The following is a 72,089-nucleotide window of genomic DNA, read 5'->3' as shown; positions in this document are numbered from 1 at the left end:
TTGTGCAGATACGTACGACGCGTGCGCGTCGTGGACGCTTGCGCGTCGATCCCCCCTTTTTTTAATGCAGAATGCAAAATGCAGAATGCAGATGACTATGCAGAAATTATGAATGAACACGAATAAAAAAAATAAAATAAAACTAAAAACAAAAAGGAAAGAATATACCATGGTGGGTTGTCTCCCACCTAGCACTTTTAGTTAAAGTCCTTAAGTTGGACATTTGGTGGGTCCCTTGTTATGGTGGCCTGTGCTTGAACTCATCCAGGAATCCCCACCAGTGTTTGTAATTCCAATAGCCTCCGGGATCCCACACTAGTTGCATAAAGCCTTCAAGTAAGTTAAAGCAAGTGACAAGGCCCCAAGAGTGTTGATTGTTAGAATGAATTCTGGGGTCCCAAACCTTGCTTTTGCACTCGTCTTCTTGTTGATCATCATTTTTTCATTTGGGTGGTGAGCAATCGAAATTCTCACTGAGACATCCAAACAACCGCCTAGACCCATTCAATTGAGACTTATACCAACCATTGCACTTAGACTTGGAGCGTGCAACCTTATTGAACCTTGGAGGGCGGCTCCTACCACTAACCATCTCCCTCTTACTCTTAAAGCCACAAAGAGCTCTAAGTTGACCATCTGTCTCAAGTAAAGCATATGCAAGTGGGCTAATTAAGCTTAGAGATAAAAGATTTACCCACTTGAATAAAGGAATGGATGGTGATGGCTTTGGGGGAGAGGTCTCCAACAATTTTGGCAAAGTGATTTTCAGCTCCATTTCCTTGAGCTCTTCCTTGACTACTTCCACCTCCTTGCAAGCTTCTTCAATTTCAACCTCTTCCTTTAGGGCCTCCTCTAGCTTCTTGTGAAGTATGAATTTGTGAAACCGATCCCTTCTCTCTTGTTCTGGGTCAGTAGCATAATTGGGATCATGTTGCTCTTGGATTGATGGATGTGGGTGCTCTTCCATAGAGGGTGGTGATGCAGTAAAGCTTGAGGATTGAATGTTGGAGGTATTTAATGATCCAATCTGGGAGACGAGGGCTTGTATAGCGGAGGTCAGACCGGTAAGTGCACTTTCCATGGTATTTTATCTTTGTGCAAGAGATTGAAGCATCTCGTCATAGGAAGATGAAGGGGGGAAATTGTTTTGGAATTGGGGTGGTTCTATGTGTGGCTCGTATGGTGGTTGGTATGGTGGATAAGGATTGGGGTCATATGGGGGTGTTTGGTTGTAAGGGGCTTATGAGTATGGTGGTTCAAAGCTACGTTGAGGAGGGGGTTCATAGGCATATGGTGGGACTTATTGGTAACTACAAGGGGGTCCACCATATCCATCATCTTGGTACGCATCCTGGAATGGCTCTTGACCATAATAATTTGGTGGAGGTTGGTTGTCACGAAAGGGTCCACCATAACTATTGTCTTGGAATGCATCGTAGAACGGTCGTTGCCCATGGCACATTGGAGGGGGTTGTTGCCAAGAGGGTTGATCAAATCCTTGTGGCTCCTCCCATCTTTGATTATTCCAACCTTGATGCATGTTCCTATTATAGCTTCCATTCCCTACAACAACATTGGAACCAAACTCATAGCGACAGGGGTGAGAATTCATAGTAGCTAATAAAAAGTAAAAACAAAAACAAATAAACAAGCAAAAGTAAATATTTATAATAACCAATAATAAGGCACACGTTTGCAATTCCCCGGCAACGGCGCCATTTTGATGATCGGATTTCTGCTAGTAAAGAATTCACAAATAAATTCTCGTTGTAAGTATAGTTTCTAAACCAACAAGGAATCCTTTCATACAAAAATTTGGTTGTCACAAGTAACAAACCCCTAATAAAATTGATAACCGAAGTATTTAAACATCGGGTCGTCTCTCAAGGAATTGCAGGGAGGTGTATTTATTATTGGTTATGGAAGATTATCTTTTTGGGGTTTTTGAATAATGAACAGGAAAAGTAAATTGCAAGAATTAAAGTAATAACTAATAAAGCTCTTAGCAAGGTATGAGAACTGGAAATCCTATCCTAGTTATCCTTATCAATTGTGATGAGAATTATTCATTACTCCCACTTAGTTATTAACCCTTACTAAATAAAGGAAAGTCAAGTGGACTAATCAATTTGATTCCTCAAGTCCTAGTCAACTCCTAAGGAAAGACTAGCTTTAGAGGGATCCAAATCAACCAGCAAATTCCAATTATCAATCAACAAGGGAGTTTGATAACTCAAGTGTCACCAATTACTCAACCAAAGCCAAAAGGAGAGAAATCTAAATATTGAAAGCATCAATCACATAAATTGAAGAAAGCAACCATAAATCTGAAATACCTCAAATTGCATTAAATAAAGAAATCAAATCTAACATGGAGTTCATAAACCAAATTGGGAAAATAAACAAACTAAAGTAATAGAATAAATAAAAGTAGAAGAGAAACTAAATTAAAGGAACATTGAACCTGGAATGAAGAAGAAGTAAACCTAACCTAAGAGAAATCCTAAAACCTAGAGAGAGGAGAGAGCCTCTCTCTCTAAAAAAACTACATCTAAAACCTAAAGTGTGAATAATGAATGAAATTGTATATGAATGTCTCTTTGATTCCCCCACTTTGTAGCCTCTAATCTGTGTTTTCTGGGCCGAGAACTGGGTCCAAACTCGGCCCAAAATCGCCCCCGGTGTTTTCTCTTATTTCTGCAGATCGCGCATGTCCCGCGTACATGTCACGCACGCGTACGCGTCGCTGGTCATCTTTGCGAGTCACGCGTACGCGTCAAGCATGCGCACGCGTCGTCTAGCAAAACTCCAATCCACGCGTACACGTCATGTACGCGCATGCGTCACTGTAAAAATCTCCAGATTGAGCGCACGTGTGAGCCATGCGTGCGCGTCGATGCTCGCTGGTTGTCTCCTTTATTTCTCGTGCTCCTTCCATTTCTGCAAGCTTTCTTTTCATCCTCTAAGCCATTCCTGCCCTATAAGGCCTAAAATCACTGAACACACAGATCATGGCACTGAATGGTATAAAGGGGAATTAAAATACACAAATTAAAGGCTTAGGAATCAAGTTTTCAACCATAGAACAAAACTAGGAAGGAATTGTAAAACCATGCAATTTGTATGAATAAGTGTGCAAAGACTTTATGAAACCACTCAATTGAGCACAAGATAAACCATAAAATAGTGGTTTATCAACCAAGACAATCCCATAACCTCCAAGAAAATGTCCAAAGTGGTGGCTGTCAACCCACTTGAGAGGAGAAGGGAGCACAGAGCTCATGCTCATGTACCACAAGGACAACCACACCAAGAAGAAGAGGCTGGAAATCAACCACAATACCTAACACTTCCACCACCACCAAACCCTCAATTCCCTGAAGGATTCAACTGGGAACAATTGCAAGGACACATACACCAAATGAGAGGAGATATACACCACCTGAGAGAGGATGTCAACCAACTCAAGGAACAACAACAATAATGGGACCAAGTGAATGAGAACATACAACAACTCCAAGGAAGTATGGAATACATGAAGAAGCAGCAAGACCAGTTCAACTGGGGAGAGATGCAAGGCAGCCTCAAAATAGTTATGGAACAACAACAACTCCAACTAGGGAGCCTTGCTGAGTTTAGGCATCTTTATGAAGCCAGAACCATAGCAAGAAGGGAATATGACTCCTACGCACAAACAAAATTGAGCTACTTGTGTAATGCAGTAGCCAACATGAACCTAATTACCCAACCTACATGAAAAAGATAGAGGAACTCAGTGCAAGGCAGGAAAAAATTGCATACCAGCACAAAGAAAATGTAAAATCCTACATGAGAAGGCTGGAATTTTGGAAGCCCAAGGACACAAAGGCACAAGAGGGATCTTCCAAAAAGGATGATGATGACTCCTCCTCCTCCAAGAAGAAAGACAAGGAAAAGGGGCCAATGAACTGAAGCTGCTCAAGGTTGTTGAGTCCCATGGTTGACACTTTTGAAATTCTGAATTTCTGCTTAATTTCCTTATGTTTAATTTCTGTTTAATGATAGTTGCAATGATTAGGATAGTTTATGTTTAATGTTTAATTTTCTCATGTCCTGAAGTCTTTTATGAGTCCTTTATGCTTACAAGAAAGAAAATACAATGTTGTTTAATGTCTCATGATCATCAATAAAAGAATAGTTTGTTTCCATAAGAGTCTATGGTGAGTTGTACAAAAACAAGAGTAAAAGAGACTAAGACCAATTGAGACCATTCAAAATTAAGAGATAAGGAACAAAGTATAGGACCCTGGATGAACTTGAAAGAAAATGAGTCATGATGAGCAACTAGACTTGGAGGGTATGACAAGTAGAGGCTAGGGATGTCCCTTGAATATCCATAGAACCAAGAAGTAGTAAGCAACAAAGACCCAAGGCTCTGAGCATCAACTACTAAGATGGAAGGAAACACTAAAAAGCTCAAAAGAGTTAGAAATCCTAGTAGATGCTTGTGGTGAAGATGTGTCAAGAAAAGAGACCTGGGCAAGTAAATTCTTAGGGGTGTTTCAATACCTAGTACCCTAAAGCCAACTGGTTTGGGAGTGCTAATTGAAAGCCTAATTAAAGGGTCGTCTTGAGACAAAACATTTAGAGTCATAGTCAATGAAAAAGGAGAACTGAAAATGAAAGAACAATCAAAGAAAAAGAAACAATCCTTGCTACTTCAAGGTGACAATCAATAGAAAGGGAGCCTAAGGCAAATACTTAAAAGAAGCCTCAGGAGTCTAGGAGTTCATTATGACATCAAATCAATAAGATTCATGCATGAGTTAACACTTAGTCCTATCTTTGGTAGTGAATGCTTCTCTCTAAGGTCAAGTTTCAATCCAATTAAAGATTACTCACATTGATTTGCTTGGGACAAGCAAAGCTTAAGTTTGGTGTTGTGATGACTTGCATCATTTACCTTTTTTTTCTTATCTAAAAAGGACCATAAAAGAACATAATCTCATTTAATCATTGCAATTCATGAACTAATTGATGAATATTATGGTACATTGCTTTGAAATGAGTTTGTGCTGAATTTCAGGTGAAAAGAGCAACAAAAAGGGAAGAAAACAACAAAATAAAGCTGGGCGTGTGAAACTGGTGTGCCACTTGGAACAAACGCCATGAAAGTATATGGGCGTGGCATGCCAGAAGCTGAGTGTGGCACGCCAGAAATGATTTCCAGAAAGGATCTTCAAAGCTTATACATGGGCGTGGCACGCCAGTGTCGTTTTCCAGAGAGCAATGTTGAAGGCCACAAAATGGGCTTGGCATGCCAAGCTGGGCGTGGCACGCCAAGTCCATCACACACTATGGGCGTGCCACTTGAACCATTGGGCGTGGCACGCCAGTTCATCAATCCAGAAGGGGCAACCACTTGGGCGTGCCACTTGGTATCGAAGGCGTGGCATGCCAGCTCCAACCCATCACTTGGGCATGCCACTTGAAGACCCAGCCGTGGCACGCTAAGCTTAAAGAAGCCACCTTAAGTTAGGCGTGCCACTTGAGCATCAAGGCGTGGCACGCCAGTTCAAGTTTTCAGAAAAGAGGTTGAAGATCCAAACACTTGGACGTGCCACTTGATGTCGAAGGCGTGGCATGCCAACTCTGAACAAACACTTGGGCGTGCCACTTGATGTCGAAGGTGTGGCACACCAACTCTGATCCAACACTTGGGCATGCCACTTGAGGACCCAGGCGTGGCACGCCAAGCTTGAAGGGACACACCAATATGGGCGTGCCACTTGACACTAGGGCGTGGCACGCCAGGACAACTTTCCAGAGGAGAAGGTAGAGGGCCAAACATATGGGCGTGCCACTTGGTGTCGAAGGTATGGCACGACAGCTACCATTTCCCACTTGGGTGTGCCACTTAAGCTTCAAGGCGTGGCACGCCAAGACTAGGAGGCCATGGGCGTGCCACTTGAGTTCTAAGCTTGGCACGCCATCAAAGAAACCAAGCACATACAAGGGGTGTGGCACGCCAGACCCTGGGCGTCCCACGCTAGTTCAACTCTCCAGAGAAGGAACCAAGCGCACATAATGGGCGTGGCACGCCAGACCCTGGGCATGTCATGCTAGTTCAACTTTCCAGAAAGGAGAAGAAGAAGGAAAAGGCCTGCGCCTGCCACTTGAGCTCAAAGGCGTGGCACGCCAGGCTAACCAAGGTTTAAAAAGACCGTGGGCGTGCCACTTGGGCTTGAAGGCGTGGCACGCCAGGCTAACCAAGGTTTAAAAAGACCCTAGGCGTGCCACTTGGGCTCGAAGGCGTGGCATACCAGGGAGATGGATGCATGGGGCGTGCCACTTGAAGGACTGGGCGTGGCGCCCTAAGCCAAACTTAGTGGCTAGGCATGGCGCGCCACTCAAGCGCCAGTCACACGCCAAGCCTGGAAGGTCACGTTTATTGAGTTTTCTTTTCCGTCCAATTGTAATTTTCTTTTCCTTTTTGTATTTTCTTAATTCTAGTGATAGGAGTAGTATAAATAACCCCTGAAAGTACTGAGAAAGGGTTGTTGAGTAGTAATTTTGTTGAAGTATAGTTAGATTTACTTTTCACATCATCTTCTTCCATCTCTTGTACTTTTCTCTTAAGTTATGAGTAGCTAAATTCCCTCTCATTGAGAGAGGGAGCTTTGTTGTACTTGATGGATTAATGATCATGAATTTCTTCTTCTCTTCATCTTCTGTTTGATTTGCTAGAAGGAATTTCATTTTAATGTTAGTGTTCAATCATCTTGGGAAAGAGGTTGAATACAAAATGGGTTTCATGGGAACCTTGAAAAAGGAAACATGAAATCATGCTAGAAATCCCTTCTCACACTTGAGTAGAATCTAGGTTTTAGTGATTGGATATGGTGACATATAATCCACCCTCTACTTGGATCTATGAGAATGTGTGGTATAATCAGGGACCAAGCATATCTCTCTTCATGAGCAATTAGACCAAGGAATTGGCTATTGATCAAGATCTGAGAGATTGAATCACCAAGGGATTGAGGTTCAATCAATCATGATTGCCAAGAGGTCAATGAGTTGCATGATTGAAGATGAGATGAGCTGGACTTAATCCAAAGAGAACAACTTCTCCTTATCTCAATGAATTTCCCATATTCTTATCTTGCACATTCTTTATAGCTTTCTTTACATTCTGTTATTTCCCATTCCCATTTACAATTAAGTCGTTTATGTTTCTGCACTTTACATTCTTGCCATTTCCTTTCCTACACTTTACTGCTTCTCTTTACTTTTGAGTCATTTATATTTCTGCTCATTTATAATTCTGCAATCACAATCTATCTTGCTCATCTTGACTAATTCACCCATTGATTAAAATTGCTCAAATCTACCAATCTCTATGGCTACGATCCCACTCCTAGTGGGTTATTACTTGACAATATTTTTTGTGCGCTTGCCAAAAGAACGGATTCATTATTTTTATATGGGGTGAATTCCGGTCATCAGCTAGCGCACTTGTACATCAAGGAAATTGTAAGGTTGCATGGTGTACCTACCACTATAATCTCTAACAGAGATCCCCGTTTCACCTCGAGATTCTGGGGAGCTTTCCAACGAGCGTTTGGAATTCAGTCAAGTTTAAGTACAGCGTACTATCCTCAAATCGATGGCCAATCAGAGAGGACTATTCAAAACCTAGAAGATATGTTGAGTGCTTGTGTTTTGGACCAACCAGTGAGTTGGGATCGGTATATGCCGCTAGTAGAGTTTTCGTACAATAACAGTTTCCATACGAGTATCGAAATGGCTCCATGTGAGGCTCTGTATGGGAGAAAATGTCAATTTCCACTATGTTGGTATGAAACTGGGGAATCAAGTTTGTTGGGGCCTGAGTTAATAGCTGAGACCACCGAGCAAATTAAGAAAATCCAAAACAGAATACTTACTGCTCAAAGCTGCCAGAAAAGCTATGCCGATCAGAGGCAGAAACCTCTAGAATTTGATGAGGGAGATCATGTGTTCTTAAAGGTTACACCAACAACCGGAGTGGGTAGATTGAACAAGACGAAGAAGCTGAATCCCTGTTAAATTGGTCCGTTTTAGATTCTAAAGAAAATTGGGTCGGTGGCGTACCGTATAGCTCTGCCACCCTATCTTTCGAACTTTCATGACGTATTTCACGTCTCTCAGCTTTAGAAGTACTCTTCTTATGCTAGTTCTGTATTGAAACCTGAATCAGTTCAGTTGAGAGAAGATTTAACACTTCCAGTGACTCCGATTCAAATTCATGATAGCAGCGTTAAGCAGTTGCACAGAAAAGAGGTTGCATTAGTTAAAGTAGCTTGGAGTCAAGCTGGAATTGAAACACATACTTAGGAACTTGAATCCGAAATGTGGAAGGAGTACCCACACCTCTTTTTAGGTAACTAAATCTTAATTGTGAGGGTAAAATTTTTATTTAGCTAGTTAGGATGTAAACCCCCGTGTAATTAGTGAATAATTAGTCAATAAATTAATTATTAATCAAATAAATTATGAAATTAAATTCTACTAATCCAAAGGGGATAAAAATATTAAAAATTCGAATTTCAGCACAAATTTAAAGGTTTTGGCCCAAAATTGGGCCGAACGAACCGAATCAGTTGGACCAGAATCAAACCGGGCCCAAGGCCCAGCCCAAACACCTCTTTAATGATATGGCTGCAGCCACGTCTCCCCTCTTCATGAAAACACACGCTGCACTTGGGAAATTTTGGGGAAAGAGAAATCAAGAACACCAAACCCTCACTTCAATTTCTATTCCACATAACTTTCAATCCGGAGCTCTGATCGCCGCACCGTTTGCGGCCACCCGCCAAGCTCTACAAAGACTACTAACTAATTTGGTAAGAAAATTTCAATTATCTACTTAGCTTTCCTCTCCTTAATTTGAAAATTTGGAGTTTTGAGTTTGATGGATTATGTGATTTTGATGTTTTAGGCTTGAATTAGCTTGAGAGAATTATTGGATTTTGCTCCATTGATGCTTAAGAAAGGTAAGAACCCTCAAAATCATTGTGAATTCTTGAAATTGTATGAGGTTGGGTATTGAGCTTGTGTATGTGGATGTAATGATATAAATTAGGTAGTATAAATGTGAATTGAAACATATTTGAGGATGTTGGAAGCTTGAATTAAGCATTGGGTGCTGAAATCTTGATGGTGGAGACTTGGAGCTTGCAATTTGAGGAAGTTGAGACATTTTGGGTATTAGGAAGGAATCGACTAAAGTATAGTTTTGGTTTCTTGTATATAATATGTAATGTCATGTGAAAATATAGGCTAGATGAATATAGGATAGGTTGGATTATGTTAGGATGTTAATGGTTAGCAATTTTGATGAAAATGTTGAGCTTGTTATGAAATTGTGTTAATTAACGTGGTTGATAAAGAATGGTGCATGATTTTTTATGACTGTGGGATTTGTTGAGTGATATGTATAGGAAATAGAGGAATTCGTGAATGGTTTGAGGTGGTGGTGTGTTGTTGAGAGGAATGGAAGTATGTGGACATGTTTTGAATGACTTATTGCTGGTTTGGGATTTAGAAATTTTGGTTTAAAATTGAGAATGTGGTAAAAATGGAGGTTTGGTAAATTCTATGAAAATCTTATTTTTGACCGAATTTCAGCAGGCTATAACTCGGCTTCCAGACCCTCAAACTTTTCCAAACTTATTTAAAAGGAAAATTGTTCGTGAAGTTTATGCCGTTCGAACAACGGACTAAAAATAATTTTTAATGAAAAAGTTATGCGTTTAGGAAGTTTAGTGTGTAAAAATGAATTCTACAGGACTTACCAACTTTTTAACATTTATAGAGGACATGCGTACGTGAGAGGGAAATTTTACACGCTCACGTACGCAGGCAAGTGCCATGCGATGCGGGACATCTCCTCTATCTGAGGGGCTCGCGTTTGCGGACATGGGTCATAAGTAACATTTCTTCAAACATTTGGTGAGCAATGGTAAAAAGCATCATAAAATTGAGGAAACAATCCAAATTAAAGGTACCACTAGCAATAATCAACAATAACAATTCAAATAACACAATTGGAACATGAAAAACTTCATTGCATTAATAAAATCAAAATCCAACAAGATCCAAAATCATAACCCAAAATAATTAAAATTTCAAGAATGCTAAGTAAAATTAGAGAAGAGAAACTACAATTAGAGTAATAAAAACTGAAATTAACAAGAGTATAATCTATGGATTGAAATGAAAATAAACAAGGAACACTAAACCCTAGAGAAAAAGAGGAGTTTCTCTCTCTAAAACTCTAAACTATGTAAAACTAAGCTAATAGAATGTATGTCCTCAAGCTTGCATCACCCCCAGTCTCTAATCTTTGAATTGGGCTTCAAACTGGGCCAAAATTAGCTCAAAAATCACCCCCAGTGTCTTTCCACTAATGAGGCATATGACAGCATTCTCGCGTACGCGACAGTGTGGTCCGCGTATGCGAGCGAGAAGAAAATGAAGTGTGCGTATGCACAGCTGCAATGATGCGTACGCACAGATGCAGAAATCCAAAATCTTCATTTTTTTCATGATTTCCTACTCTTGCTTGCTTCTTTTTCCATCTCTTCCAAAATAACCTTGATTCCTAAGACCTAAAATCACTTAACAGACATATCAAGGTCTCGAATAGAATTTAAGAGAAATAAAATTAGCATTTTTGGAGCCTAAAAAGCATGATTTTGTAATTAAGTGCAATTTGGAAGGAAATCACAAATGCATGCTAATTCAGTGAATAAATGTGAGATTATGTGATGAAATCTATTCATTTAAAGCCAAAATTTATCATCAAATATGGATTCATCATATGCGAGTTGGACAAATGACACCCCTGCGTACGCAAAATATGGCATGCGTACTGGTGTGCGAAATCGTGATCATTGCTTCCTTGGTTACGGCGCTAGAAACTCAATGCGCACCTACATGATCTTATATCTGTTTCACAACTTCGTACAACTAACCAGCAAGTGCACTGCGTCGTCCAAGTAATAAACCTTACGTGAGTAAGGGTCGATCCCACGGAGATTGTTAGTATGGTCACCTTGTAAATCTCAGTCAGGCGGATATTAAAAGGTTATGGAGTTTTCGAATAATAATAATAATTAAACAGAAAATAAAGATAGAGATACTTATGTAATTCATTAGTGAGAATTTCAGATAAGTGTATAGAGATGCTTTCGTTCCTCTGAACCTCTGCTTTCCTGCTGTCTTTATCCAATCCTTCCTACTCCCTTCCATGGCAAGCTTTGTGTAGGGCATCACCGTTGTCAATGGCTACTTCCCATCCTCTTTGTGAAAATGGTCCGATGCGCTGTCACTGCATGGCTAATCATCTGGAGGTTCTCGATCATACTGGAATAGGATTCACATTCCTTTTACGTCTGTCACTACGCCCAGTACTCGCGAGTTTGAAGTTCGTCACAGCCATCCCTTCCCGGATCCTACTCGGAATACCACAGACAAGGTTTAAACTTTCCGGATCTCAGGAATGGCCATCCATGGGTTCTAACTTATACCACGAAGATTCTAATATCTCGGACTCGGTCCTCTGTATTAGATATCCAAGAGATACTCATTCTAGCTTGTTTGCATGTAGAACGGAAGTGTTTGTCAAGCACGCATTCATAGGTGAGAATGATGAAGAGCGTCACATAATCATCACATTCATCATGTTCTTGGGTGAGAATGGATATCTTATAATAGGAATAAGCTTGAATTGAATAGAAAAACAGTAGTACTTTGTATTAATTCATGAGGAACAGTAGAGCTCCACACCTTAATCTATGGAGTGTAGAAACTCTACCGTTGAAAATACATAAGTGATAATGGTCTAGACATGGCCGAATGGCGAGCCCCCATGAAAGTCTAAGATAGCATAAAACTAATCAAAGATGATCCGAAGATATCAAATACAATAGTAAAAAGTTCTATTTATACTAGACTAGCTACTAGGGTTTACAGAAGTAAGTAATTGATGCAGAAATCCACTTCGGGGGCCCACTTGGTGTGTGCTTGGGTTGAGCATGAAGCTTTCACGTGGAGAGGTCAATTTTGGAGTTGAACGCCAGTTTGTAACGTGTTTCTGGCGTTGAACTCCACTTTGCAACTTGTTTCTGGCGCTGAACACCAGACTGCAACATGGAACTGGCGTTCAACGCCAGTTTGCATCGTCTAAACTCGGGCAAAGTATGGACTGTTATATATTGCTGGAAATCCCTGGATGTCTACTTTCAAACGCAATTGGAAGCGCACCATTTGGAGTTCTGTAGCTCCAGAAAATCCACTTTGAGTGTAGGGAGGTCAGAATCCAACAGCATCTGCAGTCCTTCTTCAACCTCTGAATCTGATTTTTACTCAGGTCCCTCAATTTCAGCCAGAAAATACCTGAAATCATAGAAAAATACACAAACTCATAGTAAAGTCCAGAAATGTGATTATTAATTAAAAACTCATAGTAAAGTCCAGAAATCTGATTCTTTCAAACTATTATTATGTATATTTTATTTTAGAGGTCATAATACCACACCACCTCTATTTTATGGCTTAAGCATAAAGCTTTGTGTGATAAGGTGTTACATCTGCCACGAAACCACTCCGTGTGTCATGCCTCACATTGCTGATGGGGACACGTTACCCGTCTACGACGAACCACACCATGCGCCCCGTGACATACAGGCGAAGGAGACTCGTTGCTCGCCCGCCAGCAACCACCCATTGCTCCGTGTGTTGCCCCGGTGAAAAAGAGAGACAGAAGTCGTCAACCACCAACCTGCGGCTAGACAGCGCCGCGTGCGACTATAGAGAGAAGGATAAGGGTTTGTGTTATTTTTTTATTGTGAATGGGATTGCTGAGCCCTTTCGCTCCTTGAATAACTGAGAACACACTTTCTACGATCCTATAGTGGCTTATCGTAGCTAACAGATGATCTTCACAAAATTAATTTGGTCAACAAGCATGTAGCATGACTCTTTGGTTGTTTTTATTTTTTTTCTCTAGTTGGCTACATTACTAGTTGGTTACGTGTACTTTCTCTATTTTAAAAAAAGAAAACAAAAAGAGAAGGGAGAGGCTGAGACCAATAATAAAATGAAAAGATAGTTTAGTTTTTGGCCAAGTCTTCCATGTAGATTGAGAGAAGACATCTACATGTGTAGATTTTGCTTTAAATAAGTGTATGAATAACAAGTGGTCAGATAAAGTGGTCAGGTGTTTTTAGCATGTAAGCATTGTTAATTACGATGATGAAGATTAATTAGCAAGTTGGTTAGTTTTTCTTTTTTTAGTTAGGCTTCTTCTCATTGATGTTTATTTTTGGGACCAAATGGTTAAATAAGCTCAGGAATTATTTTTGTAACAAAAAGCCAAGTTAAATAAAAAGATGATCCTTTGACCAAAACAAAAAGAAAAGGCTGATCCACTACTACCACTATTCAATAGTTAATTATTCTTAATGGTTAATAGAGTTTTCAGTTTAAAAAAAAAAAAGAGAGAATCACTGAGAGACTGAAGACCCCTCCACCATGGTTACAAGGTATTGTTGGATGTGTCATTATATCAGTAGAAAGCTCAAATCTGTTTGAGGCGTATATATCATCCAATATCGTTAGGACAAACAGAATATTAATAGCAAGGTTCTGAAAATCGGACCGAACTATCCAGTTCGACCGGGTTAATCGAGAACCGGTCATTTGGCCAGTCCGGTTGATGTCTAAAACTAGCCTGCAAAAAACCTATCAAAACGGTGAAGCGGATAAATCGGACTAGTTTTTTAGAGAGCCGGTTCTCTATTCGAATTCAAAACTGCATCGTTTTGATTCTTAAAAAAAAAAAAGGAAAAGCCCAAACGGGCAGAAGCAAAACACACCCCCTCTCCCTTCTCTCTCATTATTCAGTATTCACCAAAATCCCAAATTGTACCCTACCAGAGCAAACACCCACTAGAAGCCCTAGCCACCACCTTCTCCATCATTCATCTCCTCTCCTTGGCCACGAGCGGGACAAACCGTGGGTGTCATCTTCAATCTCTCTCTCTCTCTCTCTCTCTCTCTCTCTCTCTCTCTCTCTCTCTCTCTCTCTCTCTCTCTCTCGGTCTTTGTCCAAGCTCAAGGTCCCTCTTCGAGCTCTCTTGCCGTCACTGCTTCTTCGCTCCTTGCCATGGGTCATCGTTGCTCCACTCCTCGCCATGGGTCTTGCTACTCCCTCCTCGCCGTTTTGGCTATCGCCCCTTCTCTTCTTCTCTGATTTTAGGTAACTCAGTCTCACACTCTCCGAGCTCATTCTGTCTTCGCCATTCATCTTTTTTCCAACTAATTTTGAAGATTCTGAGCTGAGTCTCTATTCTGAGTTTGAAATTGGATTATTTATTTGATTTGTTGAATGTTAAACCAAACCTGCTAGAATTATTGAAGACAAACTATTTGCGGTCTATCACAGTAAACTATACTTATAATTCAATGGAATAGGGCTTATGGAATGCCAGAAATTTGGTGGAGTCAATGGAATTTGTTTCCGAAATTCTGTTCAAATCAGCCACAACAGTGACACTACAGAGGGAATGGGATTTTCTTGTATATAGTTCTCACTCTTACCCTAAATTGATAATAATTATTTCGCAAATGTTATTTCCTCAATTACTTACTTGAATGTTAAATTGATTCTGAATTTAATTTTAGGTAACTCTGTCTCACACTCTTTGAGCTCATTCAATTACTTTTGTTGTTGATGTATTTTTAGATTAGTTTGGATTCTGAAATGAGAACATGTTGATTAAACTAATTGATTAGAATTCCAAAAAAAATATGATTATATACTTTGGCATTCCTATATTGGGCGAATTTAGGAATTTGTAATTGAATTGAATTTTGTTGTGTTACAATTATATTTGAAATTTTGTCTTATATTTTGTAATTGAGTTTTGTAATTAAATAGAATTGAATTTTGTCTTATATTTAAAATTTGTAATTGAATTAAAATTAGTTTAAAAATATTGAATTTAAATATTTAATAATTTTAATGTATATTTAATTAAACTGGTTCGATTCCAGTCCAATTCTGGTTAGACCATTGAACCAGTCACTTGATCGGTTCATTGACTGGTTCAGTTCTCGCAACCTTGATTAATAATAACAAAAAGCATAATATTATTACCAACATTAATGTTAATAATGCAATTTAATAAAATAATAAAAGGTTCCCTAATTTTTTTTATAATATTTACACATAATTTTTTTGTTTTATATTTTTTGTTTTATATTTTATTATTTCAATTTATTTTCTAAAAAATAATTAATCGAACAACTTAATGTTAAACAAATTTTAATTACTAAATTAGTCTATCTTATTTTATTTTAGGATTAATTATTAGGATAAAAAAAATATTAAATCATAATGTTAATAATATAAATAACATTATTTATCTTTTAGCTATTATTATTATTGTTGTTGTTACGAATTTTGTTATCTGTACTGTTATTAATATTTATGATTAATATTAATATTATAACTACTAGTAATAAGTATATCTAATTGTTATTATTGCTGAGAATATAATTAGTAGTGCTAGTAGTTGTAACCGGCTCAATGCATTTCATTTAAAAATATTTTTGTTACAAAAAAATCTTAAGCCCATTTATAAAAAAGTTTTATCATACACTGTTCTAAGATTTTTTAACCCAAAGAATGTCTAGCCCAATATAATATAAACGTGTCCAAGTGATGGTTAATGACATCATTTTTAATTAATTTAATCAATCTCTCTCAAAAGTCACACCACCATTCACAAATTTCTACTAATATTTGTATAGCTGTCATTTAATGATTCACAAAAGTTATTCTTTTGAACGAATCCTTGTCAATCAGATGTTCTTCCAACATAAATTTACATATATAAATTTATTTCTGCATCTATATCGAAAAATTGGCCTTAGTTTTTTCTTTTTAACGTAGAAGTCTAAAAAAAATAATAAATTTTCATTCTTTCCTTATCTCTCTCCTTGTTCTGTTTCTCTTGCTGGGCATTTTCTTCTTCTATTTTATTTTATTTCAATTATTAAAAAAAATAGAAATTACTCTTCTACATTTTTTATATCAAGATTTAGAGACGCATTAGTTCCTACATAATTCAGGCATATATTTGATCGCAATAGCTTTTCTCTTGAGTAAAGTTTAAAGCATTTGTTAAATTAGTACTCTTAAAATAGAATATGAGTAGATATCAGAGAGTCTATATTGAGAAATTTAGTGTATTATAGACATATGTATTGGCTCTAATAAATTCTTTTGCGTTGACCAATTTGGATACTCCTCTAGTGTAGGAATCCTAGGTATTTTAAACTGGGATCAAGCTTTTAAAAAAGAGAAAATTAGTAAAATGAGACATTGAAATTTAATTACCATTATATCACTATAGTGATTCTAAATTGGGATTTCATTTAAAAGTTCACTTCTCAGTGTATTTTATTTAAATAATTTTTCTAAGTTTGAAATAAATATTATATTAGCCAGATTCTCTTTATAAAATATCATCAGTTACTAATATTTAAAGTAGAAATTCAGTTCCAATCAACTTCACGTGAAGTTGATAACTGAAAACCATTAGATGATTTGACTGATTTGATTAAATTTTTATCTAACAACTTTTAACTATCAATTTCATGTGCAGTTGAATACACCCGAATTTTTACCAATATTTAAAGTATTTTCATTAGAGAACCAGTTCATTAAAATGCTTTGACCTGCATTGCTTTAATATTAATTAGCAATAATGTTATACGATAAATAAAATTTATTATTTTAGTTAACATTTAGTTAACAAAAATATTTATATATTAAATTTTAAATTTTAATGTTATAAAAATAAAACACTAAACTAAAATATTAGCTAATATTAATAAAATATGTTAGTCTTCTAATATTCTCATTATTTGTTTATTTATCTGGTTTCGCTTGACTTGTTATATTTGTTATAAATAAATAATACTTGGAACAATGTGCTTGTAATTTTTTTGAAGCTATGATTTGGCTTCCTAATAAGGCCTACAATTTCATGATATTGATGAGTTTTAGTTCTTTGTTCTAACAAAAATTTATGATTTGGCATTTTAACCAGAAGAACGATGATATTGGTTTATGATGAAGCTGAATAGGAATGCTTTGCTTGTAAAAAAGAACGGGGAACGCTAGGGGGATAATGACTTTGTTGAACAATATAAACAACCACTAATCAAATAAAAACAATCACCAATCAAATAAAAACACACTGCACCTCCAAATTAACCTTCTAAATTTTAATATTAAAATAACCATCTGTACACTAGTAAAATGAACATCCGATATATCTATTATTTACATTGTTTAATATTTTCATTGTTTACCTATACTTTTTCAAAAAGAACTATAGTTATATGCAGAATTCTATAGATTTTGGAATATTTTGGCTAGGCTATATAACTTAGTTTTTGGAGTCTTATTGAGATGAGATTTGCTTCGTTAAAAATTATAATTCGTCTAATTTTATATATTTGAAGAGCGAAATTTATAGGATTTTGTGAAAATTTTTATAGATTGAACATCACTAGAGAGCTTGACAATGTATACAATGAATTTTAAATTTAGTCCAATACAAGAAAAAAATTTAAAATTAATTATCCCAATCCTAATTTAGCAATGAAATTTACCTGAATATCTTCTTCTATTCTCTTAACTTACTCAATTCTCGTTAATCATTCAATCTCTTCGGCGTTAGAAGTTTTTTCGCCGGCTATCAAACAACCATCCATGTAGTTATTAAAATAATTATTCGATTATCTAGTAAAATGACCATCTACCATTTGTTAACTATATGTTAAACTAAAACAAATAAAATAACCATCCAATTAAGAAATAAAATAACCATCTACATATACATACTTAGTAAATTGAATATCCAACATCTAAATTTGTCATTCTTCAAGCCACTTGAAGCGAAGTACAACGGTCAACCGTGCCATTGTAGGCCTTGAATCCTTCCCACGCCGATCGGAGCTTGTTCTGAGCCTCGGTCAATCTGATGGCTCCGACCACCGTAATGTGCGGCTCGAAATGCAGACCACCGAACTCCAATCGAAGTCCCGCCATGAGGTTCCCCAACGTTGCCGCCACGTCAAGCGGTGGAATCGCCCACACCGAATACACTTGTGTCGCCATCATTCACTTAAACCAGATCCAAGAGTGTTAGTAGATGAAGATCACAACTCTTTCGGATTCAGTCCCTCTCTTAGTCAACGGACGGTAGTGAGCTTCACGGCGTTAGTTCGGAGAGATTGAAAAAATTGTCGGAGAAAAAGAAATTGCAGCACATTATTCGCAGCATAAAATGAAAGAATAGGTAAACTTTTTCATAACAAAATTCTTATGTTTTTAAAATTTAAAATGATTAGAAATTAATTAAATTAATTATTAATGATTATAATTTTAATTTTATCTATATTGTACATGTATACTAAATTTATTGTCTCCATATTTTCTCATATAGATTTTGAAAGTTGTACTGTGGCGTTGAAAAGTAAGATATGCAGGAAAATTGGCAGCAATGGACCTACGCGTAGGCAATGGCATCTCGCGTACATGATGAAATCTCGCATACGCAACGCATTGGTAGAAATTGTATCTCTGCATACACAACGAAATCTTGCCTGCAGGGGCGGAGTTAGGTACAAGGAAAGGGGGCAATGACCCCCCCTAATTTTAATTTTTTACATGTAAATTATATGTAAATTTCAGTTTAACCCCCCTTTAAAATTTTATTTTAGTCTTATTTTATTGTGTAAATATTTTTTGCCCCCCTCTAATATTTCTTCTAGCTCCGCCCCTGCTTGCCTGCATGAAAAAGAGCTGCGGCGTAAGAGATAGGCAATGAAAGAAACTTCACATATGCCAGAATTCAACGTATACGCAAAGCTTTACTGACTGACTAGCATCTTCCATACATAAAAGAAGATAACTTTGGTGAGCCCGGGACAACTCAAAACTATCACCTTGAGTTTGAGAAAGTTGTTTTTAGATAATTTAGACCCATATATAGGCCGTATATAATGATCCAAGTCAAACCCAAGGTGACATTATGATGATCATAAATGAAATACAAAAATATATTATTTATATACTAAAATCAACTATTATATATTTTATATAAATATATATATTATTTAATTTATTTTTAATATATATTTTATATTCTAATATATATTTTGTACTAATAATTAATTTTAGTAACTAATTTAGTGTACACATAAGACACATAACATGTTTGAATGAAATAATATTGATGATGATGTTATAATATAATAATACGATGACAAATGAAATGATGAGATTTGATCTGGTACTGAGATTTGTTACTTTCTTGTGATAATATTAGCATGAATATATTGATGAGGAATTACGATGTTAATACTATTGGTTGTATGTGATTTCTTTCTGATAGTAATAAGGACGGTCCTATATAAGCGCATGCAATTTTCAGGTAGGTTTTTTTAGAAAGAAAATAACAACGCACTTTCTCTCTAAGATAGAGAAGGAGGTTTTAGTTGTTTCTATTGTGAGGTGTATGATAAAAAGACTATTGTATGGTAGGTTGGGTATCGGACAGTTCGGGTTGGTACTTCAGTTGATGAGAGGGAGAATCGTCTGGTGCCAGGTCGCTGGGTTAAAAGGGGTGCAGCCGATGTCCCGAGTTCTTTGTGTGGAGAGGGGGTGTCACCTGCAAAGACACTCCGACGCTCTAGTCAGTCAAGTGTGCAGGCGAAAAGTGAGAGAATGGTATGTGACGTACCTTGGGGGAGGGGTAGGACCCTCCCCATATATACCGTGTCAGAAGTGGGTCCCGAAAGAGCAGACACACCTTCCTTGAAGTTTCCTCATACAGCTGTAGTGGAGAGCTGTCAAGGACATGTGTCCGGGTCGGTGGTGGAGCAACTCTCACCCGACCGTTTGGGTCGGGTGGTCTGTGGGTCGGGTCGGCCCGTGTGAAGTTTGGGTCAGGCAGTAACAGTGCCCCCAACGCGCCAGCAATGATCGTGAGAGCTATTGGTGGCGTGTTATGTTCTCTCGTGTGTTGTCGCTAGGTCAGCCGCTCGTGGAGAGGACGTGCCTCTTGCGCGCATGTCTGTTCGTTGTTGGGATAACCGTTCGTCGCCTCGTTCTTCGCGTTGGGCATTTAATGCTCATAATGGGTTGTTTCAAACCCTGCGAGTAAAGACTCTTTTGCCTTTGCCTTTCGCGCTTCAAGTTAGTTTTCTAATTCCCCTTCCTCCTCAGTTTTGCATTTCATTTTCTCTCCAATGCCTAACTCCTTTTCACTCTCATCTTCTTCTTTCTCAAATTTCCTATCGCGATTCCTGCAGCCTCGTGCCTTCACTCCCTCTTACTTCCTTTCGAGTTATTGCAATCAATCCTGGTAAGTATTCCTCCTTTGCTTTCGCTTTCTGTTTCATGTTCATTTTACCTTTTTGTTTTATGTTCCTGTATGCATGCTGCTCTTCCTGACTGAGCTTGTGTGTTGGATGACATTAGTGTTAGATAGGTGTATTGGGGGGGGGGTTTACCATTCCAGGGCGTTGATCTTTTAGGCTTTGTTTTAGGAGTGGTTTCGGCCATGCTTGGTTTCAGTTGTTGAATAGGCTAAATGTAGTTTCTGGGCCTTTTTCGAGCTCCCGACCTTGTAGACTAACCGAGTGGTGCCCCCACTGTAGGTATGCCTCGCATCGTCTCACGAGCTTCCACCTCCAACACGGGTTATGACTCGTACGCTTGGGTGACCTCCGACGTGAAAGAGTCCCGAACCAGATGGGCGTGGAGGAGCTTACCGAGTTCTGCTAAGCCGAGTACTTGTGCGGCGGGACTGACGAGGAGGCCAACTACGACGTTTTCGTTTCCGCCCCCAACGAACGGTTATACGAACTCAACTTTCATTCTCCCCGGGTTGCCGATTGGATTTGGTTCTACAAGTCAATGTTCACCCAAGTGGGGGTTTGTATTCCCTTTTTTTCTTTTCAAATGGCACTACTTAACCGGATCTCCGTGGCGCCGTCGCAGCTGCATCCGAACAGTTGGGCTTCCATCCGCTATTTCGAGATGGTATGTGAATATTTAGAGCTGCCGGTGTCCGTCGATGTTTTCCTTTATTTCTTCAACCTTACGAATCCTTCCAAAGAAGGGAAAGCGAGGAAAGGGTTCATGTCCTTCTGATCTGCCCAGGATCGGAGGATTTTTGGCTTGTTCGAGGACTCTTACCATGGGTATAAGGACAAGTATTTCAAGGTGCGTCCAGCCAAAGGTCGCCACCCCTTCTGGCTGTCGTTAGAAGGGGAACACCTCATCCCGACGTATTGGAGTTTCGGGGCGGGGTCCAATACCTTTATTAAGGTGACTTACAAGGGGATGTCCGCTGTGGACAAAAAGATTGCCGACGTGTTGTTGCCCGTTTTTGGGAGAAACCATGTGAATCCTCACCTTCTGATGGGTGACCGGGAGGTCGCCAGAAGTTATATTTGTGAGTGGCTCTAACTTGTATTCCTTGCATTACAGTTGCTTTGATTGGTTATGCCGATTTAACGACTAAGTCATTTATTTATTTATTGCAATGCGAATGTCTACCAAGGTGACAGGCCTTGAGAGTCTGTTCAAGACTTTTTTGGAGGAAAGCGATAAAGAGAAGGCTGACGGGAAGCCGGAGGCCCCTCCCGAGAATAAGGATGATCAGGCCGTGCCTTCACCTCGTGACATCGAGATGTCGGACAAAGATTCTGATGGGGCGCGCGTCTCTCCTGTTCATGAGGAGGCGGCCAGTACTAGGGATTCGACCTCCGCCCGACAAGTCGAGGAGGATGACTTGAAGGTTATCCCCAATCCCAAGAGGCAGAAGTCGTCCTCCAGTCCTGAAGGAGTCCTTACCGTGATGGAGAGGAACTTCGACGCCGGGACCTTCATAGACTCCCAACTGCTTCCCGGCACGGAGGAACACTTCCACGGCTCCGATCTTGCGGGGCAGGCAAGGTGGATGTATCGTACTCTTCTCCACGGTGCTGCCATAGCTCGGAAGGCCGAGTTTGAGCTGTCGGGGATACAGTCGCTGCATAGGAAGCTCGAGTCTGCTGCTAAGGCCAATAATCAATTCAAGACTCAAGTTGAAACACTTCGAGAGCAGCTGTCCAAGGTGGAGGAGAAGCTTAAGGCTGCCGAGGAGAAGACCGCGTCTGCCGAGGAAAAATTGAAGACTTCTGATGCTACCGTCTCCCGTCTAACCGAGCGGGAGATGACTTTGGAGAGCCGACTCAATACCGCGCAATGTCGGGTGGTCGCTTTGGAGAAGGAACATGATATGGCCGTCTCATCGGCTAAGGCCGCTCAAGCTGAGGCCGAAGAGTTTAAGAAGAAGCATAAAGAGACCGTGAAGCAGGGAAAGAGTGCGATCCTGATGACTGAAGAGGCCCTCAAGGCTTAAGTGAAGATTGTGGCTCCTGACTTCGACACGTCGGCAATCGGGGTTTTCAAAACAATCAGAGATGGCAAGATTGTTGATATGCCGAAGAAATGATCTCTTGTTCCTTTGCATAGAGTTTGTAATTTTATTGTAGAAATTGCTGTACGGTTTGATGAACTTGTAGACTTGTGATTTTCGGATTATTTTAATAGTCGCTTGGTCGGTTTATGACTATTGTCTTTTTCCGCTTATTTGGCAGCGTATTTTATTACCGTTCTGTTGGTATTGGCTTGTCGTTCGTGTTTGTTTACCATTGTTGGTAACTTGACAAAGCCAGGTCGTGGCTTCGCCATCGCTGTAGCCGTTTGTTATGGCGTTAACTTGGTCGGTTTCTGGGGTGATCAGTCCCGGGTTACCGTGCCGTCATCCCGTTTTAACATGTATTAGAAATTTAGGGTTAAATTAAACAAGTGAACATTATTCGACAGTTGAACAAGTCCATTGCAATGATAAGTTCTTAACAAAAGTAAATTATCTGGAACACGGCAAATCGCCTACTCCGCGTGTTTGGGCTAAGAATAAAATCTTCTTAGGTTACCTGCATTCCAGGTTCTCGGGACTTCCTTGCTGTAACAGCCCAGACCACCCGCTAGCATGATATTGTCCGCTTTGGCACACAAGGCCTCACGGTTTGCCCTTCAATTTAGAAACCAAGAAGCCCGAGCTTTCGCCTAGACCACCAGCCCAACTCTTAACTTGGAGTGGGCAGGCCAGCAAAGAGCAATTTCAGGCCCAACCTAGCTAACCACAGCACTTGTTCCATCACCTTAAAGCCCCCACTTGGATCACAAGTTAGCGCTACCCAACTCGGCCATCCGGAGTTAAAAGTCACAGCACATTAAGACAAGTTCAAGGCTATATCAAAGAATACTTGAATCAAGAAGAACTCAAACAGAGGAAGGTAGGTGCAACAAGGATCTCAAACAAACATATGCACTTAAGATCAAACAAGAATGCATGTGGATAGAGGAATAGAGTGGAACATCAAACTACTTTTCAAGGGGATTAGCAAACAAGAACTTCAAGTTAGGATATGAAAGAACAAGTCGACTCGAACAGAATTCAAGACTCACAACTGAATAGCCTCGAGAAATAGTTTCTAACGTTCACAAAACCCGCGATTCACTTTACTTAAAACTCGTATATCATCTATGATAACTCATTAGTGCTTTCATATACATATTTCACTAGTATTAAGCCGGCCAAACTTAATATCAGGAATTATGCAATGCAAGACTAACGCATTAATCAATAGATCGTCATGTGCAGAAAGCTCTAATTCTCGTCATTCGACAAGACCTAATACATGACAAATACTCAGAGTATACAACTGAAGCATAGTCAGTCTATTCCTTAGGCTCTACAGGAAGAACTGCTCTGATACCATCTGTAACAGCCCAGACCACCCGCTAACATGATATTGTCCGCTTTGGCACACAAGGCCTCACGGTTTTGCCTTTGACGATAGGGATGATAGCCGAAGCCCCCCACACTCACTCGTCAAAATGCGTCATACTAGGGAGAGGTATCTACACCCTTATAAGGCATGCTTCGTTCCCCTCTCCAACCGATTTGGGCCTTACAATCCACCCCCTAAGGGAGTCCAGCGCCCTCGCTGGCACATCGATCTGGGTTCTGGTTCTGATACCATCTGTAACAGCCCAGACCACCCGCTAGCATGATATTGTCCGCTTTGGCACACAAGGCCTCACGGTTTTGCCTTTGACGATAGGGATGATAGCCGAAGCCCCCCACACTCACTCGTCAAAACACGTCATGCTAGGGAGAGGTATCCACACCCTTATAAGGCATGCTTCGTTCCCCTCTCCAACCGATGTGGGCCTTACACTTGCCATCGAGCCTCTCCAACTTGTAGGCACGCTTGCCAATCACTTCTTTGACTCGGTAGGGGCCTTCCCAGTTTGCCGACAGCTTACCTTCCGATGGAGTCGGTGGCCCGACGTCATTGCGCCGCAGGACTAGATCGTTTTGTTCAAATTCTCTCCTGAGTACTTTGGCGTTGTAGCGCAGGGCCATCCTTCGCTTTAGTGCTACCTCTGACAAATGGGTCATCTCCCTAGCCTCATCTACTAGGTCCTTCTCTACGGCTTCCTCCACTCCCTGCAGAAGTAATCGTGGGCTCGGCTCGCCAACCTCCACGGGTATCATAGCATCTACCCCGTACGTCAGGCGGAAAGGGGTTTCTCCTGTGGACGATTGCTCGGTCGTTCGGTAAGACCAGAGAACTGAGGCGAGTTTGTCAGCCCATGCACCCTTTTATTGTCAAGCCGCTTCTTGAGGCCAAGCATGATGACCTTGTTTGCGGCCTCAACTTCGCCGTTCGTCTGGAGATGCTCTACAAATGAGAATTTTTGCTTTATGCCCAAACCGGCGAGGAACTCCACAAACTTCTTGTCGGTGAACTGCGTCCCGTTATCAGAGATAACGACTTCTGGGATACCGAATCGGGTTATCACCTGTCTCCACATAAACTTTCGACAATTGGACGAGGATATACTGGCTAGTGGCTCGGCCTCTATCCACTTGGTGTAGTAGTCTATAGCAACAATGAGATACTTGACTTGCCCCGGACCAACTGGGAAAGGCCCCAAGAGGTCGATTCCCCACTGTGAGAAAGGTTGGGAGGACGTGAACAGGCTCAGCTCGGAAGCCGGTGCCTTATGGAAGTTGGCATTTTCCTGGCACTTGACGCATTTTCTTACGAATTCTTTGGAGTCCCTCATCATTGATAACCAGTAATAACCGGCTCTGACGAGCTTTCTTGCTAGGGCTTTGCCCCCGATGTGATGTCCACAGCACCCCTCGTGGACCTCTCTAAGCACATAGTCCGTTTGGTCGGGGTGTAGGCACTTCAACAAAGGATGACTGAGTCCCTTTCTAAACAGCTGCCCCTGTATGTCACGTATTTGGCTGCCTCCCTTCTCAATGCTTTGGCCTCCTTCTAGTCATCAGGGAGCTTGCCGTTTTCTAAGAAATCGGTTATCGGGTCCATCCAAGAGGGGTTTGTCTTTGTCAAATGGAGGGCGACTACTGGTTCTTTTACCAGACCCTGGATCAGAGACCGGTTGCCCGCCCCTGGTTTTGTGCTTGCTAACTTGGATAGGAGGTCCGCCCGTGTGTTCCTTTCTCTCGAAACGTGTTGGATCGCGACCTCCTCAAATTGTTTGCTCAACTCTTTGACCCTCTCCAGATACTTCTGTAATAGGGAGTCTCTAGCCTGGTAGGTCCCATTGACTTGTGAAGTGATGACCTGTGAGTCGCTGCATACTTCTAGCCTGGTGGCGCCGACTTCCCGTGCTAAGATTAAGCCGCCCAGAAGGGCCTCATACTTTGCCTGATTGTTTGATACTGGGAACTTGAACTTGATCGACTGTTCATATATGACTCCAGCGGGGCTCTCTAGGATGATCCCGGCACCTCCGTACGTCTGGTTAGAGTCCCCATCTACATGGAGCCTCCACCGTATGCCCGTTGCCTTGGCTGGGTCCCCTGTTACTTCTACCAAGAAATCGGCCATGGCCTGTGCCTTAATCGCATGCCTGGGCTCATATTGCAAGTCGTATTGGGACAACTCAATGGCCCAAGTCATCATTCTTCCCGCCAGGTCGGGTTTCTGGAGTATCTGGCGGATTCCCTGATCCGTCCTCACGACTACCTGATGACCTTGAAAGTACTGTCATAATCTATGGGAAGAGGTTAGGAGTGCAAGTGCCAACTTCTCTAATTTATTGTATCTCAATTCTGCCCCTTGCAGTGCTTTACTCACGAAGTAGATTAGTTGTTGAACCTTCCCTTCCTCCCGTACCAAAATCGCTGCCATCGCTTCGTCCGTTATGGCCAGGTACAGGTAAAGCGGTTCTCCGACCTTGGGCTTCCCGAGGACAGGTGGTGTTGCGAGGATCTCTTTGAAATGCTTAAATGCTTCCTCACACGTCGGGGTCCATTCAAACGCTATCCCCTTTTTCATAAGGTTGAAAAATGGTAGCGCCCTAGCAGCCGACGCTCCGAGGAAATGGGATAGGGGAGTGAGTCTTCCTGACAACCTCTGAACATCCTTGACACAGCCCAGACTTTTCATTTGGAGTATTGCTTGACACTTTTCGGGGTTGGACTCCACCCCTCTTTGGGTTATCATAAATCCTAGGAACTTCCCTGCTTCCATGGAAAAGGCACACTTGAGTGGGTTGAGCCTCATGCGGTGTTGCCGGAGGGAAGCGAACACATTTCCCAGGTCGCTTATGAGGTCCTCAGGCCGTGTGGTCTTTGCAAGGATATCATCCACATACACCTCCACCATTTTGCCTATGAGGTCACTGAATATCTTGTTCATTAGCCTTTGGTACGTGGCCCCAGCGTTCTTCAGGCCGAACGGCATTATCTTGTAGCAGTATATCTCTCCCGGCGTTATGAACGTTGTTTTCTCTTCGTCAGGCCGGTGCATCGGTATCTGATTGTAGCCAGAATAAGCATCCATAAAGCTCAGGTACTGATATCCCGCCGCTGCGTCGATGAGGGCATCAATGTTGGGTAGGGGGTAGCAGTCCTTGGGGCATGCTTTGTTGAGATCTGAGTAATCCACACACATCCTCCATTTCCCATTGTGCTTTTTCACTAGAACTACATTCGACAGCCATGTCGAGTAGTCGAGTTCTCGAATAAATCCCACTTCTAGGAGGCTGGCCATCTGCCTGGCCACCTCCTTCACTCTTTCTTGTGACATATTCCTTCTCCTCTGAGCCACTGGTTTGGCCTCCGCCTTGACAGCCAAGTGATGTGACATGAGTTGGGGGTCTATCCCCGGCATGTCGGCTGGCGTCCAAGCAAACAGGTCACCGTTAGCTCTGATAATTTCCATTAGGGGCTCCTTCAGGTCGTGTGGTAGGTTTCTGTTCACGAAGGTGAACTTTTCCTCTTTGTTGCCGACTCTGAATTTCTCTAAGTTCCCTTCCGGCTCGGGTCTGGGTTTGTCTTCGACTCTAGCGTCTAGGTCGGCAAGGAACACTCCTGATGCTTCCTTGGACTTCTTCCTTAAGGAGAGACTGGAATTGTCGCAGGCGACTGCCGTTTCCAAATCTCCTTTTATGGATCCCACGGACCTGTCATCAGCCACAAACTTCATTACCAGCATCTTTGTACTGATCACTGCCCTGAGATCGTTGATGGTCTTCCTCCCTAGGATGATGTTGTAGGCTGTGGAGTCGCGCAGAACCACGGACTCAGCCATTACCGATCTTCGCCCCCGTTCTAGTCCTACTGATATCGGCAGGGAGATTATCCCATCTGTCTTAATGAAGTGGTCGCCTAATCCTACAACACCGTGCTGGTGGGTCTTTAAGTCGGTATCCCGCAGACCCAAGGCATTGAACACATTGCGGAACATGATATTCGAGTTAGCCCCGGTGTCTATGAGGATGCGCTTGATGAGGCCGGTTCCCACTCTGGCCGTGATGACCATGGGAGGGCTTTCCGCGACTTCATCAAACCACTAGTCCTCTGGACCGAATGAGATGGGTGGTGACCTCGACCTCTTGGGGCTTTGCGCGGAAGATGAGGAAACCGCCAGAACTTTGGCATCTTTCTTGTGTGCCGACTTTGACCTTGGAGGCGCGTCTCTTGCTGTTACCACGTTCACTATGGTGAGGCCTTGTTCGTTGTCGTCCTGGTCATGACGTCGCTTTACTGCGCGGGTCTTGTCCTCTCCCTCGCGGTCGCGATCTCGTCTTCTCGGCTCCCTGATGAGATGGGAGAATTCGGCCAGTTTTCCGTCCTGGATCGCTTGTTCTAACGCATCCTTGAGGTCGAAATAGTCCTGTGTCTTATGTCCATAGCCCTTATGATAATCACAATAGAGGCTCTTGTTCCCCCCGGTTCGGTCCTTCAGAGGTCGGGGCTTCGACAAAATTCCCTTCTCGGCTATCTGCTGAAAAACTTCTATGATGGGACAGTGAGGGGGGTGTAATTGGTGAACTTCCCGACTCGAGGGAACGGCCTGGGTGTCTTGCCCGGACCGCCGTCTCTGGCGTGTCCCTTTTGTCTATCTCCGCCGCCGTGTTGCCTAGGTTGATTGTAGGAGGGCTGCCGCTTGTTGGCAGCCACGACTTGACTAACTTCTTCATCATTGATATATTCCCTGGCTACGCTTTGGATCTCCTGCATCGTCCACACCGGCTTCGTGGTGAGATGCTTTCTGAAGTCCTCATTTAGAAGTCCGTTCGTCAGACACAGACTAGCTACTGAATCGGTTAGCCCGTCGATCTCCAAGCATTCGTCGTTGAACCGGTCAATATATTTTTTGGTCGGCTCGCCGGACCTTTGTGTCACCCTGAGCAGATTGATCGGGTGCTTTGCCTTTGCGATTTTGGTAGTAAATTGGGCTAGGAAGGCATGGCTAATATCCGAAAACCTGGCCACCGAGCCCTGCGGGAGGCTGTTAAACCACCGTATTGCAGGTCCCGCGAGAGTGATCGGAAAAGCGCGACACCTTACCTTGTCACCCACTCCTTCCAGGTTCATTCTGGCCTCGAAGGCCATAAGATGTTCCTGTGAGTCTTGTGTTCCGTCGTACCTCATGTCCGTTGGCTTGTCAAAATGCTTTGGCAGCTGGACCTCGAGGATGGAACGATGGAATGGGGTTGCGCCCATTATCACGGGTCTCTGCGCTCTCCTTGGTCTTCCCTCGCCGTCTTCCCGTCGCCCGTCCTCCCGGTCGCGTCTCCTTTCTCATCTGGTGTATATGATGGGGTCGCGGCGTCTTCTTGGGCGTCCTTCCTCCCGGGCACTCTCGGGTTCAGATCGTGGGCTCGGCGTCCGCCGGGAATGACTTCTTGGAGGAGACCGGGAGTAGCTTGATTCGGGAGATCGTCGATGATGTTCCTGATCTGCCAGTTGGCGCTCTAGGTTCTGCATCCTGTGACGCAGTTCCTGCATTATCCTGGTGCTGTTGTCACCTGTTCCCCCAAAGGGGCGTCTTTCTTGAGATCATGAAGACGGCTCGGTTCGTCGTGGAGGAGACCTCGTGCGCTCCCAGGAGGAAGCTACGGAGGCTTCCCCTCTGCACTCGGCCTCGCGGCCTGTTCCTCCTGGGCCCAGTACAACGTCCATTCAGGCGTCCCCACAGACGGCGCTAAATGTACGGTAGGTCGGGTATCGGACGGTTCGGGTTGGTACTTCGGTTGATGAGAGGGGGAATCGCCTGGTGTCGGGTCGCTGGGTTGAAGGGGGTGCAGGCGAAAAGTGAGAGAATTGTATGTGACATACCTTGGGGGAGGGGTAGGGCCCTACCCATATTTACCGTGTCAGAACTGGGTCCTGAAAGAGCAGACCCACCTTCCTCGAAGTTTCCTCATACAGCTGTAATGGAGAGCTGTCAAGGACATGTGTCCGGATTGGTGATGGAGCAACTCTCACCCAACCATTTGGGTCGGGTGGTCTGTGGATCGAGTCGGCCCGTGTGATGTTTGGGCCAGGCCGTAACAACTATGTATCGCTGTAGTTAACGGATGCTATCGGATTTTACAATATAACTAATATGTAAGTTCACAGTGCATTCATCATGTGCATATGCGTGTATTGTTTAATTTTAGGTGTGTATTTGATTGTGATTCCCATAAATGTAACTATATGCTCATTATTTTTGTGTTGAATTTGTAGAAATGTTTATGTTTATCTCATGGACAAAAGTAACTAAGGTTGAGGTGATGTTGGAGTTTTTTTAAAAAAATTTAGCCAGAGATTTTGCATTAAAGAATTCAAGTGACAATATGTTAAGTGGATTTGATAAATTCTTAGATGAGTATAATATTTGGGATGAGAAGTTACGATTATTTACAAATTTATATTTCCTTGTATAGTTTTATTCATTTTCTTTAGCCAGCCTCGTTGATGGGAGGAGCCAAGCTTGGTGAAAGAGAAAAGGAGGAAAGCAGAGAAGAAAGAGAAGGGGGTCTTACTCCTTTTTAAACTAAGGAGCAAACTGAGCCAAATACACTGACTTCAGAAAACAATACTCTTATTTGATTTATGCTAATTTGAGATCTATGATTATTGTCAAACTCTCGAGTTAACTCGTAAACTCGTATGAGTTTACGAGTTTAGATATGGAATCGAGTTGACTCGGGCATAGACTCTATCTTGAGTAAACTCGGCTAGACTCGGCTAAACTCGGCCAAACTCGGACAAACTCGTGAGTCTAGGACCGAGTTAGCGAGTTTGTGTTTTTTTTCATTTTTCCTAAAAAAAGCGTCATTTTGAAACTAAAAAAACACTTTTTTTTATTTGTATTACGATAACACTCGCAAAGAATAAAAGAAAACTCACTCACAACTCACTCATCTGCGTCGTTTCTCTCAAGTCTCACTTTCTCCATGTTCTGCCGTAGTCGCCGTTCCCCGTCGAGCTTCCATTGTTCGCCTGTGTCTGCTACCTCTGCTCTGATTTGCGCCATTGTCTTTGTGAATTTTACCTGTGTTGCCCTCTGCTTTGTATTTCTTCACATCTCCACTATTCGCAACTCCATCGTGCTATCACTGTTCAACTCCCTCTGCTTTGTCCATGACTATTTGTCGCCGTTGTTTCGTGCTGTTGCTGCACCCTCACCACCGCTGCCTGCTGCACCCTTGTCTTCGATCTGCTATTGCTGGGACTTTTCCCCTTCTTTTCTTCTGTATCCTCTATTTTTTGAATGCCTTTTGCCTTTCTTTGAGCCTTTGCTTCTTGATTTAGTTTTTTTTTTTTTTTTTACTTTTTAAATTTTATTGCTTCTAATTTTAGCCTATTGCTTATCGTTTATGTTAGATGGCCAGATGGTTCATCCATTCATGGCTGATTAGTAATTAATTATTTTGATTAGAGTTAATTTAATTATTTAATATTATTCAATGTTCAATTAAAGATTTAGTATTACAGATTTAGAATTTTTAATTTTGTGTGTTCTATGTTGTACTTGTATAAGAATAATTATAGAGGATTTGAATGTGTATTTTAAAGTATTTGTTATAATGTATGCTATTATTTTAATTTATTATGTGCTTTAAGATTGATATTATTAATTTTGAATGGTTAGAATTGAGTAAATATACATTATATATGACATATATAAACTTCATAACAGGTGAACTCGTACGAGTCTACGAATTAACTCGCGAGTCGAATCTAGGTCAGCTCCACGAGTTTACTTATACTCGCGGATTTGACAACCTTAGATCTATCTATATGATCTTTTTGTATACTAGAACTCAAGAGTTATTTATATAATTGCATACAATATTACATTGGAATATCCATGTATTTTAAGTATAATTGTCTCTGTCTTATTAATGATGATTTTGAGATATTAATATTTTTATTTTTCATTCACTTGTGTGATAAATTTTAATACTTATTTAGACAGATAAATAAATTAATTATTCGATTAATTTAAATTAATTTGAGAAACTGAAATAATATTCTTACATAAGTTGAAATTTGTTTTAAACACTAAAAATAAAATTGAATTAATTTTTGGAAATTTATTAGAAACGGCCAACTTGTATACTGTATGAATAAAGATTAGTCTTTGAATGGAAAAATTGAAACAAAAAAAAGGGGAAACGTGTACTCTTAATGGTATGCGTATTATTATTTTGGCCACTTACCTACTTTGTCCCATTCTGCCTCAATTCACAAACGAGGATTCAATTAACCAAAGAACCTTATGTCCAGAATAAACGCTTTCTTTTTTTTTTTTTTTTTTTTTTGAGTAACCCCTAAATTCATTCCTTTTTATCCATTTGCAGACGCAGTCTTTTAAAAATAACAATCAATACAATCCGTTTCTCTCTCTTTCCATTTCAACAACACACTGCACCTATTTGACCCCAAAAACTAACCCATCAATTTTTTTTTCTTTTTTCTTCTGTTTTCAATTTTGCAGAGAAAGAGAGCGACTCGAAGCAAAACGCACCCATCAGTACCCGCTTTCTCTCTCTATCCCCGCTCTCTCTCTCTCTCTCTCTCTCTCTCTCTCTCTCTCTCAAGAATCTAGGGTTTTGGAATAGTGAATCTTCACTCTGAGGAGAATCTTCGCTATCCTCCTCTAAGGTTGTGTCGTTTTCTTCGTGCTTCAACTTCTCCCTTTTGATTATCATGTTAGTTCTTCTCTATCTCTGCATATGTGCATGAATAATTTTCTCATGAACTTCTTGCTTTCCTTTTTATTCATGGGTTTCTGATATGTGTGAATTAGTGATATTGGGTGCTTCATGTTTTGGTTCTGATTATTATGATGTTTGTTTGTGATCGTGATCTTTAGTCCTAAGTGCAAAGTTGGGGCTTCTTTTCCCCCCTTTCTTCTTTCTTCACCTATTTGGTCAATGAGAAGATGATAGGGGTGAGAAAGTAGTTTGACCAGTGAATTTGGCTTGTTAGTTATTTTTGTTTTTTAATTGGTGGAAACATGGTGATGAGTGAATTCTTTTCTGTGGTAACAAACAAATGTTTTGTTTTATGTTTTTCCTTTTTCTTTTCAATCTGGAAAGAAAATTGAAGTCTTTTGATTGTTCCTTCAGGCATTCCTGAAATGGAGGGATGATTTCTGCACATGCTGCTGCTTAGTGTTTATACCCTTTCTACAAGGTTTGACTGACTTGGTTTCTTCATAGAGTGCAATTGGTTCAGATTCTTCTATTTTACTTATGGGCTACTGAATTTGATATCTTTTTCTTCTTTTTTAACCCTTTTGAAAATTTATGATATCGTGGTTTTCCTGTTTTCCATCTTGTGCTGTGCATGTGATTTTATTGGAAAATGGATGGGTAGGAGTTTGTAACTTATAATTTTACTTGAAATGGTTGTTGTCAACGAAAGGTGGGTGGATATGTATGCCTGAGTAAAATTTGAGCCTCCAATTTAGTGTGATATTAGTGGCTTTACATTTCCGTTTTGGATTTGCAATGAATTTAACAAACACAACATCAGCATCATTTAACATTATGTAGTTTCGCATGTGGTTAGTAATCCTGCCAATTTGTCTGAAGTGTCCGATTAATTCCATTTGTCACTACTCACTGTAAATTATGGATTGAGTGTATTGTTTTCGATGCTGTTAGTTTACTTTTCTTCTCTGATACAGTAATATTAATACTAAAAGGTTTAATTCCTGTTTGAAGTTGTTTATGCTGACCTTACAATTTTGGGTTGTGTCCTTTAGGAGGCAATGTAATATTATGGTCTCCATTTCAATAAAAGGGGCAAAGTAATCTTGCAGTACTATGGCAACCGAAAGTCCAATTAGAATTTCAGAAGCTGGGGGTAAGTGGCCCTCTCTTAAGGAGGGTTCTACTTTTGGTTCACCAGCTCGTAACATGGCAACAGAAGATTTAGGTATACTTGTACAGGGGCATAGATTCCATGGTAGTGGAAGGGATATGGCACCCAATCGCAGTGGAAGTGCTCCTCCCAGTATGGAAGGCTCATTTCTTGCTATAGAAAACTTGTTATCCCAACAGAACACCACTCAGAATGCAAGCTTGGCAACTTTGAGCAGAGCTATGCAAAAATATGACTCTGAGGAACAATTACGAGCCGATCCAGCTTATTTGGCATATTACAATTCCAATGTCAACCTAAACCCTAGGCTTCCTCCTCCTCTTATCTCTCGGGAAAATCGCCATCATATTAGCAATTTTAGGAATAATTGGGGATTTTCTTCTGCAGATGATAGCAGTAAAATTTCTTTTCATTTACCACAAGGAACTCTTGCAACGCATAGGGAGGAGTCTGAGGATGATTCACCGCAGCAGCCATATGATAATGAGCTAGTTAAGACAGATGGTCTATGGAGTAGACCAGATGCATCAGCATCATTACCGTCACAGTGCAAAAATATAGTTGACTCAATTCAGGTGGTTACTATTATATCAACTTCTAAATTGTCTGAAATCTATTCAGTTGTGTGTGTTACAGTTCCATGTGCTTTTGCTAGATCCTTTTCACCTTTTGCTTGCTTCCTTTAGTACTAATCCCACAGTTTTACTGTTGTTTATTACTATTATTATTTTTAAATCTTGACTCTTGGTTGCCTCCAAAATAATATTGAGATTTATGGAAGCATAATTTTTTGTTCCAAATTCAAACTTTCAGGAAGATTTCCCCCATACCATGTTACCTGTATATAGTAATTCTCATTCTGTCAGTCGTTGTGGACTGGCGGATGAACCAATTGACTTGGATGCTGTCTCCAGTTCTTCTCGTGATCCTCCTGTCCCTTCAGTCGAGGTTGGTAAACCCATTGTAGGTGCGGACGATATGAGGATGTCATCAAGTGCTGGTACCAACGCTCCTCTTGCAAGCTCATCATCTCTTGAATCCACTGGTAGCATGGGTATTAGTGACTTAGATGTTTCAATTGTGGAGTCTCAATTGAAGGCTTTAAGTGTATCTAATCTATCAAATTCAGAAAGCCCGAGTTATGAAGAAAAATGGAAGACTGATTACCAGAATAATTTAATGCAACAACAGATGTTCCAGCAACAAAACAATCCATGTGAAGTTCCCAATGCCAACTCTCAGAATGTGAATTCAGCCTACATTGTTAGAGAGCAGTTTCCTCATAATGCTAGCAAGTTCTCCTCTGATGTCCAGCCACTACTGCAGTCATCTGGGTTTACACCTCCACTATATGCCACAGCAGCAGCAGCTTACATGACTTCACCAAATCCGTTCTACACTAATTTGCAGGCCTCAGGCATGTATACTCCACAATATGTTGGTGGATACACTATAAATCCCTCAGTTGTTCCTTCATATATTCCTGCATACCCTCCTCATGGTGCTGTACCATATATTGTTGATGGGGCTACTAGTTCCAGTTATACCCCAATGACACCAGGGCTTTCTGCTGGAGGAAGCATTTCACATGGAGCTGAAATGACACATGCAAACAAGTTCCCTGGGCAATACGGATTTACTATGCAGCCTTCTTTCACTGATCCTATGTACATGCAATATCACCAGCAGCCTTTTGTCGAGGGATATGGTGTTTCTGGTCATTTTGATCCAATGGCACCGAGGGCAAGTGGTGTTAGCCAGATTAGTCCTTTTGATTCACAAAAGAGGCCCACAAGTGGTGCTTATTTGGAAGATAAGAATTTACATCATCAGAGAAGTGGTGCAAATATGAACCTAAGAAGAGGAGGATTGACAATCCCCATCCCTAATTATTTTGGTCCGCCAACAAACATGGGTTATGTAATGCAGTATCCAAGTTCACCGCTTCCTTGTCCTGTTTTGCCTGGATACCCAGAAGGAAGTCCTAGCCTTCCAGGAGTAAGGAATGAGATGAAGCTTTCCCCAGCTTCTGGTAGAAATGGAGGCGTATTATCTGGATGGCAAGGACATAGATCCTTTGACAGTGCCCATGACCCGAAAATTGTTAATTTTCTTGAAGAGTTAAAATCTGGCAAAGGTCGCAGATTTGAGCTATCTGATATTATTGGACACATTGTTGAATTTAGGCAAGTAGTCTTTTGTATTTTTTTTCCCTTTTCTTGTCCAGTTCTCTTTCCACCTATTTAACTTATCAATTTCTTCACATTGAAAACTAAACCATAGTTTTTGGCCCCAGTGCTGATCAGCATGGGAGTCGATTTATACAGCAGAAGTTGGAAAGTTGCAGTGTTGAAGAGAAGGCATTGGTATTCAAAGAAGTTCTTCCACATGCTTCGAAGTTAATGACTGATGTATTTGGTAACTATGTAATACAGAAGGTGTGCTTGTCATCTATTGTTTATTGTCATTAACTTCAAGAGTGGTTTATGGTTGTCCAAAATCCATTTGGCTCTAACTAGTCGTTTTTCTTCCGTGTAGTTTTTTGAGTATGGAAGCCCTGAACAGAGGAGGGAACTTGCTAGTCGACTAGGTGGTCAGATATTGCCTTTAAGTCTGCAGATGTATGGCTGCCGTGTAATCCAAAAGGTATGCAATTCATATTGATTCTTGTAGCTTTATGGCATTAGTATGCATTAATTTAGTCATGTGGATGATAGGCCACATCTTTAATTGGATCTTCTTTCTTTTTCTTGTTACCCTTTATTCTACATCCGGAGGGTTGAGAAAAATATGTCTGCTTCAGCATCATCTGTTCTTCAGCTGCTTTATTAGAATTTATAACACATCAAAACAGTTAAGTCATAAAGAATCTCAAAATCCAAAATTTTCACTTGAATGGAAGGGGGCAAAACAGGATGAATTTTGTCAAACAATTTTGTTGGACATGGTGAGGATTGTGCATAATAAGCATCTTATACTTTCATTTATTTTAGGCTACGTGAAACTCCATTGTTGCACTAAGTGCTTAAGCCACAATTCTGTTGGTTGGTTGTCCCTGGTAACTAGCTTTATTTACCTTAAAAGCTGTACAAGAATTTTGAAGGATAACGGCTACTATCAAGCTTTGAACATGATTTTAACCTTGTCTCTGTTCCAAATTTAATAGTATTATGTTTTTATTTTGATTTACTCCCATGCAGGCACTTGAGGTCATTGAACTTGAACAAAAAGCCCAGCTTGTTCGTGAGCTAGATGGACATGTTATGAGATGTGTACGTGATCAAAATGGGAATCATGTTATACAGAAATGCATTGAATCTATTCCAACCAAGAAAATTGCATTTATAATTTCTGCATTCCGTGGTCAAGTTGCTATTCTGTCAATGCACCCTTATGGTTGCCGAGTCATACAGGTAAGTGCTTTTGCCTTCCCTAAAGCAATTCCTTAAACTTCCCCATGCATTGTGTCTGACGATAATTCTTCATGTAGAGAGTTCTAGAGCATTGTACGGATGAGATTCAGTGTCAGTTTATTGTGGATGAAATCTTAGAGTCTGTTTATGCACTTGCTCAAGATCAGTATGGTAATTATGTGACCCAGGTTAGTCATTTGCTCCTTCTAATATTATATCATAGTGCTGATTATTAGCTTCTGGTATTTATGGTACACAAAAGAAAGTGTCTTGTCTTTCGAGTGACAAGTTGCATGTAGTTATATGCTTGTCCCTTCCATTGTGTATATGATTTTAAGATGTAGCATTTGTATCAGGCCTAAGTTATTGCAGAATGAGCAGCATTATGGCTACAAGCCACCAGACACTATCAGCACATGTATTACAACCTTGCCGTGCCTGCTAAATAGCATAATTTGTTAGTCTCATTATTAGTTACATTATTTCACATGCTCATGTCTTCTTTGCATTTCCTTCCCACTCTACCTTCCAATTGCTTTCCTTCCTAAATATTCTTTTTCTGTTTGCCAAGTGTCTTTTTGATGATACCTTAATTTAATGATGAGGTTTCCATGTCTTTTCTAGTTTGATATATATTTTTTTTAAATTATTCTTTCATAGTTTTTAGATCCTATTCTCTTGTACATTATGTATGAAGTGCTTCTCATTACAAAAGGTTTACAATTTATAAGATGTTTATGTGGAGTGAAGTTTCAGAATTGTTGGGGAATTTGGGGTACTTTTACATTATGGAGCTAGTCCATGTAATTGAGAAATGAAAATGAGAATGTGCGTTCTCCTTGCTCCGATGGTATTTTAAGTCAATGTCCAGTAGTCAGAATTATGTAGTATGCCATTATGTCCTACATGACAGAATGTGATGAATTGAGCTGGGTGTATATTCTGGACAATGAATTTGTTAGATGTATGTCACACTGCAAATTATTTTCTTATTGTTTTTGTGGCCTCAGGTTTTTCTTGTACAGTATGTGGGTAACAAGTTTTGTAATCAAACAGCAGCATTAAATAAACAAAATTCATTGTCAGGTTTTTTGTTTTTGATCATAGATTGTAATTGTTGTATAAAGAATCATCACTGACTTCTTTGTGCTACTATTTGTTCTTTTCCTTCAAGAAGGATCTCTTACCCTCCTAAATCTTTCTAGTCATCTTCTTTCTTTTTGAATTTTGTGTAACATAGGCAGATGATGAATGCACATGAAAGCATGCATAGTGTAATGATTTACTTACCTTTCATATGTTAGTTTGGTCAACTTGAGCCTTGATGGTTTCTCTTGTTATAGCATGTATTGGAGAGAGGAAAGGCTCAGGAAAGGAGCCAAATCATTAGCAAGCTATCAGGACATATTGTTCAATTAAGCCAGCATAAGTTCGCTTCAAATGTCATAGAGAAATGTTTAGAGTATGGAGATGCCACTGAACGGGAGTTGTTAATTTCCGAGATTATTGGACATGAAGAACGAAATGACAATTTATTGGTAAGTGTGAACCTGACAAGTTTAATTGTGTTATAATTCTTAAGAATTTTAACTGGCCTCATACAAGAAATGAACTCTTCATTCACTGGCTTGTAAGATATTGATGAAAATTGTCCATAATCCTTGAAATGTATTGATGATAAATATATTAGGATTGAGAAGAATGTTTAATGCTTCAAATGTCGAGATTATGCTTCCTTAGCTTCCATAGAAAATGAGGAATCTATGATAGTTGTCAACTTGTGTTTTGCATGCTTATACGGTATCAATGATTCTTCCACATGCCATGACTGTTCTAATTCATTACAGGCATTGGGATTTTTTAAGTTCATCTGTATAACACTAATAAACAGTATCATTTTTCTACTTGCGAGGCATTTGATTTTGGCTACATTTATTACTAAATCCTATTTTGATTCACTGCAGATCATGATGAAAGACCAATTCGCAAATTATGTGATCCAGAAGGTTATTGATATCTGTTCTGAAAATCAGCGAGTAATCTTGCTTTCTCACATCAGAGTTCATGCTCATGCTTTGAAGAAATACACTTACGGAAAACACATTGTGGCTCGGTTGGAACAGCAATTTGGAGGTGTGTACTACTACTAAAGCATATATGAATTCATATTGATGTAGAATTGGATAGTTTGCATATTCATGGGAGAAAATCCCTGTTTTATTATATGTTGAGAAATCGTATCATCGTATCATGGTTTTACTTCTGTTAACTATGCTTATATCATGTAATCAATGGTTGGACACTTGGACTAATGAGTTGGGTGGGAACAATGGGGAGGGGACTGAGTCTTTTTCTCTCTTTTGATATCAACTTGTTAGTCTCTATGTTTCAGCGGTACTGATAGTTAAAGAAGTTGGTGTTATCTTCACTAGTAGTAGTGAATCTATTGGAGAATATAGTAAAAAGACCTTCTTCCTTGCTTACCCTTATCCCAAGTGGCTTTAATGCTCTAGTATAAGAATGTCCGATCAAACTTTGATGTAAGAGTTTCTATCTAGGCTTAGTTGGTGTTGATATAGCAGAAGCACTAGGGATCTTTTGGATTGAATCATGTTCAATTGAAATCAACAAGTACATCTTCAAGCCTTTTGGATTGATCAGTCACATAAACGCTTTTTTTTCTAAGACTCAATTTGAGGATGGCATTGAGGTTTTGGTTATCTTTAATTTATTTGCCGTGGTTGGAAAACGTCTCCAACGTACTATCTGTTTCCCATCTTCTCACTTTCAACCTGCTCAATCAAGAACTTTGTACATGTCCTTAGTGAGAATTTTCTTGCCTTCATATATATATTAGTTGAGACCTTGTCTTATGTTATACGCTTTCATGCAGAGGATCAAACATCCAGATCAGGATGACTATATACAGAGATAACACAGGTCTTCAGGACTGCTTCTGTGGCATCCAAATCTCACAACCTCAACCCGTTAGATTTGGTTGCTGATCATAGGAAGTTGCTAAGACATTGAACTTGTTATTACTGCAACACCTTTGATAGCTTCCAAGAATCAAGTGATGATTTCATGAGACATTAGTATATATATATATACATCTGTACTTGGGACTTACTGTAATTATGTCATTAAAAATAATTGGTTCTAAATGTTGAGTATAATTATTTGGAAGGAAACCTTCCTGATGTAAATTTTAATGGATGGTCTCTGCTTAGTGTGTGCTGTTGGATATAGATGGGAGCAGTGGTTGTTAGTGCTTGTCACCCCTAATTGATGCTCCTTAGTTCTTGTGGTTGCATGTTTTGTCTGTTAGTTTAGTCATATGATTTCTGTTGTTTCTGTTTCCCATCTGCTTCATTAACTTAAATGATCTAACAATATGAAGTGGTAGGTTATTGTGTTTACGAGTTTCTAATTGGGGTTATATTTTAAGCATTACGCAACTAGGCTTATGGAGCTGGTTATACAGAGGTGGTTGTATTATATGTCTGTAAAAGTAAACATTAATTAGAACTTAAGTTGGTATTAATAGAACTATTTTATGTTATGAGAATTTAACTTTACCACCAAAAAATTGAATATTGCGTAAACAACTTTTCCAGTAAAATCTACTTTTTATTTAGTGTGCTGTTTCCAGGGGTTCTTTAATAAAATAAAATAAATATAACATTAACACATAATTATAGAAATATTTACGTTTTTGCATTTTGTTATTTATCTTATTTACTTTGGTTGCGAGGAATATAGACAGCAAAATCTAAAATGTGTACAAAAAAAATTAAAAATTGATTTTTTCACGATTTATGCTAACAAATTTATTTTGAATTGATAGTTAATTGTGCTAGAGTGTTGTGAGGCAATAAAAAAAAAGAATAATTCTAAGTCTTTTTATTAACTAAGTCTAAGCAAGTTGGTTTAACATAATAAAAATCAGTTATGGCTAGTATTATTTCAAGTCTTATGGTTTAATTTAGTTGAACTTAGTTCATAAAAAGACTTGAATGTATAGTATTACTCTAAAAAAAAGGGTTAAGTACGATTTTGGTCTCTAACGTAGAGGCTGAAAATTTATTTCATCTCCAACTTTTTTTTGCTGCAAAATGGTTCCAAAGGTTTCTGTTTTAAAATTGTTCTTTTTACCAATTTTATTTTTTTATTATCAAATTACCTCTCATTAAAAAATTATAAAATAAAATAAATAAAAAAAAGAAAGAAAGGCCATGAGAGGGATAAACAGAATCGGAGGGGGGGAGGGGGAAGGGAAGCCGCATCGGCACACTGCCGCTCCGCCGCCCTGCCGCCTGTGATCCGCCACTGCTCCCTACACTAATGGCAAGAGAGGAGAGAGCAGAGGGAGAGAGAAAGAGAAGAGAGGAACGAAGCCCTCCACAGCGCCGCTGACCACCATAGCGCGCTCCTCGTGGTGATTTGTAGCCCCACCAACACCACATCGTCGTTCAACGCCACAGCCCCTCCTCTCCCACCACCGCTGCAACCCTTTCCCTCTGTTTTAATTTTTTATTCCCTTTTTCTTTAATTTTTCAGATTTAAAGGATTCCATTGTTGTTGTTGTTGATGATGCTTCTGGTTGCTTTTGTTTATTCCTTTTATTCTATTGTTGTTGTTGATATTTTGGTTGCTTCTGCTTCTGCTGCTTCTGTTTTTGTTTCTGCTTCTGGTTTTATTTTTGTTGTCGCTCTAATTCCATTATCCATTGTTATTGTTGTTGTTGTTCTGCTGATTGTTATCCATTGTTGCCTGCTTTTGTTTCTGCGTTTGCGCTTCTGCTTCTGGTTAATGTTGAGGAAGAAGATGGGTGTTGAGGAAGAAAAGGGAAGGAAGGGGTATTTTTGTCCGAAGAACGATTTTAAAATTAAGTTAAACCTTTGGGATCATTTTGTAGCAAAAAAAAGGCCAAAGACGAAATAAATTTTCAACATCTACGTTAGTGACCAAAATCATGAGTTAAAACCCAAAATGGTCCCTGAGATTGGCGTCGTGCACTAAAATCGTCCCTGAAATTCCAATTGCACCAATTACATCCCTGAGATTGAAAAAAATACACCATATTAGTCCCTGACCTATTTTCCATTAACGACGTGATGACATGGCATGATGACGTGGACTGTAAGTGACACGTGTCACTTCATGATTTGGCCACGTGTAATGGTATGATGATGTGGTGACCAGTGACACGTGACATACTGACGTGGATGGTTGTGCCACGTGTCACAATGTTATTTGGCCACGTGTCTATTTGTGCCATGTGTTGCAACAGTATCCGTCCACGTGTCATCCATTATATCATCGTTGTATATGCACCAAATTAGTCCCTCACTTTGCATTAAATGACTCATTTTAGTCCCTGAAATTGAATGTCGTGCATCAAACTAGTCCCTTCACCAATTTTTTCTCATTTTTTTTAAATTCAAAATTTTAATATCTTAGATACACTAATTTCAATTCTATTTTTTTATATATCGTTCAAATACAAGTGTTTTTATAAAAATTTTTAAGATTTTAGTTTTAATTATATAATTTTTTTTAATAATTTAACATTGGTAAATTTTGTAATATATAAGTATGTTATTATAAAAAAATAATTATATGATTGATTAGACACATTTTTTTCATAAAAAAATATGTGTTTTTAACAATAAATTAATAATTAAAATAAACATTTTTCTCTTATGAAATACACGTTTTCGTTATGTATAAATGAGTTAGATTGAAAGCACTTCAAGCACCTTCACTACCATCTTTGACCTCTACAGTCTAGACGAAAGAGGTCAGAGATGGTAATGAGGGAAGCTTAAAATACCTTCACGTCAACTCCAAGACGGCGGTTATTAGGGATATCCGCAAGAAAAAAATATTTTATAAAAGTACTGAAAGAGATCAGAGATGGTAGTGAAGGTGCTTGAAAAGCCTTCACGTCAACTCTAGGTCGGCGGTTAGGGTATTCACAAGAGAAAAAATATTTTATAAAAATATTTTTATTTGAAGAACATGTGAAAAATAGAATTGAAATTAATGCATTAAAAAATATTGAGAATTTTGAATTTATAGAAAAAAAATGAGAAAAAACTGGTGAAGGGACTAGTTTGGTGCACGACATTCAATTTCAGGGACTAAAATGAGTCATTTAATGCAAAGTGAGGGACTAATTTGGTGCATATACAACGATGACATAATGGATGACATGTGGACGAATACTGTTGCGACACGTGGCACAAATAGACACGTGGCCAAATAACATTGTGACACGTGGCACAACCATCAATATCAGCATGCCACGTGTCACTGTTCACCACATCATCATACCATTTCACGTGGCCAAATCATGAAGTGATACGTGTCACTTACAGTCCACGTCATCATGCCATGTCATTACGTCGTTAATGGAAAATAGGTAAGGGACTAATATGGTGCATTTTTTTCAATCTTAGGGACATAATTGGTGCAATTAGAATCTCAGGAACGATTTTAGTGCATGACACCAATCTTAGGGATCATTTTGGGGTTTAACTCCCAAAATCATACTTAACCAAAGAAAAAATTCATAAATTATAGTTGTCTATTGTGATTTATGTTCAAATTGAAATACAAAATATGAAAGGACGATTTATATTTCAGCCCTCCATTCTTTTCTTAACCTAGCCAGAGACCCATGTGCATCCACTTGAAAGATTGTCTCCTTTACCTTAGCTTCATCAAAAGCTACGAAATCTTATTTTGGTTTAATAATCCAACTCTTGTTTTATTGATCTATTTAAAGTCTCAAGAAGAGTCCAATTAGTTAATAATAATTTAATTTATTTAGTCAAGGTATTTAGTTAACACAAAATTTTTTTTGTATAGGTAGAAAAATTAACTTTTATTTAGATCATAGCTAACTAGAGTATCTAATTAGTTATAATTAGTTATTATTGTTTGCTGTACATATTGAATTGATAAATTAGTTATTTGTCACTTTACTCTAAAAATAATCTTTCCATGAAAATATCCCAAGCTATTATTTTTTTAAGAGTAATATCTCAAATAGATCCCTAAGAATTTGGCGGTCCGACAGATTTGTCTCCCAAAAAAATTAACTAAGTTCTTGGTCCCAAAATTGTTAGATATATGCCATATACGTCCCTGATCCAGGTTTAGCCGGTTAACCAAACACTCTCTCTTCTACATGGAGGTGATCAGTGTGACGTGTCAGGTTTAACGCTACGCATCGCTTGCAAGACACATTGATCCTTGCACATGTGGCCAAAACGACGCCGTTTAAGTGCTTATCCAAACGACGTCATTTTGAGTGGGACAGATTATTCCCCAACCTTTCTCCTAAAAATGTTATAAAACGACATTGTTATGAGAGGCACAATACGTCACTATTTCAAAAGGGAGACCAACATAAAATTAGGTCTTCATCTTCAACCCCTGTCTCTTTGTCTCCAACCCATGTATCTTAGTATGAGAGAGAGAGAGAGAGAGAGTTTTTAGCTTCGAAGGAGGTGATGGCGAGTGGAGGTAGCACGTCAGTTGCAAGTCGGAGAAATATCACTGATGTCTTCAGTGTTGACAGTGGTTCGACTGGCTTCCCCAAGGGGTGACTTAGAAGAGGAGAACATCCTAAGTGCAAGTGTAGGACATATGCCTTAATATCTAGGTCTTGCACAGCAAAGAACCCAAATACACTGTTCTTTGGCTGTCCTCACTTCAAGGTAATTTAGAGTGGTAGATTTTTGTGGTGTTATAATTTTGACAATTGGTTTAAGACTAATGTTATGATTTTTGTTTTGTTATTTGGATTGCAGGAAAAGCAAGGTTATTGTGATTTTTTTTGTATAGTTTGATGAGATTTTTGGGTATTTGATTGATAATGTAGTCGAAAGTAGTAGATTGGACTCTGTGGAGACATGCGTGGGTGAAAAATTTGTTGCAGGTTTAAATTATAGCTTGGAGGAGAGAGTGAAACAATTAGAGGAGATGTTAATAAAGAAGAATGAAGATAGTCCATAACTCAAGAAAGATAGCATTTTTTTCAGGTTGTTTAGGGGTGTAATAATAGGTGCACTTCTAGTTGTGATTTTGTTTTGCATCTATGTAGTGGTTATTTGAGCAATTAGCATTGTATATTTGTTAAAAAAATATTGTATTGGAATGGCTCATTTTAGTTAAATGGACACTAGAGGTTGACGTTGATGTTGAACAGAAGCTAGTCTATATCCAAATCAGAGTATGCGTGTAAGTAACTTAGCCAAGTAGATATTATAAAACATAGTATATAATCCAAACCAAAATATACAAATATCATGTATCAAAATGTTAACATAAAGTAGCATCAAAATAGAGTATGCCCATAAGTAGCTAAGTTGAGTAGCTATATAAAACAAACCAAAGAAGGTCTTTTTCCTTCTACACACACTGATTTAAAGTGGTAAGACAAAAAGTATTAAAAGTAGAGGTCTATTTTCTTCAAAATAATAAAACAAGGTCTTGTCCCCTTCACAATAAATTTCAAGAAGGCATCATTTCTTCTTAGAGAAGTTCAGTCTGGGAGTTGGAATGAATTTGAACATTCTGGAAGTTGTGCCACTACTTGCAGTTGCCATTGTCTCAGCACTTACACTCTCCTGACTCTTGGGCCTAATTATTGTCTACTTTGGACGTCTAAGGCTGCTGAGGCTGAGGTTGAGCCTGTCTTCCCTGATAGAATTGTAAACAATTTTGAGTATTCTAACATAAGATATGCATGAACTCATTTTCAATTAGACTACCCTACCAAGACTGAGAGTCCAAGATAGGAAGATATTAGTATTTAGTATTAGGGATAAGTAGTAAAACACATTATCAAGCATACTTACACTTGCAACATTTACATTCATTCCAATATCTGGTACAACAGCATTTGTTGGTGTCTCAGGCTGAGTTACCTCATACATGAGCAAATTTATTAGGACAATTCAATCCTTTATGATGTATCTTATAAGTCAAATAAGTCCTTTAAAGTTTATGATATAAGTCAAACAGATCCCCGATCAATTATATTATATGTCAATTTGGTCCTTGTAACAGAGCAACTAATTGCTGTCAAAAATCTTAGTCCTAAATATGTTATCACAAATCTCAAGCTACACAATATATCATGTTTAGTATAAGAAGATAAGTGTTAATCATGAATACCTCAGTTGCAATTGGGAACACAAAAGCATTAATGAAGAGAGTATGGTCATGGATCTGAACCAGAACTTTCCTTACCTCTCCCTTACATTGGAGGAGATCACCACTGCCCACTTCTTGAATTGTGGCGCTTGGTGAACAGCCAGCAACAAGTGCTTGGTGAGGGCTGGATGTATGAAATTATCCAAACTACCGCCATCCATCAAAATATGGACATCTTTCCCATTCACAAAACCAGAGAATCGAATTGATCTCTTGCCTGGAGTTCCTGTTAAAATGTTATAAGAGAGGTGTAATGGCTCAGGCAGATCAGATTCAACCGAAGGTGGCTGCTGGATTTCGAGATTTTCTTCCACAACAATCTCTTTCCGGGGTAATTCCTCCACAGATTGGATTAAGAAATAGTGTTTGGAAGCACAACGGTGTGAAGGGGAGTAGCGTTCATCACAAGTAAAACAAAGGCCCTTCTCCCGTTAAAACTGAATGTCCAAGTGACAATTTACGCATGGTGGCTGGTTTTGGTGGTGTTGGTAGTAAAAGTGAGGTTGACGATTATTTTAATAGTTGGGATGTTGGGAAAATGGCCAGCAGTTTGGGTGTGATGGCAGGAGTAATTTTAGGCGGTGTAGTTGAGTGTGGTAAGGATGGAGATCTCCACCTCTGGGTATTAGGAGCAAACTTCTCCTAAAAAAGCTTGGCTAGAGCTACTGCCTGTATTAAGGAAGCTGGTTAGCGCGATTTCACCTCACATCACAACTCAGGCAATAATTCCCCAATAAAATAATCCATCAGCAAAGTATCATCCATTCTAAACACCCTAGCAGCTAAATCGTTAAAGGCCTCAAAATAAACTTTCACAGAAGCAGATTATTTCAATTTCAAGAGTTCTTCCCTAGGATTTTCAATTGAGATGGGCCAAAATGAATCTGAAATGCCGTTGACAAAGAAAGCCAATCATGTAACTGATCCAATTTTTCCCATATTTGGAACCATGCCAGGGCCCTGCCCTCGAGGCCAACAACAACCAAATAGAGCCTCTGATTCTCAGGAATATCATAGATCCTGAAAAATCTCTCAGCCCGGAAGATCCATTGGAATACGTCATCCCTGCCCGAGAATCACGGAAAATCAACTTTCATTTGTTGCGGAGCAACGAAAATGGAGAGAGGGGGAAGGTTAACGCGGTGACTCTTCGAACTTCTGGGCGAGCTGTATCTGAATTGACGCCAGGGATTGTGTAATCGTAGCGAGTTGTTCATGGTGACCATTGGATTGCTCAACGAGTTTATTGATGGCGGCTTACATAGACTGCAAACAAGTGTTCTTAGCCATGTCGTCAATGAAGGCACCAAATAATACGATCTCAGAGAAATAATTCAAAGTGAAGATATGTAAGTATAAGTATGATACTATAATTTGGGGGTTGCGGGGTTTTTTTTGTTGTGTGTACAGTAATTTTACTCAAACAAATTGAAGGAAGAAGAAGAATTAATGGAAATATGGAACTTTACTGATCACCTGCATGAAGAGAATAATAGCATATCATGATAAGAATCAGAGGATAATAGAATAGAAGAGAGGAGAAGATTTAATCAGAGAGGAATAAGACTCACAATGCTCAACGACCTCCCTTAGTTCCTTCCAGCTATTGATATTCCCTTCTTCTGCATTATTTTTTGCTTCCAGTTAGTTGGAGCCATATTTTCCTTCTCCCCGCAGTGTGCTTCTTTTGACTCTATTACCCCTCCTTATTGTATCACATGATAGCTTAAGAAGATAAAAGAAAAAGTGCAAAAGCTTTATTATTATCAACGTAAACCGTTCCATCCTATTGGGTATTTGAAAGTTGTACATAAATGATTTTATACTAGTGAGGGTTAGCTTTTGTACATAAATCGTCTTCCCTCCATGTATTTTAGGTATAAAATGTGTAAATTATTATACCCTAGAACGATTTACATTGATTTTGAAAACTCAGTACCCTAGAACAATTTATGTGTATTTCTCGAGAGCATTTCAAAGCATAAATCGTCCTAGAGTATAATGGTTAACATATAATTCAAAATACACAACCCTGGAACAATTTATATATTATTAGGAATAGGGGATTGACGTTTTGAAAATTGATTTAGGGAGAGAAATTGTCACACCCCCTTATGCAATTGGAAGTTACACATAAATCACTCTAGGCTAATGATGGTTAGCTTTTGCACATAAATCATCCTCTCCCAATGTGTTTTAGGTGTAAAATGTGTCAATCATTTCACCCTGAGACAATTTATGTTAATTTTGAAAGCTCAGTACCTTAGAACAATTTATGTGTATTTCTTGAGAGCACTTCAAAGCATAAATCGTCCTAAGGTATACTGGTTAACATACAAATCAAAATACACAGCCCTGAGATGATATATATATTATTAAGAATAGGAGATTTATGTTTTAAAAATTAGTTTAGAAAAATTAGGTAATATTAGTTGCTTTTTATTTTATTTAAATAAAAAAAAACCTACTTTAGAACTGTCTCACCAAATGGGGTGGTTTCATGAATCAAACATCACAGTACTTTTTAAATTATACTAATACATATATATTTAATTTTTTGTATTTTTTAATATTTTAAATTCTTGATTAAGCATATGAACAATTTTCAGGCATAAAACACAATCACAAAAATTATAAAAATTCAAAGATAGGATCTTTCTCTACCTACAATAGTTTGACAAAAACTCCCAACAGCTAGAAACTTTGCCATGACTTCCATTCTTTCAATTTGAAAAGAACAGACCATTGAGAATGAAAAAAGAATATATAAAAATACCACAAATCTGAACAAACTTAAAGAAAATAGAACATAAAAAAGATTGTTGCAATAAGTAAATTTTTATTTTACAACTCTCTTAAACTGTAGAGATGTTTTATACAGTTTCCATACACTAGCATCAATGTCCACACTCTAACTGTAATAAAATTTAGCATTACTTTTTTAAAATTCACCCACAATGCATTTTATTGATTTAGGACATACATCTAATCTAGTTAAGTAAACCTAAGAGAAGAAAAGTCATGTGGACTTAGAAGTGCACATTATGAAGACCAAAAATTTCCACCACATAACTAAGGATAAAATGAGGAAAAAACATAAAAGTATAAAAGCCGGATATATTAATTATTAGCTCAGTATCTAAAACACAAATCACAGCATAAAACCAAACAAAATAACAAAATTTTGAAGAAAATCAAGAATCATAGAAAGAAGAAATCAAATTAAAGTTGAGTAACGTACGAAATTGACGGTATCATACGTAAGCAAGCCAAGGTGGGTTCGATTTCTTACTATAGTCGCGTCCCGCTGGAGGTGGTTTGACTCCTCTCTTCCATCGCGCTGGTCAGATGGGTTCCTTCTTCTTTTGCCAGGAGCTGCTAAAGTTAGGAAAGTGAATTTGAGTTAGTTGCGGTGAGGGTTGAGGAGGGGAGAGGGGAGGGAGGGAAGAAGGAGAAGAGAATCTTGAGGAAGAAGGAGATGCTGCTGCAGCTGACTTGTGCTGATTCTTCAGCTGATGAAGATATTCATTCATTGGAATGGATTGATTCCTTTTGTTATGATGCTTAAAGTGTTTGTTAACTTATTAAAAAGAATTAAAAATTAATATTTAATTTAAAAATATAAAAATAAATAATTATTAAATATTTAAAATTTTTATTTAAAAAATAAATTAAATAAAAATTAGATATCAAATTATAGACATTATAAAATTTATCTATACAAAAACTCAAAATTTGCAGAAAAGTATGAGTTTTTCAATAAAAAAGAGAAAAAAAGGATAAAAAAGTAAGGGAAATAGAAAAAAAGAACATGATGGAGAGCAACTTTTTACTTTTTAGTTTTTACCAACTCTCTTTCACTATATTATATTCTCCCCTAATCACGTACCTTTTAAATTTTTATTTAAAAAAAAAAATCAAAATTCAGAAAAAATTCCATTTTAGCGAACAACTAACGGAAGTTCTAATATACATATTCTGATATGATATGACTCAAGAAAATTCGCGTCTTCAATTTTAATTCAAAAAAACATATAATTTTGATTCTCTTTATTTTATATACGGAAAAAACCCTTAAAATTTAAAACATAATAAGTATTGAATTGCAAACTTATAGTGCTTTGTTAGGTCAAGTATATACGGTAACAAATCTATTCATAACAATCATCCATTTAACGACAAACAAGAGATCACATAATACTTTTAATATTTAAAATTAAATTCTAATTCTCATCCTCTTACAAACAGACCAAATAACAAGTCATCTGTTTTGGAAGCAATAGAAGTATAACAAACCAAAAAGAAAGAAAACTTAATTATACATAGCTAAGTTTGTCATCTAACAGGTTGTTAATGAATGTTCAATATTTTTTATTTTAAATTTAAGGCAAAAACTTTCTAGCCATAGTAGGACACAAAAGAGTGCAACGACAAAAATCAGCTAATTGTGAAAGAATTGGCATCTTTGTTGAGCTGTACGGCCAGGATGCTTGTTAATACAAGCAAAAATACATTTATTATCTTCACAATTATCACTCATTACATAGTCTTCATTACATATTTTTACTTTTTACTTCGCACTCGTAATAGCACCAACATCACTACACTCCACCGATATTGGGGCCATTTTTCATTTAGCAGCGGTTTCTATTTAATAAATTATCTTTTAATTGAATACTTAATTAAAAAAGTAATAGTATTAGTAATTATTAGCATACCTTGTTAACTAAGTTTAGTTTACTTTTATCTTAAGTATTTGTTAAAAATTAGTATTATCCTTATTTGTTAAAAAGTAGTATTATCGCTTCTACAATTGTATTAGAGTCCAGTTTAGCATTATCTTGCGAGATGGTACTTCTGGTGCACGTATGACTACTGTTCTGAGAGTTATTTGAAATTGTGATTTGGGACTGAATGTGAGGTTCAAGTTCGTCTTGGGGTTGTGTCCGACGTCCCTGCTGCTGAGGTGCCGTCGTCCGACGTCTTGGTGAGGGTGGGGTGGTACCTGCAAAGGACTCCAGTACTTAAGCTAGTAAGGATTTTAGGCAAGTTTCTAGTAGATTCGAGTTCAAAGAATATCTGAGGGTGTTAGGGTATTTTATAAGTATAGACGTGGAGTCAATAACCACTTTTCAAGTAGTCCCACCTTTGGTGGTGGGTTGGTTACTCCCTTTGGTAGGGAGGTGGTGCGCGCGTACGCAAAACCCACACTATTTTGTACAACAGCAGCAGTACCAGCAAGTGCGCTGGGTCGTCCAAGTAATACCTGAGTGAGTCAGGGTCGATCCTACGAGAATTGTGGCTTGAAGCAAGCTTATGGTTGTCTTGCATGTCTTAGTCAGGCGGAATCAGAATACAGTGATTGTGAAAGGAATAAGCGATGGGGTTAGATTGAGAATTGGAGTTGCGCTGTCTTTCTGAAGTAACTCTAGTACTACCGTCTTCTTTGCTTGTGAATGATCTTCTTTTATGGCAGGCTGTAAGTGATCAAAGCCACGGCAATGTGTTTGGTCTAGCATAGTTCAACAGTTTAGTGGTTCTTGTTAGCTACTCTGCTAATGAGAAACAATTTGTATTGGTTTAGAATGTTGAAAATATGTGTGTTCTACCAGTTTATTTTGTTGGCTTTGTTATTTTACCTTATTGACGGATTTACAAACGGATTTTCTGTCTATATTCAAAGTTGAGAATGCTTTTCCAGGCTCCAATTATTGACAAAAAATCTGTTGAAAAATCTAACATTAGTTACCGACGAAAAATCTGTCGAAAAATCTGACGATTTAAGCAAAAGTGAAGTGACAATTACCGAAGAAAAATCAGTCGGAACTGACAGAAAATCCGTCGAAAAAATTGACGGTTTTTTTGTGGAAAGGGGGATCATTACCAAGGGAAATTCTGTCGTTAACAGATAAAAATCTGCCGGTAAATTATTGACAAAAAAATCTGTCGGTAAGCAATTTCCGACAAGGCTTTTACAGAGGGACAAAATCCGTCGGTAATTTCGTTGGTAAAAGAGACCAAATCTATTTGTAATAAGCAATTTTCTGGTTGTGTGCTTACAACCTAAGTTTCGATGCCATTGCTTTCTGTGAGGAATACATTATTCCTCATAGTTCCATAAGCATGGATGACGTTTCTTTGAAGAGACATTTGGAGGTGCTAGCCCGAGGAGGAACTCGGACAGCTAGGGTCTGTGCAGCCTTTCTAAAACCACTTAATGAGACTCCTCTTGGTGCTACTCGAAGGAAATTGGCCAATCTTCATTCTGAGGTGGCTTCTTTGAGAGAGACCAAGTTGGAGTTAGAGGTCGAGAAAGGATTCCTCACTTCTGATCTCTCCAAACTTCGAGAAAGGTGAAGCATGCCGAGGCGACTTGTGCTTTGGCAGAAGGTTTACAGAAGAAGGCTAAGGAGAACTACCGCCATATTTTTTGGGAGAAGTTGATCCTAAAGGAGGAGTTGGAGAGGCTAAGATAAGAATATGGATACTTGGAAAAGTCTGTGGCCCAGGGGATGGATGAGATGACGAAGAATTTGAAAGCTCAATTCTGAGTTCTGGCGCCCGAGGTGGATCTTGCTTCCATTGATCCTGAAAAAATCGTGGTTGATGGAAAGATTGTTCTTCTTAAGGCTAAGACCATCCCCTATCCAAACTACTAAGAATATTCCTGCTTCTCCGATCTAAGTTGATGATGCAGCTGACATGATTACCGAGGAGTAGGATCCTCCTCCTTCTTAGCTTTATTTTTGAACATTTATCCTTATTTGATGACCCAATTTATGGGTCTTTGAACACTTTATTTTTTGTAATAGTCATAGTTTGGATACTGTTTTGCCCTAATTTGGGATTTTCAATGCTTTAGCTTTTAACTTTTCACACTTATTTTGTAGGTTTATAAGTATTCTTAGTTTTGGCTTGCATGATAGTAGTTTTGTTTTCTTTTTTGTGAATTTTGAATATCAGTGGAAAACATTTTATTAACTGAGAATGTTATCTTCTTTGCTAAACATTTTTTGCATAATTATGTTTTTCCGAATCATTTCTAAAAGTTGGTAATAATTTTACAATTTTTTTGGACTCTCTTTTCAACTTGTTTGGTTGATCTGTTCTATGAGGTCGGATAACTTGTTCTTGCTATGTCGACTTAGAGAGGCTAGACACTTATTTAGATTGCCCTCTTTTTCTCAATTTATTTTTAACAAACCATTATAAGGTTGGGTACGTTTTTATCAAGTTACTTTGGTGATTCGTTTTAGGTTTGTCTCTTTTGCTAACTTATTTTTGTACGTTTAGTTTGATGAGGTCAGACCACGATCTTCTTATATAAATTCTTACACCAATTTAGATTTTGTCACTTTATCTTGCCGACCATCTAGGTCGGGCAATGATTTTTGCACTTTATGGAGCTTAAATTGGTGCGTATAGTAGAATAATCAATCATAAAAATGGGGATAAATATCATTTAAAAATAATTTACAAGTGAATTCGCTATTTGCTACTAAGAGTTTTTCTATTTTAACTCCTAGACCTTGATATGATGCCTCGTTAAAACCCCCTTTCAGGAAAACCTTTCTCGGAAAAAAAAAAATTATGAATTCGGAGAAAAGAGTACACCAGGGAGTAAGGTTTGCTTTCTAGCTATAATACCACTTCATGTTGCATGTGTGCCACGACTTAGGAAGTTTGTTACCTAGTAATTCAAACACTTTATAATAACTTTTCCCCAAGAGTTTAATAATCTTGTAAGGTCCTTTTGAATTTGCAGCCAACTTTCCTTCACCCAACTTATGTACCCCGATGCCATTTCTAAGGAGAACAAGGTCGTTTGTGGCAAAGTTTTTTCTGGTGACTTTCTTCTTTTGAGCTTGGATGTTTCCTACTTCATTGTAGAATCTTACCCTTAGGATCTCTCCGTTGAATTCTATGGGAATTATGGCTTCTATTCCATAAGTAAGTTGGAACAGAGATTCTCTCAGTATAGAATGAAGGGTTGTCTGATATGCCCATAGAACTTGGAAGAGTTCTTCTACCCATGCTCCTTTCACTTCTTATAGCCTTCTTTTGAACCCTGTTAATATGACTTTGTTTGCAGGTTCTGCTTGTCCATTAGCCTAAGGGTGCCCTACCGATGTGAATTGGTGTTCGAAGATGTGAACTGAGTACCATTGTTCGTAGTGATAGAGTATGGGACTCCAAATCAGGTTATAATATTTTTGTAGAGGAATTTTTTACTTCTATGAGCTGTGATGGATGCCAAATGTTCTACCTCAATCCACTTAGTGAAGTAGTCAATTCTTACTATAAGGTATTTCACCTGTCCAGGTGTTGGAGGGAATGGCCCGAGCAAGTCTAAACTCCATTTTGTGAAAGGCCATGGTGAAGTGATGCTTATAAACTTTTCTGGTGGTGCCACATGAAAGTTGGCATGCATGTGACATGGTGGGAATTCCTTTACAAAATCGGCTGCTTCCCTCTATAAGTTTGGCCAATAAAAATTAGCTAATAATACCTTCTTAACTAGTAACCTTACTCCTAAGTGTTTCCGTAGATGCCATTGTGGATTTCTTCTAGAACTTCTTCAGTCTTGGAGGTCAGAACACACTTTATAAGGGTGTAGATACTCCTCTTCTATAAAGGATGTCATAAACCAGAGTGTAGTTTTGTGCTTTCCTTATAAGTCTTCTTGTTTCCCTTTCTTTTTTAGGGAGGACATCGAATTAGAGATATTCGATAATGGGAGTCATCCAACCCAAGTTTAGATTGAAAATTGTCAGTGTGTCTGTCTTGTCAACTTCTTTGACCACTGATGGTGCCCCCTGACTTGGTGATGGCCAATTTTGAGAGGGCATCAGCTCAACAATTGAGCTCCCAAGTTATATGTTTGACCTACTATTTTCTCCAAGTACTTCTTCATGTTAGGGTCTTTAGCTTAGTAATCCCTATTTATTTGAGAGGTTATTACTTGGGAGTCACTAAACACTATGACTTTTGGTTCTCCAACCTCTTTGGCAAGTCTCAAGCCTACAAGCATGGGTTCAAATTCCGCTTGGTTGTTAGAGGCTGGAAACTTGAATTTTAGTGAAAGTTCTACCTGATTTCCTTCTTCATTCTCAAGAATGATTCCTACCCCATTACCAGCTTTATTCGATGACCGATGCCAAGTCGTAGAGCTCCCTTGTAGTTCTCCTGTATATTTAGCTAGAAGTCGGCCATGTACTGTGACTTGATGGCTGTCCAAATTTCATACTTTAGATCGAACTCGAACAATTTCACAGCCCATTCTAACATCTGTCCTGCAATATCTATTTTCAAGAGGATAGGCTTCATGGGTTGATTAGTTTAGAGTTTAATAGTGTGGACTTGAAAATAAGGTCGTAGTCTTCCAGAGACTAGAATGAGGACATAGGCAAATTTTTCTATTTTTTGATAGTTCAATTCTGCCCCTGCAATGCCTTGCTCGTGAAGTAGACAGGTCACTGCCCCCTCCTTATCTTCTCAGATGAGGGCGGAGGCTATAGCCTTGTTTGCGATGGCTAGGTATAACACGAGCTTTTCTCCTTCTTCAGGTTGGGTAAGGATAGGTAATTGGCTCAAGAAATTTTTGAAGTCTTGAAAAGTTTGTTCGCATTCTTGAGTCCACTGGTTTTGGTATCCCTTCTTAAGAATTACAAACAAGGGTAGGGATTTCAAAGTTGACCCTGCCAAGAATCTAGACAAGGCTGTCAACCTGCCGTTTAGCTGCTGAACTTTTTTTAGATAGGTCGGGCTTTTCATCTCCATGATCGCCCTACATTTGTCCGGGTTGGCTTTAATGCCTCCTTGTGTGCACATGAATCCCAAGAACTTCTCGGCTTCAACTACAAAGGTACACTATATGGGATTTGATCTCATCCTGTGCTGCCTTACATGTTAATTACTTTAGCATGGTCGGGCAATAGACTGGCTTTCTCCTTGGTCTTGACAAGCATGTCATCTATGTAGACCTCTATCAATTTTCCGAGGTGAGGTGAGAACACTTTGTTCATCATTCATTAATATGTAGCCCCAGTATTTTTCAACCCAGAGGGCATTACTACGTAGCAGTAGTTTGCTCTAGGAGTGATAAAAGATGTTTCTCTTGATCCGGCTTGTACATTGAGATTCAGTTGTATCCCTAGTATGCATCTATAAAGGACAGGTATTTGTAGCCTGAAGCTAAATCTATTAAAGCATCAATGCTGGGGAAAAGGGTAAGGATCCTTGGGACAGGCTTGTTGAGGTTGGTATAGTTGACGCACATCCTCTATTTTTCATTATGTTTTTTCAAGAGTACCTGTTGGAAAGCCATAATAGGTATTTTACCTCCCTTATAAACCCGTCTTCTAACAGTGCCTGGACTTTTTCTTTTATGACTTTTACTCTTTTAGAGCTGATCTTTCGTCGTTTCTACTGAACATGTCGTAAGCCTGGGTAAACAGCAAGCCTGTGGCTCATGAGGTCAAGATGGATGCCGAGCATGTTAGAGGCTTTCTGAGGTCAGAATTGTTCCATAAGATCTTAGCATGTTCTTGTTGCAGCTACTTCTCTAAGTTAGCCCCTATGTTCGTTGTCTTCCTGACGTCGTCCCTGATCTGGACCTCTTCAATTTTTCTTTCAGGTTGGGGTCTCAGTTCCTCCCGAACTCGGATACCTTCAAACTCTATGGTATTGACTTTCTTCCCTTTTGCACATCCTCGTAAGTTCAGGCTTTCGTTGTAACACTTTCTTGTCAGTTTCTGGTCTCCTCTTACAGATGTTATTCCCTCAAGAGTGGAAAATTTTATCCAAAGATAAGGAGTTGAGACTACTATCGCAAGTCAGTTTAATGTTTTCCGTCTTATCAAGGTGTTGTAGGCAGATGCGACGTCTACCACAATGTAGTCTATGGTTAAGGTTCTTGCATTTAGGCCCTTACCAAAAGTGATGTAGAGAGAAATAAACCCCAAAGGTTGGATAGAAGTATCTCTGAGACCGAAAAGGGTATCTGGGTATGCTCTCAAGTCCTTTTCCTCTAGGCCTAGCTTATCAAAAGCTAGTTTGAACAGAATATCTTTCGAGCTCCCTTGTGATTACGATTGAGTCATCGTGCCCGGGCATCACTCCTCATGCGTCTTCTTTGGTGAAGGCAGTTGTGGGTAGGTTGTGTATTTCAGCATCCCAGCCGACCTGGTGCACTTCATTTAGATGCCTATTCTGGGAGGATTTTGCTATTCCCCTCCTGTGAACCCTCTGACAATCATGTGGACATGCTTTTCAGGAACTCGTTGAGATCGGTCTTGCTTGTCCTGATCTTCATCTCTTTTTATTTTGATGTGATCGTCTGACCTTTCAGCAAGATACCTATCCAACCGACCTTCTCTATTCAATTGTTCGATGACATTTTTTTAAATCATAGCAATAATTTGGTGGAATGGCCATATATCTTGTGGTATTTCGCAATATTCTGATCAATTTTCACCTTTCTTACTTTTAATGTGTCTAGGAGGTAGTATCTTTTTAGTGTGGCAGATTTCTCTGTACACGTCAATAAGAAAAACTCGCAACGGGGTATAAGTGTGACATCTTTGAGGTTTTTTCGAGTTGTATTCTTCTTCTTTTTTACTTTTTGTCTTTGCTCCGAGCTTGATAATCTTGGTTAAATGGTGTCTTGGGTCAGTCATTCCATCATAGACGTCCATGTCTGGGCTTTTAAAGTTTCTGGGGACTCTAGCCCGCATGATTTCCTCTATGAATGGATCTTCACCTCCTAAAGGTGTCTCTTCATGATCAATGCGGGGTCTCCTACCCCTTAGGTTGGGCTCCAGCTTCTCGAGCTTTTCTTCACATTTCCTACATCGTCGTACCTCTTTTTCCAGAGCTCGTTCATATTCGTGTTACCGTTCAAGCTCCTGCTTAAGTTATTCCAGTAGACTTTGATCTCTGTGGACAAGCCCCATAATTTTTGTAAGATCTCTTATGCATGATCCTCTTGATCGGTGAATTTTTAGCTCATCCCGTGTCCTTCCGAGTTTGATTGATGTGCGTCTCTGACAACAGCTTTTTCTTTATTAGCTCAGGGAGGAATAACTAATGCTTGATCATCATTGTACTGCTCTTCTTCTTGGATTTCAGAATCGAAAGCCGTGTGTCTATCTTCTAGAATGTCATCTGCCATCGTACGTACGGTGTCGATTACTAGGTCTCTGGCAACGATGCCAATATTTTAGGAGTTACATAAAATTTTGATTTGGGCCTGAACGTGAGATCCAAGTCCGTATTGGGGTTGTGTCTGATGTCTCTGCTATTGAGGTGCCGCTGTCCGATCCAATGTCTTGGTGAGGGTGGAGGTGGTACCTGCAAGGAACTCTAATGCTTAAGTTAGCAAGGATTTTAGCCAGATTTTTAGTAGATTCGAGTTTGAAGAATACTTGAGAGTGTTAGGGTATTTTATAAGTGTAGACGTAGAGTCAATAACCACCTTTTGGGTAGTTCCACCTTTAGTGGAGGGTTGGTTACTCCCTTTTGGTAGGGAGGTTGTTGAGATCTCCTTTCTAGATGAATCGGAGGGATTATAGGAGTTAGTTACTTATTTAGTTAGGTCGGGCTAGGCCCATATCGCCGTGTCTAACCTCTATGAGGTCGGGTAGGTATCGATCTGAATAATATCTGTAGAGTGTTGATCGGGATTTATTCATTTTAGGCCTGGCTAAGTTGTGGGGCAGGATATGAACAACTACCAATGTACCTCTTTATCACCCACCAATACTATTGATATAATATTTTGGATAGTATTGTGTTAGTTTGATTTTTATTTTTCTATTTTATCCTATTTTATTAAAATAATTTAAAATTTTAAAATTATAAAATTTAAAATTTAGATGAATATAATTTAAATTAATGATTTAATTCAATCCAATAAAAATAAATAAACTTGTAATATATAATACTAGTGTATTTACACACTTGAAAATACTAATACAAGGAATAATTAGATGTAATCGCATAGTTAATTATGAGTCGTGTCTAATTAATTTTTAAATTTTTTAATATAAGTACAAAGATTAGAAGACTATTTGATAATTAAAAAAAAATGCTATTATTGTACTCATATTAACTTGTATGTTTAATTATGAGCACATTTATTTTTATTAAATTGAATTAAATTGTTAATTTAAATTATATCCATCTAAATTTTAAATTCAAAATTTTGTAATTTTAAATTTTTTGAATAAAATTGGGTGAAATAAAAAAAAATAAATATCAACCCAACATAACACTATCCAAAATATTATAGTGACGTATCAAGAGGTTTTTACCTATCTTGTATAATTTTAAAGATTTTAAATTGTTAATATTTTAATTAAAAGAATTTAAATCGTTACTTTTCAAATGGAGTATTTAATTAGTTACACGAGTAGGATAATACGAGTACATATAAATTACGTACCGAGCATATATTGTGTGCTTCGTCTTTATAGGTGTTTGAACATATATTGGGTACTGAGTACCTAAACCATTATATACATATCTCGGTACTCAGTACTCTTTTTATGCATTTATTTTCTATCCCGGGTGTACTCGAGATGTGCAACAACCGACTTTATCATATATAGGTTGAAGGTTTTACAAGCCTTGAGAAAGAGGGGTTTAAATCAAAGCACTTCTTTAAAATTAAAAACGTGAAACAGAGCCAGCAGAATACTTTTTTATTTTAGTCTCCTGCAACTATAGGGGATAAATGAAGATAAAGTAGAGAGAATAACACTAGTAAGTATCCTGGTTTAATCTCAAAGTGTAATGAGATTTACGTCCAATTTCTAACACAACAATGGCAGAATTTCACTATATCCAATTCAAGATTACAATTACCAATACCAAGAGCAAGAGAAACACAAAGATAAAGACAAATAAATCAAACCGGTTCTTCCCAAGACAAATGAAGCAACTAACTGTGCTTCTCAAACTAATTCCAAGACCAAACAAACTCACCAAAACAAAACAGAATAGGACAGAACTAAGACAAGATTAATCTGAAACTGTGTTGTATTTTTTTTCTAGTTTATGACTTATCTCTAATAGATTTTTTAAAGTCATCACTCATATAATCATATACCTTTTCTTTACTACTAGGAAGACTCAAAAACTGAATATCAAATGGAAGCAAAACTGAAGAAGAACGACATCCAAAGTGTAGTGTTTGATTTCTGAAATATTCTCCTTTCCTTCACTCAGATATGGTTCTTCTTCTTATATCCATAAATCAAGCTAATGCTAGCCGTTGCAGCAGATTGCTTTGCATTGAAGATTTGATACTTTCCTTTGTTTGTGCAACTACAATTCTTTTCTTTCTTCCAGTAGCATCACACCTCCTCCATAATAACTTCAAATCTTGCTATTAATGGATGATTCTTTCCAAATCAAATAAGCATTAATGTCATTCCAAAATCTAAAGACTTTATAGCACAAATAATTAAATCAATTATTTAATTATTCAATTTAGACTACTATTTGTCATCACTATAAATTATAAAATTATTTTTGGATTTAACAATCTCTCCCTTCATGATAAACATTTTAAAATAGAGAGATTTTAACAAAACTTAACAAGAGTAGAAAAACTTTCCTTTCATATGCAGAACAATCTCCCTCTAAAACCAGAGATTAGAGCTCCCCTGAATTTGTGCTATAGAGTCTTTGAGCTAAAATATCAGAGTTCAGTAGAAATACAAGCATCTAACAATAATAGTTATATGTTATAGTGATCAAGAGATTGCAGTCAATAGACCAAGTCTTAAACAAAAACATAAACTTTAATAAACCAAGTCTTAGAACATAGACCACAAGTTCAGCAAACATGACAAAAAAAAAAAAAAGAACTATAAGTAACAGTTTTTCTCTATTCTTATTACTCCTCATTTTGTCATCAAGGGAGCAAATGAAGCACTTGCAAGAGCAGAAAACTGAAGCAAATAAATATTTTTATGGTTATACAGTTACCAAAAAATGTCTTAAAAAGAAAACAACAAATTAATGACTAGAATCACTAAGTATTAGAACTGGCAGAATGTTCTTCTCCCTCAACATCCTCATCATTAAAAAAATAGTGCTTAGAGACATGATCATTGATATACTGCTTCAGAATATTAATCCAACACTTAGTCATTATTAGGTTGGACTCAATAATATGATTTAAATGTAGAGGTAGTGAAAAGGAGGACAATTACTTATCAAAAAGAAAAGGAAAGATATGACCTGGAAGAAGTAAAGGGATATGATATGAGAAAGGAAAGATATGATTTGCAGGAGATAAACCGATTTTAATGAGATATGTTGATATGAATCGAATAGAAAAGATTTTAGAAGGAAAAAATTAAATCAAAAAAGCATTCAGAACAAAATTAAAACCCAAAACAAATTTTGCAAATGCAATTATCAACAAGTCACAGTACATATGATCTAGATCATAAGCCAAACTTTCTTTAGTGGATGATAAGTCAGTACCATCATTTGCGAAAAAAATTTTCTGTTTATCTGTAACACAAAATTAGAAAAATAGTGTTAGAACAAAAAATTAATTTAAATAAGAGAAACAAATTATTCCTGGAGCAGTTCTAAGCTTGCTAAACCTCTCTTCAACTAATAGTTTGGTAAAAATATCAGCTAGCTAATCTTCAGACTTAACAAATTGAATATTAATATTTCTATTGTAGACATGTTCTCTAATAGAGTGATATTTAACTTTAATTTTTTTTTGTTCTAGAGTACAAAACTGGATTTTTAAAAATGTTAATGACACTCATGTTGTCACACATTAAAGGAATATTAGATATATTTAATTTGTAGTTAGCTAATTGAGTTTTTAACTAAAGAAATTGACAACAACATAGAGAGGCAGCGATATACTCAGCTTTTTAGCAATGGACACCGCTACTGTCCCTTGTTTCTTGCTAGTCTATACATTTAAAGCATTTCCAATGGTACAACAAATACCATCGGTGCTTCTCCTATCTACTCTATCACCTACAAAATTAGCATCTAAATATCTAACTAAATTAAATAAGTTAGTTTTAGGATACCATAACCCATAATTTATGGTGCCAAAGATGTATCGAATGATTCTTTTCATCGCACTTAAGTGAGACTCTTTAGGTTGGGATTAAAATCTTGAACACAACCCCACACTAAAGATTATGTCAGGTCTTGAGGCTGTTAAATACATTAGTGAGCCGATCATTTCTCGGTATCTTATCCCATTAACATCCTTTGCATTATCATTTTTGTCAAGTATAGTGGAAGGATGCATAGGAGTGCTCATCTTCTTAGCAAGCTCTATTCCAAACTTGTTTACCAACTCTTTGATATATTTTTTTTTGTCAAAAATTTCATCCTTCATTTATGTTATTTATAGCCCAATAAAGAAGGTGAGTTCACCCATGAGACTCGTATCAAATTCAGTTGCCATTAAGCTACCAAATTCTGCACAAAGATATTCATCAGCAGATCCGAAAACAATATCATCAATATATACTTGTACTAAAATAAAATTTTCATTGAAATTCTTTATAAATAAAGTAGTGTCTGTTATATCTCTTTAAAAATTATTTTTAATTAAAAAGGGACTAAGTCTCTCATACCAAAATCTAGGAGCTTGTCTTAATCCATAAAGAGCCTTATCTAGTTTAAAAATATGATTAGGACATTTTTCATTTTCAAAACCAGGGGGTTATTTAACTAGTCTTCTCTTTCTATAGTTCCATTCAAAAATGCACATTTTACATTCATTTAAAACAATTTGAATCTGCAATGTGCGGCATAAGCTAGTAGCAGTCTAATAGCCTCCATTCTAGCCACCGGAGCAAACGATTTATCAAAATCGATTCCTTCTTCTTGATCAAATTCCTGGGCCACAAGCCTAGTTTTGTTTCTAGCTATTGTTCTACTTTCTCCTAACTTGCTTCTGAAAATTCATCTAGTTCCAATAACTTTCTTTCCTATTGGTCTAAGCACCAGTGTCCATATTTAGTTTTTCTTAAATTGCTGGAGCTTTTCTTCTATTGCTTTCACCCAAAATAGATCATATAGAGCCTCTTCAATATTGTTAGGCTCAATAGTTAAGATAAATGCCAAGTTACTTGAATTTTGATTATTTTAATGTTGATCTTGTAATTCTTCCCATTGATGGATATCCAATAATAAATTCATGAGGATAGTTCACATGAGATCTCAATTCTCTGGGTTTAATTTGAGTGTTTGTTATTTCAAAATCAGTGGCTTTATTATTACTTTCTATTGTAGTGGTTTCAGCAGGCGTAGCAGGAGATGAAATGGAATTATCTCATGCAGAATGCTCCTGAATAGCTTCTGGAACAGAAACTTGTTCTCGACTGGTATTGACCTTTATAGCTTCAATGTTTGGAATATCTGCACAATTATCTTTAGAAACACTAGAAAAAATTTTAGTATAAAAAAAAGTAATATGCATAGTCTCATCTACAGTTTTAGTACTTTTTATATAAATCCTATAAGCCTTGTTAGAAGTGGAGTAACCAACAAAGACTCCTTCATATGATTTTGAATCAAATTTTTTTAGATTTTTGTTGATATTTAAAATAAAATATTTTGTTTCAAAAACATGAAAATAGTGTAAAGTAGGAGGAATTCTTTTCCATAGCTCATAAGGTGTCTTTTTTTAAAATTTTCTAATGATGGTTTAGCTCAAAATGTAGCAAGCTGTGTTAATAGTTTCAACCAAAACTTGGAAAGTTCATTCTCACATAGCATGGCTCTAGCCATCTCTTAGAGACTTCTATTTCTCCTTTCCATAACTTCATTTTATTGAGGAGTTATTGGACAAGAAGCATTGTGTGAAATTTCATTTTGATCACAAAAATTTTTAAACAAATAGTTTTCAAATTCTTTTTCATGGTCACTTCTAATAGAAACAATTTTACAATCTTTTGCATTTTGAACTCTTTAGTTGAATTTTTCAAAAACAAGAAAAACATCATTCTTATGAGCAATAAAAAAAACTCAACCATATCTTATGTAGTCATCCACAATAATTAAGTCATAAGATTTTTCACCCAAACTTTGAGTTCTAATAGGACCAAAAAGATCAATATGTAATAGTTCCAAAACTCTTTTAGTTGAGACATCTTCCTTAGCTTTAAAAGAGGATTTTGTTTGTTTATCTATTTGACATGCATCACAAATAATGTCTTTGTCAAATTTGATATTAAGAAGACCTCTGACTAAATTTCTTTGATTAATTTTGAAATTTGAAACATACTAACATGTCTCAATCTTTTATGTCAAGACCATTTTTCAGAATCAAAAGAAGAGAAATATTTTATATTTGAATTTTTTAAATAATCTAGTGTGAGGCTATACACATTATCATGTCTCTTGGCTATAAATAAGATAGATTCATTTTCTTCATTAACAACTTTACATTCAAGGCGATTAAAAGAAATTAAGTAGCCAAGATCACATAATTGATCATGCTAATTAAGTTATATTTCAAACAATCAACTAAAAGAATACTATCTATAAAAGTAGAGAAATCTTTACTGACTTTTTCAATGGCAATTATCTTACCCTTGCTATTATTACCAAGAGTAACAAAACCACCATCATAGTCATTAAACTTGATAAAAAAAAATGTAGAGTTTCCTGTCATGTACTGTGAGCATCCGCTATCCATGAACCACATGTCTTTCTTTCTTTTGGATATTAGACAAATCTACATAAGATTTAAGAAGACTTATGTATCCAAATTTCATTTAATGTGAATTTTTTTTGGCTGTTCAAGGTCATTGTGGTCTAGCACAACAGTGTAAACTTTGTCTCCATACTTTGTTAAAGAAATGAAACATTGTTTATGAGTATGTCCATGTCTATTGCATCTATAGCGAACATTTTTTTTTTGCTGAATTTATAAAATTGCATGAAAAATTTCTGTTTTGATTGTACAAAGTAGAAGCTTCATGGGAATGATTTTTGAAAATAATATATAGTGCTTTCTTCTTCATATCCCAAACCAATTTTTTTATGTAATGGGTTTTTGAACGGATAAAATTTTATCCAAGTTATTATATCCTTAAACATATTTTGGTAAATTATAATTCAAAGACTTTATGGTTTTATGCAGTTTTTTATTTTCAGCACTAGCCTTAACAAGATTAGATGCAAATTTTTCTTGTAAATTCTAAATTTCAGTTTTTAAATCATTCATTTCTCTTTTCAAGACATTATTTTTGTTTTTTAATTTCACAACAGATGTGTTATCATAAGCATCTAATTTTACTTTCAAAGAAGACATCTCATATCTCAAAACTTTAGTTTCTTTCTTATACTTAGAGTAACAAAAGTTTATTAGAGTTATGAGTTAAATCATCAATAATCTCATGCAATTCTTCAGTAGTACAATCATAAAGATTTACCTCATTTTTAGATTTCTTGTCCTTAGTCATAAGACATACATCTTCATCATCATCTGATGTATCATTTTTTAAATCTTTTCAAGAAGTCATCAAAACTTTTTTTTTCTTTTTTGCCTTCTTCTTTTCGCTTCAGCGTTGGATATTCAGATTTAAAGTGATCTGGTTCTTTATAGTAGTCACAGTTTCCTTAGTTTTTCTTCTTGTCCTCCTTAAATGAAGAACTTATTTTTCTACCTTTATATCTCATCATTTTTCTCAACCTTCTTGCAAAGAAGACTATTTCATCATCACTGGAACATTTTTCATCTAATTTGATTTTAACCTTCGATTTCAGAGCAACATTTTTCTTCCTATTTTCTATCTTCAAATGAGTGGTTTCATATTCTAGAAGCTTCCCTCTTAACTCATCATAAGTGATTAGATTAAGATTATTTTTTTCTTATACTATTGTAGCTTTTGTCTCCCACTTCTTTGTGAGACTTCTTAAAATCTTTCTAATCAGCTTCTTTTTAGTGAATTATTTCTCCAGTGCATCGAGTCCATTGATTATGATTAAAAATCTTTCGAATATTTTATCTACAGAATCTTCTTATTTCAAGAAAAACAGCTCATAATCTTTCATTAGCATATTGATTCTGGTTTCTCTCACTTGATTTGTTTCTTCATAACTTGAAGTTTCTGTCATATTTTCTTAGCAGATTTACATCTGGAGACTTTTTTGTACTCTTTAAAGCTTATGGCACAATGCATCATATTTACTACTTTTGCATTTGACTCCATCTTTTTTTCTTCCGTCCATTCTCGACCTTCCTTTGGAACGACTTGTCCTTCAATTGTTAGCTTAGTTGGAATCTCAGGTCCACTCATGATGATTTTCCACAAATTGTAATTTGTGCCCTGAATAAAAATCCTCATTCTCTTCTTTCAGTAAAAATAGTTAGTTCCATTGAAATAAGGTGGATGATGGTAGGATTGACCTTCGGTTAGGTTGAAAGAAACTTGATTGGTTGCCATAGATCTTTTCTCCAAACTGTTAAGCTTGACTCCTAAAGCCTAACCTCTGTTACCAATTGAAGATTTTATAAACCTTGAGAAATGGGGATTTGAATCAAAAAGCACTCCTTTAAAATTAAAAGCATGAAACAGAGTAAGCAGAAGACTTTTCGGTTTTAGTCTCTTGCAACTACAGGAGATAAACGAAGAGAGAGTAGAGAGAATAACACTAGTAAGTATCCTGGTTCAACCTCAAAGTACAATAAGTTCTACGTCTAGTCTCTACAATGGTGAAATTTCACTATATCCAATTCAAGAGTATAATCACTAATACCAAGATCAAGACAAACGCAAAGACAAAGACAAACAACCCAAATTGGTTCTTCCCAAGACAAAAAATGAAGCAATTAACCGTACTTCTCAAACTAGTTCCAAAAACAAACAAACTCACCAAAATAAAACAGAACCAAGATAAAATTAATCTAAAACTGAGTTGTATTTTATTTTTAGTTTATGACTTATCATTTATAAGCTTTTTCAACTTATCACTCATGTAATCATATGCTTTTTCTTTACTACTAAAAAGACTCAAAAACTGAATATTAAATAGAAACAAAAATGAAGAAAAACGACAATCAAAATACAATGTTTGATTTCTAAAATATTCTCCTTACCTTTATCTAAATATGGTTCTTCTTCTTATATCCAAAAATCAAGTTAATACTAACCGTTGCAGCACATTGTTTTACATTGAAGATACGATACTTTTCTTTGTTTGTGCAACTGCAATTTTTTTTTTAAAGAATAATTATTTCCTTTTTTCCAGCAGCATCATACCTCCTTCGTAATAACTTCATTCTTTCTAAATCAAATAAGTATTAATGTCTTTTCTAAATCTAAAAATTTTTAGCACAAACAATTAAATTATAATTATTCAATCTAATGTTTCTCGTCACAATAAATTGTAAAATTTTTCCGGACTTAACATAGATGTCTCAATACTCGAAATGTATTTTTGATGGGATTTTATGCACAATACTCAGGTCGGTAAATATTAAATTTATTTAATTTAAAGACAAAAAAAATAAATAGTTAAACTAGTCTCTAAAAGATTATTCATTCTTTAAATTGGTCTCTGAAAATTTTTTTTAATTAAATTCGTTTTTTAAATATTTTAAATTAGTCATGTTAGTCCTTCTATTATTTTATTTGTTCATGGTGTCAAAATTTATTAATGTAACACGTTAAGTGACATTCCAAAACATACTTAAAAGTCTTAATTGACTATTAACATAATTAGTTTATAAAATTATACCAAATTAACCCTAAATTGAAGGATTTTAACGTCTCAAGTTTTCCTCACAATTAGATTTTGATTTGATATAATTTCATAAATTTATTATGTTGATAGTCAATTAAGATTTTTAGGTATGTATTGGAATGTCACTTAACGTGTTACATTAGCAAATTTTGATACCATCAATAAATAAAGTGATAGAAGGACTAATATGACTAATTTAAAATTTTTAAAAAACGAATTTAATTAAAAAAAATTTTTAAAGATCAATTTAAAAATGAATAATTTTTTAAAAACTAATTTGACTATTTACTGAAAAAAAAAAAAAAAAACGTAATGTATAAGTAGTGGTCCCAATTTGTAAAAAAGTACTTCACGTCTACAAGAACATCTGTCCTAACTATGGAATAGTTATGATATTTTGGAACACATGCGGTCACATATATACTTGTATAAGTAATCTAATTTTAGTTATAAGTAGCATTATTTATATACATATATATTTAACTTTTTTGTATGGTCCGGATTCACTCGTTTATTTAAATAAGTATCATGAGTTTAAATTTATTTTGTATATAAAATAATTTATTATGACAAATTTTTAAATAGAACTTAAATCTATAAGAGATTAATTAATTAATTAAAAAATAGCGTAAAAAAAATAATTAATTATATATAAGTAGTGATCCCAATTTCTAAAACAGTATGTCTACCAGAATATCTGTCCTAATAACATGGAATAGTTACTTATGATATTTTAGAACACGTGCGGTCTACATATATACTTATATAAGTAATCTATTTTTAGTTATAAGTAGAATTATTTATATAGATATTTAACCTTTTTTTTTATTACATGATCCTGGTTTAGTTGAGTTTTTTTAAAAATAAATTAACTATAATTAAAAATCATCGGAGTAATATGTTAGTTTTCTTAATAAGATTATCCAAATGTTAACAAATTAAAATTAAATTATAAACACAAAAAATTAATTAAATGAGACTGTCATTAAATTAGAAAATATGGTTTGTGTGGAGTATATCCTCATGTATGTATTGGACCTTTTAAAGTGTGAATTGATGGTTTAAAATAATTTTAGCTTTAGCTATAATGAATATCATATATTTATAAATTAAAAGTATAAATACATAATATTATAAAAGAACAAAACATAAAGCAACATACTGTTATAAATAAAATAAAATATAATGATATTTTCTTATAACTTTTTTTTATTACATGGTCCTGTGTTGAGTTTACTTAGAAATAAATTAACTATAATTAAAATCCATCGGAGTAGTCACCAAAAAAAAAAAAAAAAACCATCGGAGTAATATGTTAGTTTTTTTTTTTATTAATATTATCCAAATGTATGTTAACAAATTAAAATTAAATTATAAACACACAAAATTAATTAAAATGAGAATGTTATTAAATTAGGAAATATGATTTGTGTCGTTGTGTGGAGTACATCCTCACCTATGGGGCGTTTTAAAGTGTAAATTGATAGTTTAAAATAATTTTAGCTTTAGCTATAATGATTATCATATATTTATAAAAGTATAAATACATATAATATTATAAAAGATCGAAACATAAAGCAACGTACTGTTACAAATAAAATAAAATATAATGATATTTATATAGGTAATATTTAAAACGTTGAAGCTATAGTCAGTTTACCATGCCTTATAATATTAGGTAAATTTTACTCCACTTTTTCTCAAATATAAAGGATAAATTATCTTTTATGAAGAATTTAATAGTTATTGAATAAAATAAATTATGTCATTAAAATTATTAATATTAATTTTTAATTTAATTTAAACTTTGACAACCAAATTAATTAATTATAATAAAATTACTTAAATTTTATACCTACAAAATTACATAATTCTTATATCAATTTCATTAATACTATGAATTTCACTTTATCTTTTTTTTTTTTAAATTTGTGATTCAGCCTTTGCCCTTTTGCTTTTACTTTTTATTTGTTCTTTTTAATTTTTTAGTTTTTTTGGTATTGTTAAATCTAATTAATGTAGGTGTAGTTTTAAAAAAATTTAAATTATGAAATAAGATCTATTTTATAATTCTTATAATTTTTTTTTGAAAAAATTACTATATTTAATTATTTTAGTTGTCAAAACTCAAATTAAATTAAAAGTTAATATTAACTATGACGATTTAATTCATTTCATCCAATAGTTATTAAACATGTAATAGAGAGTAATTTATCCTTTATTTAAGAGAGGGTTGAGTAGAATTTACCATAACATTAATCGTGTAAAATCAATATTAATAAATATATGGATTAAATCTTAAAGTGGTCTTTGAACTTGTAATCAAGCTTCGAACTCGTTCCTGAACATAAAATTGTCCAAAATTTGTCTCTGAACTTAAAAACGGTCGTCCCTGATGTATTTTCAGATGACGGATAGATGACATGGTTGGACGGAGACCACGTTGAACTTGTAAATGTTATTGTTTCTTTTCTGCCTCGGGCCCCAAATATAATTGAAACGACGTCGTTTTGAATGGTTTAATGCATGGGTGTTTCTATGCCTCTGTCTCTCATGAAATCTCTTATTCTTCTCCTAATCTCTACAGCTACCTCGCAGCTGCCGACATTGCCACTGCAGCAGCAGCATTAATTTCTCAACATAGAATTCCTGGCTAGAATAGACACTACAACTCTCTCACAGTCGGAGCTCCACACCCTGTCTTTTTCCTCCGTCCGCTCTGCCTTCGATCTCTACGTACTCCATCCGTTGCCACCTCGTCACTCCCAAAATCAACCCCTCTCTCTTCAACGAGAGCACCGTATCTCGCCGCCAGACATACTCCCGTCCCTGCCTTCCCAAATCCTCTTCAACTGGCCGCTGATGCCGTGTTGTTAGCCTCTTTTCTCACCGCTAAGCTATCTTCTCTCCCTTTCAATAACCTTGGAAATGTCGAGAACCGTGTGATCATCGATTATTTGAAATAGTTTATCAAAAAAGATCTAAAATTAGATAATTTGCTCTACTTTTTTCGCTTTTGCGCTGGTCACTTACCACGAAGGTAGTGCTGTCGAGGGGAGAGGAGATTATGAACAAGAAGTGGTGATCAATCTGATGCAGCTAGCAAAGACAGAAGATCATACTTTCTAGACTTCAAATTGGGGTTAGGGTTATAAAGCAATAATAGAGATTAAATTGAGTCAAAATCTTATAATTATCATGTAATATAGCTTTTGGTTATCTACTATAACTTTTTTCTATATACGTCGTCACTCCCTTTACAAATATTTATCAAAAAATATTTTAAATTTAACTATATATATATATATACATATATATATTGTTCGGTAGGTCGGGTACCGGACGATTCGGGTTGGTACTTCGATTGATGAGAGGGGGATCACCTGGTTCCGGGTTGTTGGGTTGAGAGGGGGCGCAGCCGACGTTCCGAGCTCTTCGTGTGGAGAGGGGGGTGTCACCTGCAAAGGCACTCCGACGCTCTAGTCAGCAAAGTGTGCAGGTGAAAAAGGATGAGTGGTATGTGACGTACCTTGGGGGAAGGGTAGGATCTTCCCCATATATACTGTATCAGAAGTGGGCCCTACGAGGACAAGCCCATTTCCTTTGATGCCTCCTTCACACAGCTGTAATGAGCTGTAAGGGACGCGTGTCCAGGTCGGCGACTGGGCGCCTTGCTCCGGACCGTTCAGGTCGGGTGGTGCCCGGGTCGGGCCGGCCCGCAAATGGTTTGGGCCAGGCCGTAACAGTGCCCCAATGCGCCAGCAACAGTCGTGAGGGCTGTTGGTAGCGTGTTATCTCTTCGCTCGTG

The 72,089-nt window shown here is 37.4% G+C and overlaps 3 protein-coding genes across 6 annotated transcripts; 2 read left to right on the top strand and 1 right to left on the bottom strand.

Annotated features, from left to right (window-relative positions):
- The first annotated feature begins 7,785 nt into the window (after nt 1-7,785).
- LOC110271469 (uncharacterized) lies at nt 7,786-8,358 on the top strand. Its single transcript, XM_021122396.1, has 2 exons — nt 7,786-8,065; nt 8,222-8,358. The coding sequence occupies exons 1-2, from the start codon at nt 7,786-7,788 to the stop codon at nt 8,356-8,358; spliced, it is 417 nt and encodes a 138-aa protein (XP_020978055.1).
- Nucleotides 8,359-28,065: 19,707 nt separating this feature from the next.
- On the bottom strand, nt 28,066-29,222 carry LOC107636301 (uncharacterized). The gene is made up of 2 exons (XM_016339821.1): nt 28,583-29,222; nt 28,066-28,511 (listed from the first exon to the last, which is right to left on the bottom strand). Exons 1-2 carry the CDS (start codon nt 29,220-29,222, stop codon nt 28,066-28,068), a joined length of 1,086 nt encoding a protein of 361 aa, XP_016195307.1.
- Nucleotides 29,223-32,224: 3,002 nt separating this feature from the next.
- On the top strand, nt 32,225-40,651 carry LOC107639192 (pumilio homolog 6, chloroplastic). 4 transcript variants are annotated; one of them, XM_088484027.1, is made up of 11 exons: nt 32,225-32,704; nt 33,125-33,191; nt 33,766-34,459; nt 34,698-36,070; nt 36,181-36,322; nt 36,423-36,530; nt 37,085-37,297; nt 37,375-37,485; nt 38,641-38,835; nt 39,262-39,430; nt 40,191-40,651. In XM_088484027.1, exons 3-11 carry the CDS (start codon nt 33,827-33,829, stop codon nt 40,214-40,216), a joined length of 2,970 nt encoding a protein of 989 aa, XP_088340153.1. In that variant the 5' UTR covers nt 32,225-32,704; nt 33,125-33,191; nt 33,766-33,826; the 3' UTR covers nt 40,217-40,651. The 4 variants fall into 4 exon arrangements, with proteins under 4 accessions (XP_088340153.1, XP_016198125.1, XP_016198127.1 ...); XM_088484028.1 differs by having other exon boundaries at nt 32,280-32,657; XM_016342639.3 differs by lacking the exon at nt 33,125-33,191.
- The last annotated feature ends 31,438 nt before the right edge of the window (nt 40,652-72,089 follow it).

The sequence above is a fragment of the Arachis ipaensis genome, chromosome B4 (assembly GCF_059453495.1).
Source record: "Arachis ipaensis isolate K30076 ecotype BB chromosome B4, ASM5945349v1, whole genome shotgun sequence".
NCBI lineage: Eukaryota > Viridiplantae > Streptophyta > Magnoliopsida > Fabales > Fabaceae > Arachis > Arachis ipaensis.
The sequence above is the reverse complement of the archived record's forward strand: the minus strand, read 5'-3'. Positions and strand labels throughout refer to the sequence as shown.

Excerpts from the sequence above, each read along its gene's own strand:
- LOC110271469 (XM_021122396.1), top strand. The coding sequence starts at position 7,786 with ATGGCTCCATGTGAGGCTCTGTATGGGAGAAAATGTCAATTTCCACTA. Across the intron at positions 8,066-8,221 it reads GACGAAGAAGCTGAATCCCT|TTCAGTTGAGAGAAGATTTA; the intron begins GTTAAATTGGTC and ends AACCTGAATCAG.
- LOC107636301 (XM_016339821.1), bottom strand. The coding sequence starts at position 29,222 with ATGGGCGCAACCCCATTCCATCGTTCCATCCTCGAGGTCCAGCTGCCA. Across the intron at positions 28,512-28,582 it reads CGCCAGAGACGGCGGTCCGG|AAGTTTTTCAGCAGATAGCC; the intron begins GCAAGACACCCA and ends GTCCCATCATAG.
- LOC107639192 (XM_016342639.3), top strand. The coding sequence starts at position 33,827 with ATGGCAACCGAAAGTCCAATTAGAATTTCAGAAGCTGGGGGTAAGTGG. Across the intron at positions 36,531-37,084 it reads GCTGCCGTGTAATCCAAAAG|GCACTTGAGGTCATTGAACT; the intron begins GTATGCAATTCA and ends ACTCCCATGCAG. Across the intron at positions 38,836-39,261 it reads AACGAAATGACAATTTATTG|ATCATGATGAAAGACCAATT; the intron begins GTAAGTGTGAAC and ends GATTCACTGCAG.